At 41.4% G+C, this 67,126-nt stretch overlaps 1 long non-coding RNA gene across 1 annotated transcript; it reads right to left on the bottom strand.

Annotated features, from left to right (window-relative positions):
* Window positions 1-27,252: 27,252 nt before the first annotated feature.
* On the bottom strand, window positions 27,253-32,839 carry LOC122465490. Its single transcript, XR_006290391.1, has 2 exons — window positions 32,617-32,839; window positions 27,253-28,082 (listed from the first exon to the last, which is right to left on the bottom strand). It is a non-coding gene; the product is annotated as an uncharacterized LOC122465490 (long non-coding RNA).
* Between the last annotated feature and the right edge of the window lie 34,287 nt (window positions 32,840-67,126).

The following is a 67,126-nucleotide window of genomic DNA, read 5'->3' as shown; positions in this document are numbered from 1 at the left end:
TACTTTGTAAGGGATCATGGGCATGCCTAAAGTTTCACTTGAGTTTCAGGATCCATAGAATCTGAAAATATAATGAAAGCTGCAGAATTTCAGCTTATTTCGCATTAAAACCATGCAAAACCACAGATTTTTATCTTATTGAAATTAATCAAACCAAGGTTACTTGAAACGTTCACAAATCTTAGCACACCTTTTGATGAACCTGGTCTGAATTTTGAGTTTGTAATGTGATCTAAAATAAGGGCACATGGTTTTGAGTTTCACCGTGAATATTTTGCACATTTCTAGTTGCTAACAGCTAGTCACAGAGCGTAATCTTTCATTTTATAGAAACAAACTCCTGTATAAATTCAAAGAGCCAAATGTTCAAAGAGTTCTTTTTTTTTTTTTAAAATGTAGGCAAACCAGCAGTTGCTTGCATAAACTTCTCAGCCAATATTTCCAAAGAAAAATTGAATCGGTGCACTTCTATGTGATTTATGTGCACAAATACAGCTTTTGATTGTGTAAATAAGGAGGCGTACATGCCAATTTTGCATATACACAAACAGGTAATGTTTTATTAATTTGGTGATAAGAGTCTAATGAAAACATAGGACAAAAAATTACAAAATTTAATTCCTTCCATGTACTAGAGAAAATTAGAATTTGCACCAAATGTTGAAAGAAAGAGTCCAAAGCCAGCACGCAAAGATATACACACAACTGCACGTTTACATTTGAGAATGCAAATGGGGTAGCGTATATGAGTTAGTTGCATGACCAGCCATCTCCTTTGCAAACATGGTTGTGGTAAATGCAAGGCCAAACGAAGGAAACAAAACCACACAGAAACACAGGGAAAACACAGATGAAAGTTTGGGGAAATTCTGCCCTCAATCCCCAACCCCATCTCACCCCTTTCTTAAAGAACTATAGAGATTTGAAATTTTTAAAAAATATGAAAATTGTTTTCCTTTTTACCATTATTTTTTCCATTAGCTCATCTGGCTTACCAAGTATTAGTGACACCTGAGATGGACGTTTCCCACTATCATTACCAAATTGATCAGGTTAAGTTTCCCACAAGCTCTGTGAATTCATAGTGCTTCTGTATTCGACATCTTCATTATACTTCCAGATTGCAGTGCACATACCTTGCAAATCCAGTGATTCACCTCCCTAAACAATTAGCAGATGGTAGATGGAGCAACTTTGAGAGATTAAACTGTTTTTACTTTGGTAAGTATTATATGGATTTGGGCACCAGTATCCAGTTTAAACTTAACTTACAGTTTGCTTCTAGTTGATAGAGAGCTGGTATAGTAATTCAATTCCATGACCAGGGGGCAGCTAGTGAGTGGTGGAAGTACAATGCTATCAGATTTCCTCATCTTGCAGCCCTAGCTTTGTCTTCTCTTGTCATTCTACCCAGCAGGTTACCCTCCCACAGGCTCTGGGCCTATGCTGAGGTGCTGATATCCAATGACTAACACTGGCTCTTGTAGAGAAGCAAAAAGGCTTGTCTTTAGAGCTGGCTGGAAAATAGGTCAACATTTCAGGAAAGTTTTCTAAAAATGTCCCTTTTTCATCAAAATTCCAAATTTTAATTTTTTTCCAAAAATTTAATTTTTTGGACCAGATTATAACTACTCAAAAATAGGATTAATTTGTCCTGAAATTTTTCATGAAAACTCTACTTGTTTTTCTCATCATAGAGAAAAAAAAATTGAAAAATGTCATTGAAATTATAAATTTCAAAGTATTGTTACCAGCTCTATTTGTCTTTACAAGTACACTCTCCCTTATCTGATTGTGTGTTACATTGGGGTTACTATTTGTGATGATCATAGAAAGATTTGTTTCACCTTACTAAACAACTTGTAAGGGATCAGATAGTATTAAGCTTGTTTAATTTTGAACTAATCACTTCTACAATGCCGATTTCAACTAACATTTTAAAATGACGACATTCTCACAGCTATGCTTTGCAGAAAATAAATATAATGTTTAGTACTCTTTCCAGTTAAAATGTCACTACTTTATACAAATCGCATAAGGCTTTTTTAATTTGAATTTGGACTAGGTATCTGTCAAAAAAAATTATCGCACTATTTAAATATCTGACAACTACAGAAAAAAATGGACGCATCACATTTAAGTAGCAACTTCTAGGAAATTAGTTACTGCTGCTGCATGTCCAAGTATGTAGCTGATTTACCAAGGTATATGCCAATGCAGATTATGTACAGGAGAATACTTCATGAAGAAAATGAAGAATTGTGCAACTTTAACTGGAACTTGTAACAACAAAACATGTTGAGTCAAACTCAGACCTGGTGTAACCTGATTTCAATGGAGTTGCAGCTGTTTACTCCAAGGCTGAATTTGTCTAATGTCTTGTCTTGCTAGCATTTTTAATTTCTATGTGTCACATCCCTCTTACTGTAACAAGGCTGAGGACGCTCCAGGTTTTACTATCCAATACTTTGTGTGTGAACTAATTTTGAGGATATCATGGCTGCCACATGTTGCCTACCAATTCATTGCTCTATATTGAACACATTTCTGCATAAAAGCAATTAGGGAATGCCTCAAGTATGGAAGTTTCCATATAAAATTAAATTCTAACTTAGGTCTTCCTGGAAATAAATCTCATCATCCTATTCTTAGAGGCCTAATTTCCCCCTTTGCTTAATCTTCCAGTAAGAGAACAAAATATATTTTAATGGATCAGGACAGAGTCCTGTGGTTCCACCCCTTGCACTGAGGACATGATTGTGCCGTTTGCTTGGACATGTGAAGTCTCTACCTGCAGTTCACACTGCTGTGCTGCCAGTCAAAAGCCTTAGCAAAATGAAATTATGGTTTGGCATCACAGTAAGTGGTTAAAAAAAAATATTGCAGTCTATAGAAGCACTAGCTTTCAACTAGCAACAGTGAAAAGGAAACCAACACTGAAAATATGCTGGACACCAACAATTATGTTTGTCCAATAAAATATTTGTTCTCATGCTCAAAATAGTTTCTAAAATAGCTGAAGAATAAGAGATTGCCTGAAGATACAAAAGCCCCATTTATGGCTGCCTATGGAAACTAAATTGTGTACCACCCTATGGGCCTATGAACTTCAGTAGGCTTTGGGATTAGTCCCACTCACCATATTCAGGTGCTGACAGTACAGTAATGTTTTACTCTCATTTTTATTTGTTCTACTTATCATTCACAGACCTTTTCCTGTCCTGATCCAGCATCCTCTCACTCATTTACTTAAGTATTCCCTGATCTCATCCACCCGCATTCAGTTCTCTTCCAGTTGGCACAGAAGTACTTTACAGACTTAAGGGCTACCCCAGAGCCAGCAATTCCTTGCTTGCATACAATTTGTTTTTAATTAATTTTCCCAGGATCAATACAGTTATGTGGACCAAAACTACAACATGAAAAACAAAACATCACTGAATTATACTATACTAGAGGGTCAGATCCTGAACTGAGGTAATTTGGCAGAGCTCCATTGAAACCAGCTGGCCTACTGAAACTGACAAGATGTGACTTCCTACACTGAGGGAATAATAAGACTTCAAGTCAAGCACAAAACCCTGATAAGTAAAACAAAGCTATGATTCCTTCAAGGTTATTGAAGGATACAGAATAAAGAGAAAATCAGGTGGCAGTAGAGGGTTGAAAGAGAAGGAAAGAACAGTACCCTAATTTAACTCACCCACATCCCCCAAAGGCCTTGAAAGGTAAAGCAGTCAGGGCCCAATCTAAAACCCATTGAATTTAATAGGAATTATTCCACTGATTTCAATAGATAGTGGATCAGACCATCATGGAAGGATGCGGTCTTCTTAGCATTAAAATGATTGCACATCTCATCAGCATCTTCTATTATTCAGAGCTATTTTCTTGCCAGTAAGAATCTTTCTAATCAGTTATAACATGGTAGCATATTGTTTTCAAGATATTATGGGAGAGATTATACCTTTTCCTTTTTGCCATTAATACCCAAACTATTTGTAGAATACATTTAGTCTAGGAACAAATTTTCTTCGTATAATATTAATATTGGGGAAATATTTCCCCAATATCTCCCAGTGCCCAGAAAACTCTAAAACCTACACACTGAACTTCCAGAACTGGGACTGCATCTTCAACCATTTGTCTGAGTTAATGATTTTTGCTTTCAGCATCTTGTAAGGGGAAAGTAACTTCTGTTCATGATTTTGAACTGGAGAGGTCTCTGTCTCGCATTAAGAATGGCTGTTATTACATTCCTATTAACTTCTTTCCATAAGCCATCGCCAGTATTAATTTTTCATTCCTTTTCCCAGCCTTCTCTTCCCCTGTATTTAACATTCATGTGGGTTCTCAGTTGGACACAAAACTTGGTTAAAATATGGACATGCAAAATGGTTTTCTGGATGTTTTTTCAAATGTAATGTCCCCAAGCCTTAAGTGAGCTGTAGCTCACGAAAGCTTATGCTCAAATAAATTGGTTAGTCTCTAAGGTGCCACAAGTACTCCTTTTCTTTATGTCAGTTATTGAAAGCTTCAGGCTGGTTTGTGGAAGTCCAGTCAGTCCCCTGCAAAGGGGGAGGGTCCCAGACCGTGGGCTCCAGCCCAATTGTCTACACCACAGTTAAACAGCCCCTTAGCCCAAGATCCATGAGCCAGAGTCAGCTGACATGGACCCGTGTTTTATTTTTTTTAAACTGCAGTGTAGACATCCTTACTGCTCTCCCCTGGGCATCGTATGAAGCTGTACTGCCTCACTAGAAACACTGGGAGGCAATGTGCTTCAGGGCGGAAATTGCCTCTTGAAGCTCCTGGGGGTGCAGAGGGAGAATGCCTGCTGTGTCATCACTAAGGCAGGCACAGTGGGTGATCCCCCATGCAGACAAACTTTTTGCTGGCCAGTGCAGGAAGGAGAGGAGTGCATAGCCCACCTGTTCCCTGCCCCTTTCCACTGCTTTTGGATGGCTCTGTCAAGTTTTAAAAACTTAAAATTAAGAACATATATAACAGGGTGGTTTTCCCCTTAAGGGCTGGAGGCCTGGAGCCAGCCAACACCGATTTCTGAGGGAATTACTCCAGCCCACCTGTGCCACCTTAACAGGCTAGTTGGAGGACAGCAAGAAGCTGCAGAGATGGGGAAGCTCACAAAGCTGTGGCAGAGACTGTGAAAAGGCTCCTGTAGGGAAGACCCTGAGACCAGGTGAGTTGAGAAGTCACACCTAAGAGGCTGAACTCCAGCTAGGTATAGCCTGGGATTGTCTGTCGCATTAGGAAAGGCGGTCTGGAAACTCCCCACCTAAAAGGAAGAGAGACATTGCCCATGCAAGCTCTGGATGAAAAGAAAGTGAGACCTTGAATTGGGACCAGCTTGGAGAAGAAGAGCTGAGGACTCCTTGCCAAGGGGAGAGAGAGAGACACTGAGCCAAGAATGAGGCCTGAAGGGTCGTTGTTTGTGAAGACTAAATAAATTGGGTTCCAGAAGGGGAGTGTTTTAAATTACCTTTTGGACTGTGATGTGGAGTTATAGAGCAACCAAGAGGGGAAACAGGCAGGATGCTGCAGTGTCCTCTGGCCACGAGGGGGTGCTGCAGAATTTGGATGTGGATCCAGATTTTGGAAACCTCCCAGAGGGCTTTGGGAGTGCAGGGACATGGGGTTCTGGTTCAGGCTCATCACTAATTTAAAGTATAACATCAATGAATCTTTACAAATTACATTCCCACCACCACCACATGCACTAATTATTCAACATATAATGAACACTGGATTTACAGTTCAAAGATCATGTTAGTAAACCCAAATGGATACATTCTATCTAGAAGCATAAAATTATCTGGAATCTGTTTGTTCTGGGTACAGACTGTGCAAGAACTAGTTAAATTCACTGTCCTTATAAATTTAACACCTGGTCTTTGGTTTGAAAAATATGGGGGAGGAAGAGGATGACTAAATTGCCACTGACTGTTCATAAAATATATCAAGTATTTACTGTAGCTGTCCCAGATTCAGGAAAGTGTGTGAAACATTGAGATGTAAGCACATGCTTAAAGTGAAGCATGTTCTTAAGTACTTCCTGAATACTGATGACTTCAGACCATGCTTTTGCTGCTCTACTGAATCATGCCCTCCGTGTGTTGAGAAAATATTTAGTAACAGTAGTTGGTTCAACCCTACCTATTGTAGTTACTGTATTTGGCACGAATTTGATGTCCCAGATTATGTCCTGTGAGAAACAGGGCATTAAGATTAACCAAGAGGGAAACATACTCCTTTGAGTATAGATTTGGAACCCTGCTTCCTCAATCAGATTGACAACACTCAGAAGGAGGCAGAACAGCCTCTGTTGCCCAGCATGTGGGGGATCCATCTACAGATCTCCTAGACAGCTGGATTTCATCCATATAATTGAATATGAATAGCAGAAGTGACTTGTCCCTTTGATTCAGTTCATCACTTCTATGGAAAAAGGCTAAGCGGGAATGACATGCAAACCTGCCTTCCATATATGGCTCCACAAAAGACTCCTTTTTCATTTCTATTCCTCAACATCTCTTCTGCAGTCACATCACAGCATTTGTAATACCACTCAAGATTTCAGGTTAGGACAGGGACCGGTTTTCCAGCTATAAAGATATACAGAGCCAAAGAGACGACCTACAAAGAGAAGGCTTAGAAACCAGTGGAGAAGAGGCATGACTTGTGCATCAGATTCTGTTTATAAGCATCAGAAACCATATTTTCTTGGGCCAGTTGTTTGCATTTCCACATCACGGGCAATGAGGCAAAGATTTATTTATTTGTTTTTAAAGGCTGAATGATAAGGGATTAAAACAGTGGTGCCTAGCAGCTCAGTCAAATATTCTGATCTCAGTTCCACCTGGCCAAGCCCACTGATTTAAACACAACTGCCAGTGTTAACTCGGAACAGAATTTAGGTCCCTGACTGAAGTTCTCTTAGCTATGCAAACAAAATACACTTTGAGTCATGAGGAGATCCCCTTTCCCCACCCCCTGCGGATGTTTTAGACGTACTCGACTGTAGTAAAGAGAAGAACAGTCTCTTTACCATAAGTCACTGAGCCTACTGGCCTATGCAGGTTAGGTTTTTGTATCAGGCATTTTATTCATTCTCAGGCATATGCCATCTGAGCAGTTCACCACAGACTAGACAGAAACATGAACTCCCCACCATTGTACTGTTGATGTTGGCTGTCAGGCTACCGTGAAACCAGCTCCACAGGAAAGTCTAATATTTGAACTTTTCACTCTTATTTCATTTTATTAGACAGCAGTGAACATTAGCTTTGTAATAAAGGCTGAGCTTCAAATGGTGGTAGTCAGACCCAGCATTCCTATCCCATTTCTCCTTAAGAAATGTTTCCTCCAAGTGGACCTTGCTTTTTAATACATTTATGGGATAATTAAAAACTTGCTGGATGAACAGGTGCAAAGCCTGGGGAAAGTTAGGAGTACAAAAAGGGACCACCCATATCCTTCTGGACTTTCCCCCACTCCTTTAACTACGTATTCACCCTGCAACTAGTATGACTGAAAGCCAGAGCTCGGATTTTTAAAAGGTGAGTAGGAGAGATTGAGCCCAAATCCTGTTGAATTTCAATGGGAGTTGGGCATCTAATTCCCTTCAACTCCTTTGAAAATCCCAGCCCAAGTCCAGAGAGGACAGGATACCATACTAGCCTTTGGAGACATCTCCACCCAAAAGAGAATGGCCAAGATTTTCAAAACTATTGAGCACTCACAGTCACAACCTGAGACTCCAACAAGTGGAGTGATTTCTCGGAGGACAGGTGGCTCCATGCTTTCTTACAATCAGGCCCTCTATGGTGTCCCGTGTCAGACACCCAAAAATGGAGGGAGCCAAAAATCATGTCAACTTTTGAAAATCTGGAGGAAGAGGCTTAGCCCCTTTGTGCTCTAGTTCATTTAGGTGAAACACACGTTCCTATTTATCTTTGTAGGGAATAAGATAAAAAGACCATCACCAACTGAAAATCAATACTGAATGGAAAACGACAAAGCACAAAGGTCCAACCTTGATTACACAGAGTGTTATAGAACATATTAAATAAATGGCTAGTCAAAGGGTAATTAACAGATATTAGGGACATGACCCATGTTTTGGATAAATGGGATTGTATCGTAATATTTGTCATGGGTATTTCTTGCTGATCTATTACCTAAGAGATTAAGCCCTAGGGCAGAAAAGAATTTTAGTACATGCAGAACTTGAAGTACACAGGGTTTGATGGGACTGTTCATGTCCTTAAAGTGCTTAAGTGGTTTGCTGAATTGGGGCTTCAATGACTATGTGCACACATTTTTTAAATTCCATTCCAACTTGGAGTTTACGTGGAAAAATAAGGGGACAGAAAAATGAGTTGTCATTTTTAAACTGTCTAAACTGCATCCATAAAAGGGATTTTTAAAAATTTCTTTTAGAAATATAAGAATTTCCTTTTGGAGACCAACTATAATAGAATCTGAGGTCTATACTTAGTTATGCCACATGTACTCCCAGCCTCTGCAATGGCAGAGAGAACCAGAAACTGGAGCAGCCCAGCAGGGAATTTGTATGTGCAGACAACACTGCTGAAGACAGGAGACGAGAGTTATAAGGTATGCACATTTAATGTGCCATGACATATCCTCTTATTTATTTTCATTCAAATTGATCCGGAATTTCTTGCACACCCAAAACTCCTCAGGAGTTCAGAGCAGGATTTGGTTGACTATTTATACTTTGTAAATTAGAGTTATTTTCATTTTTATCAGGTCTCTGGAACCTGAAGCCTTTCCTTCAAAAATAAATAAAATAAAAATCAATGCATGTCCAAGTTCCAAATACCTTTGTGTTCCTCTCACTCCAGGAACATGCATTGCAAGACACACAGCATTTTGTTTTTGTTTTAAATCCATCCACTGGGATGTGTCAAAATGTTCTCAATGGCCACTATCACAGTTTAATTCTTCTATTCTTAGTTTTTTCTAAAAGCACCCTCCTTCTGTCACATGTACACACTTATACATTTATAAGAAGTGGGTATGCAAAGAGGATAAATGGATGAAAAAGATATGCTAACTGGCATTTCTAAGTTACTACTAGCTCTCAGGAGAGCCAGTCTTCAAAATAAAAGGACTAATTCACTATCAAGCAAAATTCTACTTTGTTATATATATGAGACCACATTGAATTCTAATGACTTCACTGGGCCTGTACTGTTCTAGTTAGCCCCCCTCTTTTCTAGGAGAAATTGTATCACGGATTAAAACGCCAGATTAATCACCTACGTTTCTCTAGAGATGGACAGTATTTTGGCCCCTTCTTTCCAATCACAGAAAGGTTAATGAAGTTTGGTTGGGAACCAATTTCCAACCAGTCTAGTGAGGTCTCTGTAATGTAGAATTAATGGAAGTACCTGATGGTCAAGAACGCCTTAATATATCCCTTAGATCTATATTTTTCTCAGATAACAGGGTTTAAACATTTCCCCTCTATTTCTATATACTGTGGTTAAGCTGTTCAGTGTTCATTCAGGATCCAGCACCTGATTAGCTTATGTGATTGTTTAAACATCAAAGTATGCTATTCCTTTGCATAATGTCATTACCAGTACACAGAACAGGGCTGGGCTCTCTCTCTTCCTGCAGTGAGACTCCTGGGTAGTTTGTACCAACATACTGATCATTCCTCTGTGATTTTATTTGTTTGATTGCTGGCAGACACAGTATCTGACTTTCTCATTGCTATCAACAGACTGTATGCAATGTGTCTTTCAGCTCAAACTCGTCCTGCTTGGATGGGGGACTATGTAACATGTTGCCATTTTTTGGTAAGGACTTTCAGTTCCCATTCTGGAGGTGTTTAAGGGTCTCTTGGGGAGGATGCTGAATAATTCAAGATAGTTAAAGACAGAGCAGACCGCGAAGAGTTACAAAGGGCTCTCACAAAACTTGGAGACTGGGCAACAAAATGGCAGATGAAATTCAGTGTTCATAAATGCAAAAAAATGCACATTGGAAAACAATCCCAACTATACATACAAAATGATGGGGGTCTAAATTAGTTGTTACCACTCCAGAAAGATCTTGGAGTCATTGTGGATAGTCCACTCAACGTTTAGGGGAAATCAAAACAAGCTAACAATGTTGGGAATCATTAGGAAAGGGATAGATAGTAAGACAAAATACCATATTGCCTCTATATAAATCCATGGTACGCCCACATCTTGAATACCGCATGCAGAGCCGGTTGCCCCATCTCAAAAAAGATGTATTGGAATTGGAAAAGGTACAGAAAAGGGCAACGAAAATGATTAGGGGAATGGAATGGCTGCCATATGAAGAGAGATTAAGAAGACTGGGATTTTTCAATTTAAAAAAAAAAAAAGAGATAACTAAGGGGGATATGATAGGAGTCTATACAGTCATGGGTGGTGTGGAGAATGAGTAATCACTACCACCTTATTTACTCCTTCTCATAATACAAGAGCTAGGGGTCACCCAATTACATTAATAGGCAGCAGGTTTAAAACAAACAAAAGGAAGTATTTCTTCACACAACACACCGTCAACCTGTAGAACTCCTTGCCACAGGATGTTGTGAAGGCCAAGACTATAACAGGTTCAAAAAAAAGAACTAGATAAGTTCAAGGAGGATAGATCCATCAATGGCTATTAGTCAGGATGGGCAGTGATGGTGTCCCTAGACTATTTGCCAGAAGCTGGGAATGGGAAGCATAGGATAGATCACTTGATGATTACGTGTTCTGTTCACTCCCTCTGAAGCACCTGGCATTGGCCATTGTCAGAAGACAGGATACTGGGCTAGACGGACCATTGGTCTGACCCAGTATTGCCAATGGAGACATCTACATTCCTGGCTGGAAATTAGGTTGCATAATGGTGGGCATCCACGATAGAATGGGCAAGAGTATTAAGGGACCGAGAGTTGGAGATGCAGTTTTGAGCTGCTCTCTCTCTCCTGAGTGGTGCAGTCAACAAAAGATGCCATGCTAGGAAGACACCATGAAGGGACTAGATCAAGGGATATCTTCTTGTATAGAATACTTCAGCACTTAACTGACTGAGCGGAGATGAAGAAGGCATTACCCTTCAGCTGTGTGTGTAAATGCAAGAAGCTATGAGGATCATAGGCGCTTACTCTGTGGGTGCTCTGGGGCTGGAGCACCCATGGGGAAAAATTAGTGGGTGCTCTGCACCCACTGGCAGCCAAGACCCCTCCCCCACCACCCCACCTCCTCCTCTGAGTGCGCCATGTCCCCATTCCTCTGCCCATGTCCCAGTGCTTCCTGCCCGGCTGCCACCAAACAGCTGTTTGGCCACTCTGCGGGGGGCGAGGGGAGGAGGAGTGAGAATGTGGCACGCTCAGGGGAGGAGGCGGGGCCGTGGCGGGGACTTTGGGGAAGGGGTTGGAATGGGGGTGGGTCAGGGCCTCATGGAAGGGGTGGAGTTGGGGCGGGGGAGGGTCGAGCACCCACCAGCGGGAGCAGAAGTCTACACCTATGATGATGATTACTACTAACAATATGATTATTTAGGTATTTTTAGAATTAGCTTCTGTGTACAATTTTCAGAAGCATCTAGGTGACTTAGGAGCCTAAATCCCATTCCCTTGTATGATACTTAGGGTACGTCTACACTATCTGCCAAATCAGTAGGTAGTGATCGATCTATCGGGGATCGATTTATCATGTCTAGCGTAGACACGATAAATCGATCCCCAATTGCTCTGCCATCAACTCCTGTACTCCACCGTGGCGAGAGGCAGAAGTGGAGTCAACGGGGGAGCAGCCGTGAGGACACTAGGTAAGTCGACCTAAGATACGTCGACTTCAGAGGCACTCTTCTTGTAGCTGAAGTTGCGTAACTTAAGTCGATCTCCCCCCCAGTGTAGACCAGGCCTTAGGCTCTGAAGTGCTCAAGTCACTTTTAAATCTTAATCCATGGACTTAAGCCTCTTTGGCACTTTTGGAAATTCTATGCTAGGTCTCCAATTTTGTCTAGAGCTACATGGACCTAAACTTTGAAGTGTCATAACTCAACTAGATAGAGCTGAAGAAAAAAAAAAAAAAGTGTAATTACAAGTCAACCTCAAAAAGGAATCGTTTTTAAATTTATTCTAAACCCTAAAGTTCTGGGCAGATTTATTACCAACTTTACAGAAAACTAACTGAACTCTAAAAGTGGAGGTGGACTCTTAACATGCATTGCAAGACACTCTACTTTAAAAAAAAAAAAAAGTATTCTAAATGGCCACTGTCCCAATGCATTGCTTGAGTTTTCTTCCCCACCACACACTATTTCTAAAATATCTGTCAACTGCTAGTGGCGCTCAGAAAGAACTAGTCTTCAAAACAAGGGAACAGACCATAATTCTACCCTCTGTTACATGTGGAGTCATGGATGTATTGTTATATGCTTGGTGCGGATACACATGACTTATTTATAAACAAGATTTGAGAATCTTGAGTTCAAAGTGACAAGTGATCGGGTGTGCCCAACTTGAGACAGCTTTATGGGGTCTGATTTTCAGAGGCTCAACAGCTTCTGAAAAACTTAACCTTAACCATTTTAACGGCAAGTCTCAATACAGATTTAACAATGGTCACTACCAACATCTTCAGAACAGACACACCAAGAGGACCGCAAACATGGTTTGACTCGACTCTACACATGTACAATTAAAACAAAATAGCATAAGTTTTAGCAACACCCACACAGGTCTTTCAAATTCTCATTTTATCTCACTTCAGTAAGAGCCATGGATCAAGATTTTTAAAAAGGGGAGATTAATGTGGGGCCTCTAAGTAACCAACCCAATATTTCTATAGTGTTAAGCACCCTGCAGTTCCCACTGAAGTCAATGGGAGCTCTTAGGTCAACTCTTTTGCTCAAAACTTCAGAAAAATCAGAGCCTAAAATTTCAAAAGTAATGATTTTGAAGTTCCAGGGGGCAGGTGGTCAGCACTTTCTGAAAATAAGACCCTTTATAAAACATGTCAAGTTAGTCACCCAAAATCTGTGGCACCCAAAAACAACTCGTCACTTTTGAAAAATCTTGGTTCTTAGTTTACTAATTTAGCCATCCAGATAAGGAATTAGGCTCTGATTTTTTTACTGTCTTGGCCCTGATGCAGCCCATCTGTGTCTCATTTTCTTCAGGTACAGCTATATAGCCTGCCAAAGCATGACAAGGTAGCTTGCACCACAGCCTGTCCATTTCAGACTGAAAACAGAAGGGACCTGATTACCACCATTTACTTATCCTTTCCCTTCCTGCTCTGAAATCTTCATGGGACAGGGATGGCTTGCAGTTTCATCTCTACAAATTCCTGCCAATGTTCCAAAGAAAGACTAGCTTCTCTCAAAGTGCTCATCGAGACAGAGTCCTGACCTACAGCTGAGGGGGACACTGCTGACACCATTTCTGTGGGTATATCTACACTACAGTGCAAACAAAAAACCACACCAAGCCCAAGGCTGGCGTGTGTCAGCTGACTCAGGCTTGCGTGGCTCAGGCTGTGGTGCTATAAAACTGCATCTGGGTTTGTGGGGTCCCTGACCCTGGGCACCAGCCTGAGACCAAACATCTACACGGCAATTTTATAGCCCTGCAGCCCAAGCCCAGTGAGCCCAAGTCAGCTGATATGGGTCAGCTGCAGGTATTTTATTGCAGCCAGGGATGACTGGTGCCTGCTGATGGGGGGGGGCATAATTTCAAGGGTTGCCCCCTCCCAACAGCTTGAGTCACACACATCCTTATGCTCCGTGGCCTCTTCTTGCAGTTCCTAGCTGTTTGCTGCTGCTTCTTTTCCCCACAGAGCTAAAGCAGCAGCCCCTCCCCGCAGTCCCCAATGTGCCCCTCCCCACGGGTCACTTCTGATGGCAGTGTTGACATACCCCCAGTGCCCTGACATGCTACTCTCATGACAATTTTACATCCTTTCCTTCAGGCCAGAATGAGAGTTAAGTTGTTCAGCGGGGCGGGGAGGCGGGGGCGGGATTGTATAAAGTGTCTCACAGGTAGGCTGCAAATCCTACATTCCAGGCATAAAGCAGCAGGTATCAAATAGAAAATCAGGCTATGATTTAGTCCCGGAATCGGTGACTTCCAGCGACCTCCGTGACTTCAGCCTGTGGTGGTCAGGAGCTGCAGGGTCCCCTGCTACCCATGGGGCAGGGAGCTGCAGGGTACCCCTGCTGCCTCTGGTGGCCACCGCAGCTCCCAGACACTGCAGGTGGCAGCAGTGGGGGGAAAGAGGGAGAACCCCCTGAGCTCCCAGCTGCTGCAGGCCCTGGAGCTGCAGGGGCACCCTATAGCTCCTGGCCCCCATGGGCAGCAGGGAACCCTGAGCTGCAGGCAGCAGGGGAATCCCATAGCCTCCAGCTGCTAGAGGCGGCTCCTAGCCTCTGCGCAGTTGCCCCACTTCAGGCAGCATGGGGAAAAGCAAATCCCCATTTTGTCATGGGTTTATTTAGTAAAAGTCACGGACAGGTCACGGTTTCCATTAATTTTTCTTTTTTGCCTGTGACCTGCCTGTGACTTTTACTAAAAATATCAGGGACAAAATCTTAGCCTTAAATATAAGGTCCTGAATCATTGCTGTATAACTCCAGTGTGTGATTTGATTGAAATAAGTTGAGTGGCACCAACATAAAACTGGAACAACATAGTTGTGAATGAGATCCTAAGATTCAAAATTTTAAAATGATGCCAGCCTTCCAACTGGTTTTTTTTGCTATGTAACAAACATTTTCTAAATTGCTACATGGCTCATGTAGCCATGTGATGCAGCCATGAAAAAAGGCAAATGCAATCCTAGGATTGCATCACGCAAGGTGTTTCCAGTAGAGATAGGAAAGTTTTAATGCCTTTGTACAAGGAACTAGTAAGCCTCTCTGGAAAACTGTACAATTCTGGTCACCCATATTCAAGAAAGATGAATTCAGTCAGGAACAGGTGCAGAGAAGGGCTATTAGGATGATCAAGGGAACGGAGAGCTTGTCTTATGAGAGGAGACAAAGAACTTGGTGTGTTTAGCCTAGCCAAATGGAGGCTGAGAGGGGATCTGATTGCTCTCTATAAATACATCAAGGGAGTAAGACATCAGGAATGTAGAAGAGCTATTTAAACTAAAGGACAATTTGGCACAAGAATAAATGGGTATAAACTGGCCAGGAAGTTAGAACAAGGTTTCTAACTGTCAGAGGAGTGAGGTTCTGGAACAGCCTTCCAATTAGAGTAATGGGGGTTTTTAAGATTGAGCTTGATTAGTTTTGTGAATGGAATTATAGGAAGGGGTTGCCAGAGATAGCAAAGGAACAGATGCGATGACCCAGGAGGTTCCTTCTAGTCCTAGAAGTTTCAAAATACATGGATGGAGAAGGGGGATTTATACCACGTAATACGTTTTGGAGTCATGTCCCATCCCATGTTTTGATGTGATTGTTTGTATTACAGTAGTCCTAGTGGCCACACCAGATATTAGAGCTCCATTGTGCTAGGCACTGTGCATAAACAGTCAGATTGTGTCTTGTCTATTTAGGTATTTGCTGCCTCAAGGAATTTAGACAAAGGACAAAATGGAGCACTATCCATAAGGAACGGCAATATAGAAGGATTAGATGACTTGGCCAAGGTCACTTATGTAATCTGTAACAGAGCTGGGAACTGAAATTACACCTCCTGAGTCCCAGTGCTTTTACCACAAAGAGCTTTCATCCTCTCTAATCTGAAATACACACTCAGTTTAGTTTGTGACCTCACTTTGAATGGCAGTGTGTGTTCATGTTCTCATTGCAGGCGACAGCGGTACACATTCTTCGCACTGCGAGCAGTGCCTCACACTTCGGACGTCTGTCCGCCATGCAACCCTCCGCTGTTGTGCTGCTAATTGTTCTGCTTACCTGCCTGTCACGATGCTGCATGCTTCTGTGTCAAATTAATACAGGGCTGTAAAGGAGAAATGCCTTGGCAGAAAGTATTTTCATCACAGAAATGGCCTGTAGAGACCAGCAGTGGGAAAGTGAGGTTGCAGACTGTTCTATCATTAGTGTTTAAATGTGGAGGTGGAGTCCGAGCAGGGGAATCATGGCCCGGCACATCCTTTTTTGTATATAAAGCAGTATGTGCACCCTGGTGAGTTCTCAGAACTTGTAAAGTTTGATCCCGTGCCAACGCACTTCAGGGGAACAGACTTGCTGTTTAAAAATAATTAATTCTTCTCTGACCCGTCCACACCAGTAGCAAGTGTTTTACTAACACTAAGTTTTAGCCCACAAAAGCTTATGCTCAAAAAATTTATTAGTCTCTAAGGTGTCACAAGTAGTCCTCGTTCTTTTTGTTCTACTACAGGTTGTCATATTGTTAGCATTTTGTGAGGACAGTCCAGTGACCAAAGAGTTCACATTGACACCCATGCTCCTCTTATTCTTAGGTCATTCAGCTTCATCCCCTTTATCTGGTCTATTTACAGGGTCTGACTCAACCTCCATTGATATCTACTGAGCATCACTAAAAAATGCTCGCTATCTGGGCTATTATGTGCAGAGTAACACTGTATTAACTGCCACAATCCTCTGGCAGAGGACCAGTCAGAATGAGAGTGTAATGCTCTCACAAGGTCTTTGGTAGTTGAGCCAGTGTAACATCAGTGAGCTATTTTTTTATGGTCACATTACACTCCAAACTTAGTTTTTGCTTCTATGTCTATTTTTTAAATGTGATAGAATCACACTACATTTGTCTGTAAAGGCAAAGCATCAGAGACACCGTGTTAACATTAACTCCTATGTCCCTCAACTTTTGTGGCTTTCAAATCTCAAAGTTAGCAATGCATTCATGTAGGACTGTGTTTAAAGTTGAGCCACTGTGTTAATTTATATATAAATTAAGTATGGTCTCCTTGTTCAGAACAGAGGAGAGGGCTACACCCACCCACCCAAAACCACACACCTCAAAAAAGTTGGAATAAAGCAATATAAAATATATACCTAATTAAACTCCCCATTTGTCAAACTAGATTTGTTTAGCTGCTGTTTTATTAATTTTGTTTTACTTAGGAGATTCAAAATTAAATAGAATCAAAAGAATACAGGATGTGACCTGACCATGGACTCTGGACAAGCTCCTGAGCTGGGTGATGCACTAGAGTTAGGCCAATTTACATCAGTTGAGGATCTGGTCCTATGGTGTTACGTTATTTTGGTGATAACTGCTAAACTTATCCTCTCCTAATGATGGCTTCAGGCCACAGGGTGTGCAGTTGGAGGGAAGCAAAAAGCAGCCCTGGAACAGTCTGCTTCAGAAGAGAATGGGGTTAGTTGTCGGGGGGGGGGGGGGGGGGGGGGGGGGGGGGGGGGGGGGGGGGGGGGGGGGGGGGGGGGGGATCCTGACACAGCACATCCAAAGCTAGACAATCATTGGGTGGTTTCAGTCCAGTTCTCAGCAGACCCATGTTTACATCAGGGAAACCATCACCACAAATGGAGCTAACTAGCACCCTCATTGGCAGTCTTAGAAGAGAAGCCAAGGATTGACCAGGCAGGGAGACTGTGCTAACCTCTCAGCCCTGCAGAGAGAGTGAGGAGCATTTTTAAAATGCAAGCAAAACTAACAGACACAATTGTTTTCCTTACTGGACCAAATTCATCACTGGTGGATGCAGGCGCCACTCCAGCTGGCCTAATTTGGTATATAGTTGAAATACAGTAAAAATCACTAATACATTCACTAAACACAGGCTAACTCGTAGCTTTGCCACCAGCCATGGAAGCAGCAGCACATAGTTGCACTACCCCAGGACCGCACCAGGAACCCTACTGGAAACAGAAGTTGCCACCTTGTTCCTGGGTGAAGTAATCTGCATCAGCCTACATCTGGCACAGATCTTCCCCTCCACACCAGCACTCTTGTGCTGGGCCACACACTGGGAAGCAGAGCCAGGGCTCCACCCATTCCCCACAAATAGGCCTGAGAGGGGGAAGCAGCAACCCAACAGAGGTCGCTCTCCCCTATGTAAAAATGATAAATTTTATGGAAGTTCTTTTGAAATGTTCAGGTTTTCCCCAACAAAATCTGAAAAGCAAATACTGAAGAAATGTTGGGTTTTGGTTGTTTTCAGTCTTTCACTGAAAAAGCCAGAAAAATGAAAATTTTTGGAGAAAAAAAGAGGCAAATTTTCATAGAATTGTTTTCATTGAAATACCAGTTTCCTACCTGGTCTAGATTTAGACGAGTGGGAATGGTTTACGTTATAACAGTCCTTAATGAACAGGGACGAGATATAGATATAGGACAGCTGGGAGACAAAATTCTCCCTTATGGTATTTCTACAGTATCTCACCAGTTTTAAAAGTAAGGCTTATTTCTGCAGACCTTACTCATATTTGACTACCCACATGAGCGAGTGCTGCAGAACTGGACACCATGCTTAAATGAAAGGGCAGAAAATGATAGTTTATATAATCTTAAAACTAGTCTGCTGAACTGGATTTAGATGGGGGGGGGTGTTTTCTTGTCTAGTCAAAATTAAAGTTAGATCTAGCATTTGACTTGGTGTGCCCACAAACTCAACAACAGGGCAATGCATCAGTCCTGATTAGGGCGATATGTACATTATGGTTGATAGCGGCTTTTGCAGTCACAACAGCTAGGAAACTTGGATTGTGGAGAAAGAAGAAGAATTAACAGGAAGAATGGAAGATCCTCTGGGTCCTTTCTGAGCCCATAGTGGATTTCAACTCTTATTCCACTACCCTTTTATCAGTGATTCTCAACCTGCGGCCCGCAGGCTGCTTGCAGCCCAATCAGCACAGAGCTGCAGCCCACGTGACATCCTCAAGGCCATACAGGTAGTATTGGATGTGGCCCACAATGATAAATAGGTTGAGAACTACTGCCTTATATGTATGGATTGCCCACTAATGTTAGTAGATGAACCAAGGAGAATTATACAAGGAGAATTGTTTTAAATCTGACATTTCCATGTATTTTGATTGCTCACACGAACAAGTCAAGATGTTTCTTCCCAACCCCCAGATTTTATCCTTGCTGTATATGCCATCCCTCTGTTACCATTTTAACCCTGATTTATCATTTTGCATCGTGAAGCAGTTCAGTCTGAAAAATGCATTCTTAAATGGAAACTCTGCATTTTATTTCCGTGCATATTTCTGTTTGGAAAGCCAGGCTTCAGCAAATTAGGCACGTTACTTAATGGAGTCACTTATCAAATGGCTACATTGATTAGATTGCAGCAAGAATGAGCTGCAGAGCTGAAAATAGCCAAAATGCAGAGGAAATAGGAAACCTCTGAACTGTTTGACATTGTGGTCTAGTTATGGACCCAGCTAATAAACCTAAAGGCTAGAAATGCATTATCCAAACTCTAACCCCCACTAAACAATTATTTGCAGGACCTGAGTTTGAAAAGACTGAATCTAAAATAGTTGTTAGAATTTATAATCTATTTATTTTATAATGAATGGATGTTGCTTCCTCATGGCACTGTCATTATGATCCGTTACAGGCCTCTTCGTTGAAGGATACTGATTTAATCTATTTTGCTGTTGGTTACATTAGCCTGAGGACATCATCCTATTTAAATACAATTCTTGTTGCTTCACTTGTTTCTGTGCTAGGTTGCCAGATGCCCAGTTTTTGACCGGAATGTCCAGTCAAAAAGGGGACCTGGCAATGTCAGGTCAGATGTACTGACTGGACACCAAAAGTCTGGTTACTGTGGGACGGGGGAAGCCCCAGGTCATTAACCCACACCAGCTCCTGCTCATCTGGGGCTGCCTCCTACCTGCAGGAGGCTACTTGTCAGGCTGCAGCAGCTCCCATTCCAGCCCCCGAGCAGAGGGAGCCCAGGTGGAGGACTGGGGGCAGTGGTGGGGGCGGGGGTTAAGAAAATGGAGATGGGGGAGGGGGTAAAAAAAATGGAGACAGAGGTGAAGGTGACAAGTGACAGGGAGAGGAGTCAGAGACAGGGATAGGGCCTTGGAGGGGAACAGGCAGAGCAGGAGCCTTTTGGGAGAAAAAGATGGAAAAAGGTTGGGAGCTGGGAGAAGAAGTGGAGAAGGGGGCAGGGCCACAGGGATCTAGTTACCAGCAATTAGAAAGGTTGCAACCCTAGTCTATTCATCACTTGACTCTAGTCTTCTACTGGTTACCATTTACAGGAGTGATACTGCCAATGTGGTAGGTAAAGCTGGGGTGAATAACCTGCGTTTTCCAGTTCCTCGGCAGTAAATTAAAAACTATTTGACCTGAAACAAAACACATTTTTTGGTGACCTGGGGAAAAAAAAGGAAAAAAAAAAAAGTCAACAAAAATTTCATTTTGATCCAAAAAATATTAACTAGAGCAGGGACTTCAGCATGTCTCCCCCACATCCTAGTGTCCTAACTACCAGGCTAGAGAGTCACTCTCTCTCTCCCACCCAACAACTATTCAAGCATTTTATGCAAAGTGGAACAGCTGCAACATGAGAGATGGAAAGAGACCCACCCAGAAAGACTAATATCCTGGTGGTTACAGCTTTACCCTTGGGAGACGTGGGTTCAAGTAGGGGGTTATTCAGGAAAAGGTTATTCAGCTCCTCCTCCAAAGATGCCCAAGGCCCCTTGTGAATCTAGCTTTTCCCACAACATGTTTTGACTAAAGCTATTCAGCAAATTTGGGTTAAATTTGTAAATAGTTTCGGTCGACCTGAAATTGCAAGTTTTAATTGAATAAATTTGTCTGAAGAGTTTTGCCCAGCTCAAATGATAGCTAATTGAAGGAGTCTACCCAATGCACTGCTATTATTAAACAAAGGTATGGCCTATGTCTCAAACAAAATTAATAGGGGCACTGTTGTCATAATTGGACCTACAAATTTATCCTAATTCTAAGATCAACAGTAAAAAGTGAGTGGAGGGTTTATAAAGTGTCACAATAGCTTATAACAATAAATGTTGATGGGAAAAGGTGCAGAAAGGGAGACAGAAATGCAGAGAGAGTCCAAACAAAAAGGTCTCCTGATATAACTGTAGGACTGTGTTAAGATTATGCCTGATAAAACAAGAGAAGTGTGGGACTGGAAATTAATGGACCAACACTGGTGTGTCAGAAGTTAAGCCTAATCAGTGAACAAAAATAATGAGGTGATGGATTATTCCACCCATCGCTCCCTTTGGGGTCCTCAAAAAGAGACCTTGGAAGAGGTGATCACGACGCTGGTTTACTGAAAGATGAGAGAAGGGGAAAGAGCAAGTTTCATCATCATTTCTGCTGATGCAGATGCCCCACCATCTCCTGGACCTCAGGACCTTTTCATCCTAATCCTGAGAAGTGTCCTGACCAGACTAGGCCAAAGAGAGAAAGCCAGACGACACTGCCACCTATAACAGCTAAATCCCAAATATCACCTGGGATGCAAGGTTTTGTCTTCTCCTCTTCCACCTCCACAGGTGTCTGTCTTCCCCTACCTTATTTATTCTCTTTCCTTCTGTCTAATAAGAGTCTGGCTTAGCTAGCCAAATCTGTCTTTTTTTTGTAAGAGTGCTGTGAACCTGTGACCAGAAAGGCAGCTTAAAGCAATACCTTAAATAGCCTGATGCTGGTAAAGGTTTCCTAGGTCTTGGAGTGGCTGATAAGACCACATGCTGTGCTTTTCCAGCAGCTAAGCTGCAAGTGAAAGTCAACACCAGGAAATATCTACACTGCAATGTAAGCCCAGTGTTTGCACAACTTAAGTTAACAGATCCTGGGTTTGTTAATTTAGGGCTACAGTATCTACACTCATTTGTAACCCCAGGTTAGGAAATATTGAACCCTGAGTTCCAACCTGGGATTCCAGCATCTACACTGCATTATGTGGGCCCGAGTTCAACCACCCATATCCCAGACTGTGTAGCGTCCTCCCAAAAGGCAGCCATTTTAGCCCTTTGTTTGTGGTGCAGTGTGGAAAAACTTGACAGTCCACCAAACTTGACTGTCCTGAGGACAAAGAAAGTCAGCTGTGGGATTATGGGATACTTTTGGCAGACTCCCAGAGCACGAGTCCAATGGAGTTGTGTTGACACTGCAAAGCAATAAGCCTTGAACCCTGGGTCCCAGCTCAGCTCAGGCTTGGACACTCCACCTACATGGGGTCAGGAACCTGGGGTCCAAGCCCTGGGTTAGCATGATTTATATGCAGACAAAAGGAGGAAATAGTCTTGAGCCTCAGTTCAAATCCCAGGTTTACAATGCAGTGTAGACATATCTCTAGAGACAAAAGCTGTATTTTTCTTCTTTTGTATGTGTTTGTCTTGTTTTGCCTTCCAAGAAATGGGATCAGACATCAACAATGACAGCTCCAGCCCATTTCAACTAACTTCTTCTTCCCCCGCCCCCCAAAATGCCAGACAAGGGGATTTTCCTTCTAACGACTCTTTCCAGCTAAAAAGGAAAGGGAACAAGGGTGTTGTTAAAATGAAAGCCTTACTTAATTTAAAGCATTTGAAATGTAATCTCTTTTCTGTATCTTTAATAAAGGATTAAAAAGATTTTTCATGGTGTTTTCTCCATGGTACTAAGGAGGCTGAGGTCTCTATCTACCAAACGCCAAACTTTGTTTAACAATATTTAATGCTGGACAGCAATAGGGTTAAGTTAACACTTTTGATCTTCGGGGCCGATTTTTTCCACCTTTATTAATAAAACAGCACACCAGCCTGGAATTTGTCTAATTAGCTGTAGTAGGTCTCCATTGCTCCACACAACAACTGCAGAGGACCACCACATTTACTTAAATATTTAAAATAAGGACATTTGAAAGTGGCTGTTTTAAATACCTATGGGCTGGTTCTTATCTCACTAACAATGATTTTACACCAGTGTAACTCCATTAACTTCAGAGAAGTCACTCCTGATTTACAGTGGTGTACAAGAACAGACATGTAAAAACTAGGGGCTTGTTTAATTCTTAGTGTCAGTCTCTGATTATCACTGTTTAATTTCTGGACACAAGGAGATCATAGAAAGAGGGAGACCTCAGTGGAAGTAAAAAGGAAGCAAAAAAGCTTGGCACGCAATTATGCACAGGTAGTTTCATGTCTCTTTTGCACATATTATTGTGTTTAAACATACAAATCAGGTGTTTGTTCATTTTCAGGGCCAGATGTGGTCATTTTTACATAGACCCTAGATTTGTACATGCAATCACAGTAGTTACACATGGAAAATTAGGTGTGCAACTGCACACCTAAACTCTTTGAAAGTCTGTCCATATATGATAAAACATAGACAAGCGAACTTATCGAAATGTTAGCCACAAAGACAAAAAGAGCATTGACCATTACATGGCTACTATACAAAAATAATATTGTGTAATAGTGAAAGTCATGGAACTCAAGAAATGCAACTCATGGAGTACCTCACACAGGGAAATGCTACTTGAGCCTAGGTTCAAATAAAATAAAATCTCACTTTTGGATGGAAACTTTTGGATAGTTACCATTAACTAAATTACCACCACCACATGAAATCAACTAAATTCAAACGAAAGTCATAGTTACAAGGTAAAAACAATGGGATACACAGTATGTCACAACAAACCAAAACCATAAGAAGCTACACTGATTCAGATTCAAACCTCCAAAAATCAAAGGAATCATTCACAGTCCATGCAAACAATAAATAGTCAGAAAGGAGCTCCTGTAGGGCAATCATACAACATAAGCCACATAGCTGCAACCTCCTTCCTGCATTTGCAACATTTATCACTTGATGCCGGATTAAAGTGGTTAGTTGTTTGAGTGTGCATATGTAAACATCAATAACAAACAGAGGCCATTTCAAGTCAGGATCACATTAAGGCCTCGTGCCCATACTCAAATACATCTGTCTGATCAGCACAAGAGAGTTTTGTGCCTTCAGTCTTTTCCCATTAGCCCTTAAATGTCCCCAGTGGCGCTGATTGTACAGCTAGAAGCATTTAGTAAATAGTCAATATATGCTTTTTAAGTAGCAGGTTTCCTCCAATCAGGTTTTACAGGATGGCACAGATTCTTCTGTGGACTGAATACTCAATATGGTGTCTCTGCTTTTAAGAAACTGATAATTTAGGTACTGAGAAATGTGTCTCTTCCTTTTGGTCAAAAGAACAGCAACATCTCAATCTGAAACACATGTTCAATGCAACTGGTCCTTTGTTATTTTTTTTAAATCCTCTCCAAATTCTGAAACCTAAAACTAAAAAGTAGACTTGATCTGCCATAGCAGAGTCAAAGCTAAAACTTTCAACATCTTCTCTGTATCTTTCAGTGCCACTTCTTAACAAATCTCTATTATTTCTAGTGAGGGCTTCATATTCAGACCTGAATTAATATGAATTAAGGCCTGAATTGAATAATTACAGCTTTACAAGTTTCCTGGTCAAATTTTGTTTTCTCTAACAAGAGGCTGAAGGCCAGATAGAGTGACATCTATTTACACCATCTGAGGCTGACTTCAATGGAGCTATGCAGATTTGCACACACTGAATATGTGGGGTTTGCACAAACAGCTCAGACCTGAAAACAAGGTAATGTTTGAGTGCCTTTGTGGTTTAAAGTTGCTGATTATGCATGGTGCTATTCATCTCTCAGTGGAGAACAGTCATTAATTTCCATGTGGATAAACCAAATCAACCTCATCAAGAAATAAAAAGGAGATGCTTTTTAAAATAGACAGCTTGCATATTAAATTTGGAATAAAAATAATTCTGTGCAGCACCCTCCAACCCTAAGTAAAAAGTCTGTTAGCTCGATTTTGCATGAATTAGGTACCTTTCCAGTTTTTATATTCAGCCTCACACTGGTCTCAAAGCCATTGTAAATCTAGATAGATGTCATCATCATATTCAGGACACAAAACATAAAGCAGAAATGCAAAACCAACAATACATCTCAAATATGTGGTGCTTATAATGTCTGAAAAAATGTAAAGGGACCTGGAGCATTAAAAAAAACAAAAACAAAACACACCACTTTCCCACCATTTCCCAAGAATACCTTAAAACTACTGAGGAGGCAGCAGCACAGGGTCTTCAAGAATCATGGCCTTTCAGCTTCATGAAGAAAGAGTCTGGTTTGATTTATTGCTATATGATTTACTGCCACATCTGGCAACACAGGGCTAAGGGAGGTTTATGAGGAAGGAAATGCTGCTTGATGCTTTTATAATTAAAACAGACAATATGCGGACAGCGTGCACAACATAATTCTGTTCTTTGTGAACATTCAGTTCAAACCTGTGCCAGAACTAGAGAGGAGACTAAATCCAAAACTAAACTACAGATTGTTTTGGAACCTCATTTTTATGCTTTTCATCATCCTGAATGGTTCATGGCACAAACTGAGGAACATTTCCTTCTTTAAATTCCGACTGTTTGTCTGAAAGAAAATTACCTGAGGAGGAGAGGTCCTTTCCAGGAAGAGTAATGAGCAAGTCCTTCCAGAAGTGTGTGTATGTATGTATATGGAAGCTGAAAGGATAAATGAAAGTAAAATGTCACACACACACCCCCAGTAATCACACTTCATGGCCAGAATTTTCAGAAGAGCCCAGCCATCACAACAAGGGCCATATTTTCAGTAGAGATGTCATAGTGGAAGCTGCTGAGCACGTTTGTAAATCTGGCCCCAATTCTGGGTGCTGAGCACTTGAAAATCTGGCCCTATGCGTCATAAAAGCGCCACACTGTTGTTTTTTTCTGAAATTGACACATTAAAGGTGGGCAACGCTAGCAGCTGAGCGCAGACCGAAAAATGCTCATCTTCCCCTTCACTACATTCTAGGAAAAGGAAAAGTTCTCCAATGATTGAGTGTCTTGCTGGCAATTTGTCATTTGCACATATGCTCACCAACTGCTCATCTGCCCCCAGGACACCATAATGCCTGCAGCTATAGACAATTGGCCTGATCTAGTAGGACTTAACTGCAAGCTCTGAGCCAGCGTGTTTACTAACACAGCAAGACTAGATAGGTTGGATTAACATGCTTCTAAATATTTACATCTGTGAATCTATCAAAGAATAAAAGTGCTACAGTTGGCAGGAGAAATAACCCTAAGAAAATTAGAAGTTGCATACCATAGATTATGTATCATTTAGTATCTAATTCTATGGAGAATTCCTCATAGAGTACAGCCTTTTCATTGACTTCACTGGGATTTAGATTAGGCTTCTGATCCAGTCTCCCGCTTATGTCCTAGGAACACAGGATATGTGTCTGGAAGGGACTAGATGATTGAGTCAGGTCTCCTGTTCTCACAGACAACCCTGTTATATAATCCCATTCAAAACTTCATCAAGCTCCATTTTAAAACTAGTTAAGTTGTTTGTCCACAGTACTTCTATTGGAAGGCTGTTCCAGAACCCCACTGCTTTGATGGTTAGAAACCGGTTATGTTTCATGGCATGCAAACAGAAATTAGATAAAAACATAAAATACTCCTGCTGGAAGGCTGCAACACAACACAACCCACAAGATCTCCAAACAGAAAGAAACAAGACAGACTGCTCCCTAAAACAGAGAACACAACTCATCCCACCTTACTCCAGGCTGGTTGTTTGCAAACTGGCTGCTGCTAGGCACAGATCACACACACACCTTTACAGAGGCCCCTAGCCTGCAAAGAGGACTAGGTAAAAAAAAAAAAAACAACCCTGGAAATTAGAATGACCTGCTACAATTTTAACAGAGTTTTCAAATACACCACAAAAGCTGTGTCTAATTTTCAACCTAAATTTGTTCATGGCCAGTTTATATTTTCTTGTACTTTGTTCAGCTTAACAATGGTAATTCTACAATTTCTCTTGGGAGACTACTCAAGAGTCTTATTGTCAGAAATTTCACTGTTAGAAAATCTGCCTGACATTCTATTAGATCTTCTTGGTGAAGGGCTTTCCTCATATTAGTCTACATTTAGGATTGTTGTGTGTTGCAGGAAGTCCTCAAATTGGGGCTGGAGTTCAGAGTCCCCTTTAGTTAAAGATGTAAACAAGAGTTCAGTATGAAACATGGCAAGGAGGTGCCCTTTGAGCTTCTGTTCCAAAGGCTCTAGAGGTGATCCTGGGTTGCTTCCATCTCACACATTAACTTTTTTTTAAAGCCAATTACAAATAGAGTAATAAAACTCCTAGATATGACAGGAGTTAGTCAAATGGAGACATGCGTTATTCTTAAGATTCTCTGGATAAAGGAGAAGTGGCATACATACATTTTTATTTGGACTTTAAAACATTCTTTGACAAAGTGCCTCATAAGAAGTAGCTAAGGAAGCTAACTAGCCACCCGATGAGTGGTAAATACTATCATAAATCAGAAGCTGCTGGCAAAGAGAGAACATAAAGTGTACAAATAAATGGTCATTTTCAATAAGACAGGAGGTTGATTGTGTGGTGTCCAAATGATCTGCGTTAATGATCTGTTGAAAAACGATCTGGAAGATGGAAAGTGACAAACAGAGGGACCTCTTTTAGTCTGGATGTGTAACTGAAACATCATTTCCATGTCTCAGCTGTGTTTTAACAGGCCAGGAGGTGTCCAGAACTGGCAGACAACTCTGACTCAGAGCAGAAAGCAGGGTAACTCTGGAAGGCAGAAGACAAAAGGTCTAGAATGCTGGTTGCCTGATGACCACAGACAGCTGAAAGTTGATTTTGCTGTCCCAGAGGATGTAAGTTCCTAAGTCGTACACCTTTTCTTATACTTTAAGAGGACACAGCCTTATCTAGCTTTCCTTTCAAAAAAGTCTAAAGCTTAGCTATCACAAGATATGTGTTTAGGTTTAAACATTTTTCTCAATACTTTTGAACATTTAAATAAATGTACTTGTTTTAAAGAACTGCTGAGTTGCCTTGGAAAATTCCCATCTGTCCCAAAAGAGATGTCACTCCAGAGGCACCCTCACACAAAGGGGCCTGCGAAATAAGGGAGGCTGCGGACCCAAGTGCCTACTCTTGTTTCAGTCTTGCAGGTCCAGGATCACAGGAAACACACAAGGAAGGACGAGTTGCACAGTCATCTGTGGGAAACAAGTCATAGAATCATAGAATATCAGGGTTGGAAGGGACCTCAGGAGATCATCTAGTCCAACCCCCTGCTCAAAGCAGGACCATTCCCCAATTTTTGCCCCAGATCCCTAAATGGCCCCCTCAAGGATTGAACTCACAACCCTGGGTTTAGCAGGCCAATGCTCAAACCACTGAGCTATCCCTCCCGCCCTTAATCAGGAGCGCTCAAGCAAGCAGTGCAGTAGGCTTAAAGATAACAGGGAAATGGAAACACTTTCTGACACTGAACTAGTTTCTGTGGTTAAGTCTGGAGATGATTCAGAAGCAGCTATTGCAGGGCCAGATTGTACCCTTCCACTGGGAAGGTCTACCGGGGGGGGGGGGGTCAGGGAGGGGAAGAAAACCACCTCAGTGAGGTTCTCCCACTGGATTTCCCTCCAATCTGTTCTAGCAGGTGAAGGACAGCATCACCAGCAGGAGGCCCAGCAGAATCTAAAGTTCTCTCACAAGCAGGCATAGTGCAAATTCAAGCCACCAAGTTAGCCATGCAGGAATTAAGGATCAGAGGCCCAACGTCAAAGTTTCTATCAGGTCATCATCTAAGGATTCTGGTTTAAATGTCTATCTGTACAGTCACTTTCAGGGCAATGTAAGGATAGGGGTCAGGCTGGGAGACAGTGGGGTCTTGGGACTGGAAGTCAAGAGTTTCATATTCTATTCCCAGCTCTGTCACTGACCTGCTGTGCAACCCTGGATGTGTCACTTCAATTCTCTGAGACTGTTTCCCCTCCCACACTATTCCTCTTGTCTATTTAAATTGTAATCTCCTTCGGGCAAAGCCTGACTGTCCCGGGGCGTTTCTACAGTACCTAGCATCATGGAGCCTCAATCTGGTTTAGACCCTCTAAGTGCTGCCACAACAACAGGTTGCTAGTATGGTAATAGCAACGTGAAGTCTCTGAATATGCCCACTTTGTTTCCAGAAGCCTGAACTGCAGCAGGCCAAGCTGAGTGCTTGTGCGGATAATAGAAGTCCTGTACCGTCTCCCCTTAAGAGCCTGACACCACAGTGTTTATTCACTGTTGCAGTAGGTGGAAGCTTAGCCAAAATAGCATGTTTTATTTGGCCAGAAATGAAGCCTTATATACTGAAATATACAGGAATAAATCTAGATCAACTGAAGCATTTTGGACTGCTAAACTGTATTGAAGGCTTCTAATTTCTCCACTGAATGATAACAGACCTACGCATACTTCCCATATTTAGCTAAGAGTTCCATTAATGAAGTTCATATGGGATTTGTATGTGTTTCACATTATTTTAAAATATCTTAAATAAACACATTACATAGAAAGCTGATTAATCTTCAGAAATACTGGACATGTTTTAAAAAAAAAAAAAAAAAAAATCTAGGAAACCTGTAATATAACAAAAAGGGAACAACTGGAAACAAAGAGGCCTAAGCATTGTCCTTGTGCAGATCTCTTTCACACCTTGTCAGAGTGTTACACATTTCACTTGGATGTGTCTATTAGAAAGGTCTCGGAGGCTGCTTATACATTACAATTGTGGATTCTTTTCTGGATTTGTGAAGAATTTGTATTGACCCAAAAGCATTCTCAGAAATACTTTGACTAGCTCTGTGTTTGCTGATGAATGTTTAAAGACCTATAGGTAGGAGCTGTATGTTTGACAGAAAGTGTTTGTACCAGATGTTGACTGTTGCTAAAGTCCAAGGCATTGAAGTATTTTTCCTATCAGAAGGGGAGGTAATGAAATGCTTAGCTCAATAGCTTGGCAGCCCTTCCACAGATAAATAAGTAATGAACAAAATTATGGTCTCATGTTGAGTAATGACTTACACTGTAAGGAACCCCACTGAAATTACCGTGACTACTCTCAGAGTAAGGTATTAATCAACATAAATAAAGGTGGCAGAATCAGGCTACGTTTGAGACTTGGCTATCATAATGATGGATGGTATCAGAAGTCATTTCCAAGGGTGGGAAGAGAGAAAAACCCAAGGGGGAGCACTGGAAACAAAAGAAAGGAAAAATAGGCAAGGAAGGTTAATAAGTGATGAATACAGGACAGGATGAAAAAGAGGGAGAGAACTAAGAAAAAAAAATGAAGATAAGCAAGAAGAGGGGCTTCTAGCATTCCTGACAATTGAAGAATTGAAACATTAAAAAAAAAAAAATGAATATCTTAGAGCTACCTGATTGCCATCTATAACTGGTAGACAGGATTTTCAGTTGGACTCTCTCTGCTCCCACTGAAGTCAATGAACACTGGGCGCGTTTGAAAATCCTATCCTGTATCTAGATACACTTCATAGCAACTGGTTCAAAAAAATCCAAAGTGAATTAAAAGGAGAAAGAAAGATCTCAGGCTTTCCTGTCATTTTAGCTGGTGGCCCTCAAAATGCAAGATTCCTGCTGGAGTCTTTCTAATTAGGATATGATGACAGAGGACATCAGGAATGCTACGCTACATCTGACAGACTCATCAGCTCTTGAATATGAGCAACACAGTTTTATTTGCACTTTATTGGGAGTGTGTTTTAGTTTAAAACTTCTTGGCAATGACTAGATGACTCAGAAGACTGCTAATGGTGAATGGAGCCTTTCACCTCGATCTCAGTGGTCATTCTAGCCCAGCAATAGGAGTGACTGAAAGCCTTAATCTAGTGACTATTCAATAGTCTGAATACATTGAGGTGGCAGGCTCAGTCCAATTCCTTCTTGGACAGATATCCACCCTGCACATCTCAGAACTAGTCAGAACATGTCAAAATCTGAAATGGACAATTTTTTAATCCAAATTTTCAATGTAAATTCAAAGGATAGATCAATATTTTTGTGACAATTTCATCCCATTTCTTTCCCAGCTTCACACACACACACAAAAAATCACTAGCTCAGTTACCACTAAGGAGCACTGGGTATTTGCCAACCAGACTGAACCCCCTGAGGTGGCCCAGGCAGGTGAAGGTTGAGGTTCACTGGTACAGCAGCACAGAGGGGCTTGTATTGCTTTTGCCTGTTCCATAGAGGGTTACAGTGTCCACGCGGTTGATTCTTACCCTCATAAGCCGAAAGTAATTTTCAACAGTTTTACCAATAGCTATGTAAGTACAGTCAAACCTTCTAAGGATGTATCTACAAAGAGAGATACCTGCAACGGAGCATAGATTTAGAGATTCAGGATCATGCTAGGACACTAAAAATAGCCAGAGAGACATTTGGGTTCGGATTGGAGCTCAAGCTCTGAAGCCCATCCGTGAGTTTCAGAACCTGAGCCCAAGGACTACACAGCTATTTTTAGCACCATAGCACCAGCCCTGTGGGTGAGAGTCTGTAGACCAGGTCTTTGAGACCCACTGCCGTGGTGTTTTGAGGGAGGGGGAGGTTGGCTCTTTTTTGCACCAGGTAAACATGCCTTAAGTGCATTAAGGAGCTTAGATAAACAGTCCTCTCCCTTAACTTTGATTTTACAAGGGTGGTGCACAGATTCCAGCTGTTCCTCTTTGCTATGGTTTGTTACACAGCACTCGTTACCCCACAAATCCTGGTGACAGCAGCTCTGCTGGATGGAAAATTCAAATTAAGCCAACATTTCCAATTAAAGTTAGAATGAAAAACACAAATGACATTTTCAGTGATTCTCACCATTTCTGACCAGCTCTAACAGTTGACTGTTAAGTCCTTTGCTGGGTCATGGACCTAGGTACTTAGGTCTGTGCATGTCTTTAAGCAGAAAGTAGGCCCATTGATTTCAGTGCAACTACTTGTGTGCTTAAACACATGCTGAAGTGCTTTGCTGTACACAAGTGAGGGCAGCCCCCAGCCAATCAGTAGAATACAGCTCTACTGAATAAGAAGGTGATGCTGTCTACCTTCCTTGCATCCCCCAGCTCACTATCGCCAATTTCAAAATCCACTACCCTTATTAATTCATAAAACAAGGTTTTTCCACATTTCTTATCTCCTATATTCTCTCCTAAAGCCCAGAAACAATTCCTTCTACTAAAGCACCCATCTCCCACACCATTTTAAGTTGGGAAGTCCTAGCTCCCTTACCAATTTACAAAAATACAGTGAAATCAGTACAAGAGAACTTGTATGTCTTTAGGGATCACCCCAAAATATCCCCAAACATAGGGGCTTGGCTGTGACTACTAGTCTCACAGAAGTGCAGAAGCAACTTCTCCCCAAGCACTGCCTAGGCTAGGGAGAATCACAATAGTAGTTTCCTTGAGGAGGAGTGGTTTGGCCACTGAACCCTCCAGGCAATACATCACCTGGAAAAGGGCAGAGAGGTGAAGGGGTCAGTGCCCTTCATTATCCCACATAGCAGGACCAGCACAAATTCTTAAAAGTAGACAAGGGCCCAGGAATACCTCCCCCCCCAATCAATTCAAGTGCCAAGGGGTGCAATTTAAACACTGTTTTATCAAAGCTACTCTTTGCAGATTACAAGAGACTCCCCCCATCTCTATCACTTGGTAGTCCCCAAAGGCCCTTCCAGTCTGAGTCACTCACCATAACAACTCCAGGTCTTCTTAAGCACCACCACACTTTATTCTATGTTATATTTACAGTCAGTAGCCAGCATCCCTACTTCCTGCTAGCAACACTATCTTCCTTCAGGCTCCCTGCTCTCCCCCAGCACAGCCTTCCTGTATGCTGATATAATCCCAGCTGCTGGGAGGTTGCTGCCCCCTCCATTAGCCCCTCAGCTGTAGCTCTACTCAGTTAATTGGCAGCCTTGGTCAACTGCCTGTCATCTAGTTAAATCCCAATCAATATAACTGGTGTGAAGCTGAGTGACAGGGTTCTGAGCTGGCAACCCAGTTACACTCCCCTAGACAGTGCAGTGTGCAAATTGTACAGTCTAGACCCTAATGAATATGTCTACAGTGCACCTGGGAGCAAGCCTCCCAGCCCAGGGAGACAGGCTCCTGGCTAGCAGAGCTCAAGCCAGCATGCCAAAAATAGCAGTGTGGCCACTGTGGCTTCGGCTTTCAAGCACAGAGGGCCAGATGGGTCTGAGAGCTCTACTTGCAGCCTGACCCACAATGCCCAGACTGCCATTTCTAGCACACTGGCTCCAGCTTGCAAGCCCGAGCCTGTCTACCCCATCTGAGAGGCTTACTCCCAGCTGCATTGCAGGCATACCCAGTCTGTTCCTCCCATATTAGAAAACCACCTACATTAAGCATCATTTTTCCACCAGTCCCTTGGCTGATCCTTTAAGATAGGATTTGCCAAGCTGATTCAGATCTCTGGTCTTTCTAGTCCATCTGTTGTCTTGATTCACAGCTAGGATTGCCAGGTGTCTAATTTTCTACCAGAATGCCCAGTCTAAAAGGGACCCTGGCAGCTCTGGTTGGCACCACCGACTGGGCCGTTAAAAGTCCAGTTGGCAGCGCAGCGGGGGCCCAGGGCTAAGGCAGGCTCCCTGCCAGCCCTAGGTCTGCACGGCTCCCAGAAGTGGCCACCAGGTCCTTTTGGCCCCTAGGAACATGGGCGGCCAGGGAGGCTCTGCAGCTCCCATTGGCCAGGAACTGCAACCTGCACCCCAAACCCCTTATCCCCGGCCCCACCCCAGAATCCACACCCCGACCCAGTGAAAGTGAGTGAGGGTGGGGGAGAGCGAGCGACAGAGGGGACTGTGGAGCGAGCAGGGACGGGGCCTCGGAGAAGGGTGAGGGCGGGGCCTCGCGGTAGGGGGTGGGGCAGGGGTGTTCGGTTTTGTGCTATTAGAAAGTTGGCAACCCTACTCATAGCAGTAGTCAATATTGGATGCTCTTGAGAAAGAAGAAAGCCTCTCATCATACACCTAGCTACATCTATAGTAAGGGATTTGATTACCTTCATCATTGGCTTAGCTTGCATCAATGTTATCGGTAGTCATAAAATTAGCCAGCCCTTTTAAAAATCTAGCCACACCATTTCCTCAGTGACCTCTTGTTTCAGTGAGTTCCCCAAACTAGATTATATGATATATGAAAATGTATTTCCTTTTGTTGATCTAAAGTAGGGTTGCCAGTTCTGGTTGGATATATTCCTGGAGGTTTCATCACATGACATAATCTTTAATACCTGGAGACTCCAGGAACTGAATATTAATCTTTAATCCCTGAAGACTCCAGGACAATCCTGGAGGACTGGCAACCCTAATGTAAAGCCTACTGCTCTTTCACTTAATCAAGTGTGTCTTTGTTATAATCTTTTAGGACATAAAATAAATCTTAAGAGGACTCAATCACTTTCCAGAACTTCAGATGCATCATCCACATCCCATCTAATATTTATCCTTTCCAGGATTAGTAACCATAGTTTTGTATTCTCCTTTGCCTCCACCTGCTCAGTATTTCCTAATCCTGTCTTCCCGGCAGTGTCCCAAAAATACAAAATAAAACAATTTGGCTTTATTGTTTTTTTTCTCATAAATTATTCCATCACTTCTGATCCTCTTGGCTACCCTGAGGTGTTGAATTTAGCCCTCAGCTGCAGCACTCATCTCAGCCAGCTTGGGTGGTCTGAGCTGCAGGATGAAGCTGAGCTGGGAGAAGAGAGAGGAATATATTATTTCTCTATGAATACATTAATGGCTCCATTGTTATTATCATCACAAAAGTATTTCACCCAGAGGCTAATAAGCATAACAGAAGTGACACCTCCATTTTCCTCCATGATAATCCAGTAATTCAGCCCCAAACTTCATCAGCTTGTCAAATCAATTATTGCCTTGTAAAATGTCCTTTAATGGACCCCTCCCATTGTTTGTTAATAAATCACTCATCTTCTGACAAAAACGTAAAGTCCTAAAGGAGTTCTGTTGTCCACTTAGCAAATGTAAATAAGAGGGCTTTGGAGTTTCTCCTTCATAGTCAAACAGTTTAATAAAGTTACAGACATGAGATGGAAAAAGCCCTTCAGGACACTTAACCCATCCTCCTCAGCCAGTGCAGGGATCTTTCCCTATAATCCTGAATACTTTATCCAGTGCAGGTCTAAGTGAGGCTTTCACAATGTCCCGTAGGAGACCTTTCTACCGTCTAAAAATTCAAATCTTAGAGCTGGAAAGTTTTTCATGATATTGAGGCTAAGTTTTACCTTACTTAATTTCAGCCTATAACTCCTATTTATACACTACCTTGTATGTCCAATTAATTGGCCATATCCCACTCCCACTGAAGTCAAAGACAAAACTCTCAATGACTTCAAGGAGAATAGGATCTTACCCAATGATTCCATTAGTGAACATGAATGAAACAAGTAACATCTCTAAACAAGCAACGCGGTAGCTATTCTTTAACCAAAGGAAACTGTTCTTTGTACAAACGAGGATTTAATAATTATGAAGTAATAATCCTTATTAGCAGGCAAGAGCACAAGCCATTTCATTTTTTTGTCCCCAAGGCTGATCTAACTAAAAAAACCCATTATGCTAACTAAGGAGAAGCCTGTACTATATTCAGAGAAAAGAATAACCCCCCTTCCCCCATGGGAGCTCTGTATAAAACTCCCATTGACTTTAATGGGGACAGAATTTCAGTTATTGAGTTTATTTTTTTCCATTCATTTGTGTTTCTCTCCTTCCTTGCCCTCACCGCCCCCTGTGTTTATTTCTTACTCTTCCTAATCTCTGCTCCATTTTCCAACCCTATTGTCTCCCATTAGATTCTTTTCTGCCTGTGATCATATGCCCCTGGAATATGAAACCAATAATATTTGAGTTGGAATTGAAGTTTCCAACCAAGAACATTTGAGTGCGTTGAAATTAGGGAAATTCACCTTCACACGTCACCAGAGCAGATGTGTATGATTTTACTAAAGAGATGAAACACCTTGTCTCTTTAAGACTATTAATCTAAATTAAACTTTGCAGTTGGGAAATGTGAGTGACCCAGAACGGTGGAGGGGAGAAGGAAGAGACGGACAGGTTCCAGGGGTTCATGATACAGAAAGGAAGGAAACACCATCTCCTAGGTATATGAAAAATTAGATTTAGCAAAGACAGTGGCCTGCACTAAATTCTGCTGAGTCTCCTCTGCAGCTGCTGCTGAGCAGCCCCAGGGAACTCAGCCAATAGGTGCATGAACCAGAGGATGACCATATTTCCCAAAGGGAAAATAGGACACCCCCAGCCACTTGCCTCAGGGCCACCTGCCCAGATTGTTGCTGAAACCCTGCCTGCCTCCCCCCCCACACAAAGCTATTGCTCGTTGCTGGAACACTGCCTCCCCCTTCCCCAGCCTTGCTGCCTCCTTCCCCCTCCCCCTGCATGGCAGCTCCGCTGGCCCCCCCACCCCTGCATGTTCCTCCACACCCCACCCCACCCCACTTTTTTGACAAAAGTGGCCATTTGTCCCATTTGCTCTTGCCAACTGATCAAGTCAGCAAGAGCAAATGGGACAAAAGCCCACTTTTGGGGCGGGGGGAGAATAATAAGTTGGGATGTCTGGATCAGGTCTTAAAAAAGGGACTGTCCTGCCAAAAGGGGATGCATGGTCACCCTAATGAACCAGAGAGCGAGGGGTGGGGTAGCAGAGGAGCTACACTGAATGGCAATGATCCAGGCACGACAGCTCTTGTCTTCACATACCGGTCTTTTACTTCAGATTCCCTGGGCCTGTGGAGTTTGGACACATTACCCCTTTCCTATTCTACATCCCCACAAGCCCTTCTCCATCAGAGAAAATTCAGTGTGGGGGATTTTGCAGTTTCCATTCCCTCTAGCTCTCTCCTGTGTGTTTTTCCACAAGAGGGGACAATGGGGTCCAGGGATTAAAAGTCAGACAATTATAACCATCCGTGTTTCACTGAAAGTTCAATTTGCTGATCAGAGCTGTGCACTTAAAGCCCAGTGTGACGTCTAAATCTGGCCTTTTGGAATGTTTGTTTAACTCACGGAGCTACTTGGCAGCTATTTTGTTGAAGAAGGGGGAAAAAGTTTGTAGTTCCTCCATCTCATTCCTGCACCTGCCAATTTTCTCTTCAGCTTCATTCCTCCTATCCTCCCACTCCTTCCCCCCCTTCACAGCTCGAGTAATGCTCATAAAGTGTCTGTTACACATTTAAAGTGTCTGCCCATTATAAGGAAGGAAAATGTATTGAATGTAATATTTGATTTGGGAGATCTGGTTTTGTCTGTTGTAACCAATTATAAAATTCTAACAAAAATATCTGCTTGTGTGTTTTCCATTAAAATTAGCGGTAGATGCTTCCAATGCAAAATTTAATGAGCCAGTCACAAGTAAGTGGCTGTGAACCATCTCCAATGTGCTGGACTTTTTCTTATATGGAATTAGTTAAAATAATTATACTTATTGATCCCTCAAAACTTTTTTTTAAATGAACAGGCCAACCTTCCTGCTACAGATTTACATTTTGAACAAGAATGTGAAATGCTTTCATTTTTCCATAATGCTTGAATGAGAGGTTGGCAAAGGATTTATACAGAGCTTTTTTTTTTGTTTTGTTTTTTTGAAGTCAGTGTTCCAGGATAAATTAGATTAATACATTAAGCTCTTTTCTTGCCAACTGCAAGACAATTTCTAGCATCATTAACTGAATTCATAATTTTAATGGTACACTATCTGTAAATGCTGCCTTTAAAAAAAGGGAGAAGGCCATTGTTAACAAAAATTCTATGATCTCTAGTGACCTGCTGCTCTACAGATCAAATACACAATGGTTGTTGGCTCAGCAACAGGTAAATTCAAACCGTTTGCTTTACCATTTTGGGCATTTCATTGCATTATTTTCTCCCCTGAGTTTGTATCTGCAAGTCTCCGTTACCAACAACTGTAATGTAAGATGATCATTATGTCAATAACACAGGCAGTCTGCAAAAAAAAACTACGTTGAAAGTGTTTAGTGCTCTAAGCTCAATCTGATGCTCGTTCTCCAGGCTAATTTGATGTACAAAAATTAACAATAGCAGTCATGCATTTGGCTCAAGATGAGAATAGAACCTTGACAGTGCGTATTGTTGATGACTCTCTCTCTCTCCATAATAGGTAGCCCAATAGTAACTGATATCCATAAGTAAATTTATGGAAGTGGTGTTTTTCCACCATGTACCTGTCAAGTCATTGGGTCTGATTCTCCGCTGATGTAAATCAGCACAGCTCCATTGACTTTAATGGACCAACATTGATTTATACTAGCTGAAGATCTGGCTCATTGTTTCTACAATCTGAAATTTGGGAAGGAACGTTCTACTGTTTGTTGCCTTAATTTTTTAATATCCTGATTTAAAAAATATGAAGAGCCTGAAGATGTTAAATGCCGGGAAATTTTTTACTATTGTTTTTTTCTATTCCCCCCGCCCCCCAAGATTGAAATATTACTAATAAATTTGCCTAGTTTAGGGGCATAAGTGAACTACCGTTGTAGTGGAGAGTGAGAAGGTTTTCAGTGAAAAATAAAAAGTTGAGTTACATTTAGGATGAGATTTTTGGAGGTCAATCTTGCCAATCTTGTTATGGTTGGTGTTTCTCCTAAAGACGCAGTCTCTGAAGGCAAGTGATTAGGTGAGACTCAATTGCTACAAAATTCCTAAGCACAGACTAGTGTGTATGCTGTAAAGGCCTTTCAAGAAATTGGTTCCTCCAGAGCAATTTAGGGCAGAGTAGCCCCACACCTTGAATTTCACCTCAAAGGCAGCTGACAAGTGAAGAGACTGGATGCAATATGCTCTCAACAGTGTGGAAGGCAAGTCTGCCTCTGAGAGGAAAGCGTGCAATCTTTTGCCCAACCAAAGGTCAATAAAAGCCTGTCCGTAAGAGAACAGGCTCCAGGACATTGCATAGGAATGTAGGGCTGATCTGGGACGTTACCCCTTTTTGACACTTGACTAAAGATGCTGGGTAAGGAATGCTGAGTCATGCTGGCAGTTGATCTAGTCAGTTCTAACCAGGATATAAGAGGGACTAGAGCAATCGCACTCTGACTGAGGCTCTCGAGCTGCAAGTGACTTTAATGTGTCTCCTGTGGCTCTTCGCAGCACATGATATTAAAACACTGGGTGACTGACTATACAGTACTATAGTAAATGAAACAATGAATTCACACGACTGTAGCTCTTTGGGGTACTGTTGATCACTAATTTGGCTCCTGAACCATCGAGGTCTGAGTATCACTGGATTAGAGACTATGACAGAGGCAGGGAAGTCACTACATTTGACAGCAGCTTAGACCAAGGTTTATTTTTATTATTATATAAAAGTTACAAATACAGCCAAACCCCAGGGCTACATATAGTATATGTGTAGACTCTGTTCACAGCAGGATGGGAGTTTCAGCTGCTTACAAGGCCCTTTATGGCTATCTTGGAATCCAGGAAGAGAGGTGAATCTAAAAAGATGGTAGGATTGTGACCTGCTCTCCTAGTTGGTGGACGTGGCATCCTAAACTGAGGCACTGAACTGAGCCATTGTTACAAGAAGCGTTCCCCTTGCTAATCAACATCTTCTCCAGTTTACACCCCGCCAACACTCTCTCTCACTGGGACCATAAACAATAAAGTCCTCTGTCTGCGTCCAATGAAAAGGAGACAAAAAGCAAGGTATTATCAGTACTATAAGATGCTTTAACAAAGATGTTGAACAAGAGGGGTGACAAAATTGAGCCCTGTGGGCGGAAGAGCAATTGCACATCTCCACCGTCTGGAAACTCTCTGACAGAAATAAACTCAACCACTTCAAAGTGATTCCTTCCAGCCCACCCAAGTACCACAGACATTTCAACAACACTTCGTGGTCAACATTGTTGAAGGGTACTGAAAGATCTACTACTGTTAGCAAAGAAGTCTGTGCTCTGTCTACTGCCCAGAAATTGCCCACCACCCACACTAGCGTCATTTCCATGAAACCTGACTGGTTGGCATCCAAAGAATTAGAGGATGCCAGATTCTGTTGGAGTTGGCCTGCCACCATTTTCTCACTGATCTGTCCCAGACATGGGAGGTTAGACACCAGCCAATAGTTGGCTGGGATATTTAGTGTCAGGAGAAGATTACTGAGCAGAGGCCAGACCACGGCATATTTAAAGGTTGCCAGAAGTGTCCTGTGAATGATCACTGTCACTAAAACGACCAACCATTCCCTGCCCATTTCCACTACTCATGCCAGGGAGCTTCTCTCAATGTCTCCAGAAGCTCCAAGTGGGACACCAAATGAATTCCAATCAGGGAAATGGGAGTTTGTTCCCTTGTGCTTTTATCCCTTACTACCATGGCTCCTGAATGACTGTCCAAAATTCACATTAAGCAGACTGAAAGTTCCTCACAGCAAGACAGCCTATTCTGAAACTGGCTGGAGGCAGTGCAGGGCAGTTCTGCTGATCAGGACCTTGCAGAGCCTCTGTCAGAGCAGGAGGATCTCTTAGCCTCTATCATAATGCTGACATTTAAACATAAATATTCCTTATATTGCAGCTGATCAGATTGAGTGCCAAAATTCTGCCAGTGCGGCTACAGTCTCCAGCTTCATCTCATCAATGGCAAAACATGGTGATGTAGAAGGACAATATACATGGAGGAGTATCTGGGGCTGGGGCGTCAAGGGCTGTGGACAAGAAATTGCTGTAATACCCCACCAGGGTGTGCACACTTTTGTCTGGAGGAACAAAAGCAAAAGTTGAAGGTTGTCAGATGCTTGCAATGCCAAACCCTAATCCAGGACTGACTGGTGAATGATACAGTAGATGTAGGCATATGAAAATAAGAAACCAGGACCTACAATCTTCTCATACTATATATTTTGGTAAATGTCTATTCAGCCATTAATATTTTGGAGCGAAATCTTACAGTTTTGAGGCCTGGCTACTCCAGTTCTTTTCCTTGGAATCAAAACATACTTGAAATAAAAATATTGTTGTTACAAAATTTGGAAACGTGGGTAAGAAATTAGAATTTTACATGAAGTCTGTATTTCCTGCGATGAAGCCACACAGTTTAGATTAAAACTATATTTATCTTTTCTTTTGGAAACAGCACTGAAATAAATTCCAAACTGCAAGAAGAGTAGAAAAAGTGTCTTTGTGATCCTTTGTTGTAGTAACACACGCAAGAGTATCTATTGTTATTTGTTGTCCACACTCAGGCTAACCTTCTGTTGACTTCAGTGGTTGTTTTGTCAGTCAATATAGTAGGACAGAACCCTAGGTTCAAAAATTTGACTAAGCATCTCAAAGTTCAGATAATCATCCAGACTTATAATAGGAATAGCCAGATCTGCTGAGACCCAAAGTCTGGTATCCTGTCTCTGCCAGTGGATAGTGCCAGCTGTTTCAGAGGCAGTAGGTTATTCCATTACTGGCCCTTTGTTATACAATAATCTGCCCATAGGGTAAATTTCTTAACCATCATCAAGTGAGGTTGATTTATGCCTTGAAACACAAGGGTTTATAGGTCACTCGTGAGTATAGAAAATGGGCTACAAATCTTTACTGGCTAAACAAGCTTCCTTTTCAAGATTTCTGGTATAGTATTTCCAGTTCAGGTTAGCAATTGCCACAAAGTTCTGTAGAGCCCTCATGATGACTTTTGGATCTATGTTTGATAACCAAAGAGTCATGAAAGTAACATGGAATCATAATGGTGATATTAAATATTGTGATTAAAGTACTAATTCTTCCTGATCTTGCATTATCTACTCACATACAGAAGGATTTTTTTTGTTTACTTTACTTTCAGAACTGTTTCCTTTGGGTATTACCTGCCAAACTTTCTGTGCTTATTGATCATTAAAACATAGCTTCATAACAATAAACCAGGTGTAAGTCTTTTTTAGCAACCAAATTGCAAAAAGAACAATGTCTCAAATAGGGATAATGTAGGTACCTCTGACTGAAGACTCATATGATCCTATAATTCCTAAACATCAATAATATTCATACAGCTTATCTTCATTACACTTGCACTTTGCAATGTTTTACATGAAATGTTGAAAAGTCAATGTGAAGCAGAAGTGTTCAAGGTAAATCCAAGCAAAGTGTATGATAAGAAGTGACCGAACACAAGTTTTGTTAACTGCTTGAACAGGGATGAGATTTCAGAAGCAAAGCACTGGCTTAACATGACTCCTCAACTAACATCCATGGAAGATTTAACATTTTAAGGGGAGCACAGGCCAATGCTGAGGACTTTTGAAAATGCCATCCATATTATATTAACATGCTCACATCTTTAACATGACGTGCAAATTTTGGGGGGAAGCCATATAATTCCATATCAGAACAAAAACTACAGAGTGTGCCCCTGCCCTGCCACCCCAGTGGGAATGGATGGGGGTGGGAGGCCAAAACTAAAGTCTGAGGGCTTCATCCCCGAATCGGGGGACTGTAACCTGAGCCCTGCCACTCAGGGCTGAAGCCTTCAGGCTTTGGCTTCAGTCCAGCCAGTGGGGCTCGGGCTTCGGCTTCAGCCCTGGGCCTGAGCAAGTCTAACGCCAGCCCTAGTGACCCCACTAAAACTGGGTCCCGACCCACAGCTTGAGAACCACTGGTCTAGACTTACCAATGTTGGAATTCCCTTAGACTAGATCTCAGCCTTCTCATTGCTGGGTAGCCATATTAACTGGCTGCAGACAACAGAGGCTGGGTCATATTCCACATGATCCTCCCCCACAAAGGCAACATGCTAAGAAGCTGGAGACAGTTCATAGGCTCATAGACTTTAAGGCCAAAAGGGACCATCATGATCATCTAGTCCAGTGGTGCCCAAACATTTCCTCTCGTGTCCCCCTTTACCAGTAATGGAATGTGTCCGTGCCCCCCTGGGTCATGAGCAGAGCTGCTGCCAGGCTGGGGGCTGGTTGTGGAGCCATGACAGGGAGGGTGGGGGCCAGGGGCCGGAGGCCGAGAGTGGAGGCCAGGGGCCAAGCCACAGCCTGGAGCAGTGCTTGGGGGCAGATCCAGGGGTGGGACCGGAGTAGAGCTGGAGGCAGAGTGGGGCTGGATGGTGCTCCCTTTCCGTCCAGATTGGCTACATGCCATTATAGGCAGTCTCATTATTCCCTACCCTCCATAAATTTATCAAGCTCAGTCTTGAAGCCAGTTAGGTTTTTTTTAACCCCACAGCTCCCCTTGGGAGGCTGTTCCAGAACTCCCTCCTCTGATGGTTAGACTCCATCTAATTTCAAGCCTAAACTTGCTGCTGACCAGTTTATATCCATTTGTTTTTGTGTCCATGTTGACGCTTAACTTAAATAACTCCTCTCCCTCCCTAGTATTTATAAAGAGCAATCATATCTCCCCTTAGCCTTCATTTGGCTAGGCTAAACAAGCCAAGCTCTGAGTCTTCTCTCATAAGGTAGATTTTCCATTCCCCTAAACATCTTAATAGCCCTTCTCTGCATGTTCCGGTTTGAATTCATCTTTCTTAAACATAGGAGACCAGAACTGCACACAGTATTCCAGATGAAGTCTCACCAATGCCTTATAAAATGGCAACAACACTTCTCTGTCTCTAGTGGAAATACTTCACCTGATGCATTCTAAGATTGCACTAGCCTTTTTCATGGTCACATCACTTTGGCGGCTCATAGTCATCCTGTGATCAACCAATACACCCAGGTCTTTCTCCAACTCTGTTACTTGCAACTGATACATCCTCAGCTTACAGCAAAAATTCTTGTTGTCAGTCCTTTAAATGCATGACTTTGCATTATTAAATTTTATCCCATTTCTATTACTCCAGGTCAAGGGCATCCAGATCTTCTTGTATGATATTCCAGTCCTCCTTCGTTTTGGCAATACCTCCCAACTTTGGGTCACTTGCAAACGTTATTAGTAGTCTCCCACTTTTTGTGCCAAGATTATTTAAAAAATAAATAACATTTAAAAAATGTTAAATAAGGTTGGTCCCAAGACCGATCCCAGAGGAACTCTGCTAATAACCTCCCTAGAGCCTGAGGGTTCACCTTTCAGCATGAATCATTGTAGTCTCCCCTTTAACCAGTTTCCTATCTACTTTTCAATTCTCCTAATAATCCCCATCTTCTCCAGTTTAACTAATAATTTCCCCTGTGGAACTGTAACAAATGCCTTACTGAAATGCCTTACATAAAATCATGACTGTATGAAGTAAATAAGGAAGTGTCATTTAGTCCTTCTCATAACACAAGAACTAGGGGTCACCAAATGAAATAAACAGGCAGCAGATTTAAAACAAACAAAAGAAAATATTTCTTTACACAATACATAGTCAACTCTTTGCCAGAGGATGTTGTGAAGGCCAAGACTATAACAGGGTTCAAAAAAGAACTAGATAAGTTCATGGAGGATAGATCCATCAATGGCTATTAGCCACGATGGGCAGGGATGGTGTCCCTAGCCTTTGTTTGCCAGAAGTTGGGAAAGGGCGACAGGGGATGGATCGCTTGATGATTACCTGTTCTCTTCATTCCCTCTGAAGTATGTGGCATTGGCCACTGTCGGAAGACAGGATACTGAGCTAGATGGACCTTTGGTCTGACCCAGTATGGCTGTTCTTATGTTCTTATGATTAAAAAAAATCTGTTATCTTCTCAAAGAGAAGAGAAGAGATCCGATTGATCTGGCATGATCTACCTTTTGTAAAACCACATTATATTTTATCCCAATTATGGTTTACTTCGATGTCTTTAACTACTTACAACAAATTTTGAAAGAGAAAGACCTTGCATACTGTTGAGGTCAAACTAACAAGCCTGTAGTTTCCCAGGTCACATTTTTCCCCTTTCTTAAATATAGGTAATATATTAGCAATTCTCCAGTCACAGGATATGATCCTTGAGTTTACAGATTCATTAAAAATCCTTGCTATTGGGTTTACAATTTCATGTGCCAGTTCCTTTAATATTCTTGGATGGAGACTATCTGGGCCCACTGATTTCGCCCCATTAAGCTGTTGGAAACTTCTATTTCCAGATCCTCATTTCCATTAGCCACCCTGGCTCTACCCCTAAGTTCCTTGTTACCCTTATTAAAAACTGAAGCAAAGTTTTCATTTAGGTATTGGGCCATACCTCAATTATCTTTAATCTCTACCCCATCCTCAGTGCTTAGCAGGCCCACTTCTTCTTTTCTTGTTTTCTCTTTATTCATATGGCTATAGAATCTTTTTCTATGGGTTTTGATTTCCTTTGCAAGGTCCAACTCTTTGGCTTTTGGCAATTATTCCTACACTTTGTGACCTCCAAGAGGTAGCATTCCTTGCTGACCCATCCCATCTTCTATTCCTCTTAGGCTCTCTGCTGTCTCAGTTACCAGTTACAGGTGTTCTGAGCCTAGCTAGTGAGCATGTAGATACCTCTTTCCTCTAATCATCTGTAGAATAAGCATGGGCCAACCCCAAAATAACAAAAACATGTTCATGTGCTAAGATGCTAGACTACAGCCATAAAAATAATACCAAAAATATTGCTAAAAATGCAAAGTCTGGAGCTGCTTTGTGTAAAATGTTGCCAGAATTATTAATTCTGAAATATAGTCTGAAAAAGGCTCATGCACATGGGTGCTGTTGTTGTATATTTGTAGTGTCTTATTGCGAGTCTGACTGTAAACTCAATACTTGTCTACGGACTTAGTTGTCTTTCTTTATACAGTGGGACTCTGTGATAGGAAAGATTTTTCTTTTTACAGACAAAATACCGCACAAGTGAAGAATGTCTATGAAAGAAGAGGGCCTCCCTGGTTAAAGGGCACCTTCCTTATCATCCCAGGAATGATGCATTTGCAGAGAGCACGATGGAAGCTGTGCAGAATTCACTGGATGGCCATAGCGTCACTCCCTGCTGGGAACAGCTGCAGCAACACAGTGAACCAGCTTAGTCCTCCTTACCCCTATCCCTGCGGTACAGCGAGAGGTCTCCTCCCTCACCTTGCACATCAGTGCAAGATTTTGCCCCTCAGCCAGATCTTCAGATGGTGTAAATGAGCACAGCTCCACTGACCTTTATGGTGATCATTGGTGTAAATCAGTGTAGCTCCACTGACTTCAGCAAAGATATACCCATTTATGCTAGCTGAGGGTCTGACTCATATGCCAGAGGTAAGACAAGTACATGTTTTCCTCCTCTAATATCCAACTGGCACATACTGTAGTTTTAATTTACAGCTGGGCCTTCACTGGAAACCTTTGCCCAAATCACACTTGCCTTGAAAGTTCAGACCCAGAACAAACTTTACAGCTCAGTCTCATCTCTGATAACCCAAAACCATACGTCCAACCATCACCAAACTTTGGGGCAGTTCAGATGCTGATTCAATTCCACACCTGAAATCTATGGCACAGGCCCATTGCCAGTAAGATGTAATAAATAGAAATTATTCTGTGTGCTTCTTTGTTTTGTTCCTTTTTTTTTTTTCATTCTTACAATCACTGGCATTTCAAATAAAATTAAGGAAGGAAAGGAGCAAAGACATGCGGCATTAAATCATTTTGACCATTTATATTACCAATGATCAGCCTGGCCCATTCTTCAAAAGCACTCTAAATAATCCGGAAAGAGAGAAGATGGCAGAGAAAAGACATCTGGAAGACAAAAAGGAGGAGAAACCTCAAAATATAGCTTCCTAAAGGTTTTGTTCAAAATGCATCCAAGTTGCCAAGAGAGCTTTTCTTTGCCATATTTCTCCAGTCATTGAGAAAAGACTTTTCAGCTAGAATTTTAGAAGTGCTCAGATCCCATTTAAGGACATGGATGAAGTCCAGTGAGTACTAGAGGGTGCTGAGCTCTTTTGAAAACTTGAGCCATTTCAATTTAGGTGCCTAAATGCTCTTTTGAAAATCTGGCCCTTTGTGAACATGAAACAAACACACAACATTGGGTGTAAGGACTTATTTTTTGTTTCCCCGGGCACTAAGATATTTATTTTGTTTTCTTAGATCTCAGAACAGAAGAGAGAGAGATTTCAATTGACTCTGGATCAAGATTTACTGATTTAAGATTTGCACATAATGAAAAAGGAAATAATTAGAGAGAAAACTGGCTTTGGCGATAGTTGATATTCCTAAGTGCTGCAGAGTTTGTAATATCATGGGAGTCTAAATTTGAAGCATTGAGTACCACCCTGTTGTTCTCTTTTTTAAGGGGAGGGTAATCTCCAAGAATAGATATCCTCACGAACAGAACCATTTAGCGTCCTTGACCATTCCACACAGGAGGCACATACCCACACACCCACGTGTCATGCACTCATATTGCAAATCAGACAAGTGTTCCACTGCAGAAAGTGTAGGTGCACCATTGTATCTGCATTCTGGTGGCAAGTGCATGCAGCTGGGAACATGATGAATTTGCCACATGGCTGCTCAGCAAGTGGACTTGGTCCCATGGTTTCTTCTTGGCATTCCAAAGAGCACTGCCACAATGTCTGTGAAGCAGCAGCACCCATAGACCAATCCCTCTTCTGTCCTTCTCACATTCACTCCCATTCTACACCTGCTGCTGCCTCCCCCTTTCTTCCCCATATAATTTATTCCATCACTGAGCTGAAATAAATTGAGCCTCTACATGATAGACCCTGTGAGCCGTCATGAGGAGATCTCAATATACAGGGCTTAGACATGGGCATGGCTGTAATGTATTATTGGCAAACTGACCAACATTTGCTTCTCTCTCTCTCTCACACACACACACACTTTTGCATGGGCAGAACAGAGGTGAGAATTTGACCCAATAAGTAAAACTTTCAGCCTCCGCATGACGGATATAACCAGCGTAGTTTGCCATGCAAGCATGCCACCTTGAAGCAAACTAGGGATGGGTCTCTTGCCAAAACCAAGAGCAATCCTGTCCACTCCTATTAATTCAGTCAACAATGAGCCTACCACTATGCCAAGAGTTAAGAGGAAACAAGAATGCAGGGAGTTAATAATACCTAACTTTTATACAGTGCTTTTCATCAGTAGATCTCAACATGCTTTACAAAGTATCATTATTCTCATTTTAGAGGTAGGGAGACCCTGGCACAGGGAAGGCACTTGTCACAGTTTAGCAAACAGGTCATTGGCAAAGCTAGTAATAGAACCCTAGTTTCATAAGCGCAATCCAATTCTCTATCCACTAGGCCTCACTGCATACAGCAAAGCCCTTAGACCACCAGACTTGTACTTGGTGGTATGTCAGTTTAAGACCTATAAATCAAGGTTTTTATTATAGCATCAAACTGAAATAATTCCAGATGCAACCATCCAGAATACCTCTAGAATATAGTTCAGACAGTAAAGACAGACCGAAAAGTCAGAAGGAGAAAACTCTTGATATAGAAGAAAATATAATGTTTGACTTTCCCACTGAAGGTGGGAGAAAATATAACCTGCAACCTTGAAACAAGGAGGAAGGTGCTGTTTGTCTGTATGAAACGCCATTTTTACCTTGTGGCAAAAGCTCCCAAAGTTTAGTATATGAAGCATGGATAAAGAAAAGAGTGAGCCATACCAAGACAGAAACGCATGTTGGAACATTTTCAGTTCAAGCACCACTTAAGCCCATACATTCACTACAGCAATATCTCCTAAAGACTGGTACGCACTGTTTTTGTACCAATTAAATATCAGTTAAGAAACAGATAGTAAATTTACAAAAATAAGCTCTACTGACATAAGCACCATTATGGCAGTATATCTGCGTCCACACTAGGGGGAGGTACTGCCTTAACCATATCCATTTCCAAGACAATATAAAACAGAACAAAAACGGTCTAAAACCAACCCTACGGCTTGAGAAATCTTGGAAGCTAAGCAGCGATGGGATAGATCAGTATTCAAGTGAGAGACTTGAATTAGTGATTCAATAGATGACACTGCCTTTTGACTTAATAATGAGCCAGTGGCCAAACACAGTGATGGTATCAACCTGCTGCAGGACACGGGTCTGTTTCTCTTCTCACTTGCATTAGTTTTGCTCCAGAATAACACCACTGATGTAATTAATTACACTGAATTGAATTATTCTTGTTTTATGCCGACATGATCTTCATGGCACAACAGATTCAGGAGAAGTGCAGAGAGCAACACCAGGAACTGCTCATGGCATTCATTGACCTAACCAAGGCCTTTGACTCTATCAATCATGATGCCCTATGGAAGGTGCTGGGTAAGTTTGACTGTCCACAGAAATTCATTTCCATCATCAGAATACTCCATGATGGGATGACTGCCAACATTCTGTATCACAGCTCAGAGACCGAACCATTCATCATTTGCACTGGTGTCAAGTAGGCCTGTGTCATTGCTTCAACACTTTTCTCCATTTACCTTGCCATGATCCTGATCCTCATCCGCGACCACCTTCTTTATGGAATTGGGATTGAGTATCACAGTATGCAGATAACTGTGTCATCCTCGCACACACAGAGGCCGACCTGCAAAGCACCCTAAATCTTTTTGTAGATGCCTATCACAGCCTGGGTCTCTCTCTCAACATCGGAAAAACCAAGGTACTCTACCAGCCCTCACCAGCACAAACTACTTTTCATACACCACAAATCAACATCGGCGGAGAGACCTTGGAAAATATGGATCATTTTCCATACTTTGGAAGTCACTTCTCCCAAACAGCCAGCATTGACACGGAAATCAAATACAGGATCCGCTGTGCCAGCACATCTTTTGGAAGACTACTCAAAAATGAGTCTTCAATGATAGGGATCTGCTAACAGGTACCAAGATCTTGGTTTAAAAGGCAGTTGTCAGCCTCACCCTTCTCTATTGGTGTGAGACCTGAGTAACCTATAGACAACCACTCAAGTGACTGGAGTGGTTCCAGCAACGCTGCCTCAGGAGGATTCTCAGGATCAGCTGGGAAGACCGACGCACTAATGTCAGTGTTCTCTCGGCAGCCAACATCAGCAGTGTAGAAGCGCAGGTCACGAAACACCAATTCTGCTGGGCTAGCCACTGTGTACATATGCCTGACACTCGCCTCCTGAAGAAGTACTCTTCTCTCAGTTAAGTCAGGGAAGAAGAGATCGCGGAGGGCAGTGGACGTGCTTCAAATACATATGAAAGTACACCTTAAAAAGGGAGGCATCAGCCCAACAAACTGAGAGGACTTGGTGCAGAACAGAACACAGTGGCGCCACACTATACATAAAGCCACATCCCACTTTGAGAAGAACAGATGTGCTCAGGAGACAGAAGCGACAAAGGAGGAAAGAAAGGGCACAACACTCCAGCCAACAACTATGTCTCCTCCAAGATCACACCCGGCACTTCTGTGGGAAAACCTGGAGGGCACGAATTGGGCTCCTCAGCCAGCTATAAACGCACCACAGAACCCCCTTGGCAGACATCATTCTCTCATTGAGGGATAGCCAAAGTAGTAAGATTAAAACTCAGGCCCACAATATTTAGGGTAAGATGATATGCCATTATTGACGTGATTACTTCAAATTAAAGCATAGTAATTGTAAAGATGACTAATGGCACCTTCTGGCTCAAGAAGTCTTCTCCCCTTGAATCATATCAATCTAATTTTCTGATAGAAACAAGTTTATTCATTTTATTCTTCAAGGTCTTCAGTGAATTAGGCACTGCAGAGTTAATACAGCTATGGAAAACTGAGCTGGGTTAATCCACAGAATTGTGAACAAAGTGTCAACTACAGAAACTTTATTGCCAGTGAGGATACACAAGCCAGAAAGAACCCACACTGTAACAGTTTTTTATAAGCACTTTTCAAAATATAAGCATATTTTAAATAAAACTTTGAGCTACTGAGAACAGGAAATATAAGAACACAGAAGTAACCGCAGTGGGTCAGACCACTGATCCATCTAGCCCAGTATTCTGTCTTCCAACAATGGGCAATGCCAGATGATACAGAAGGAATGAACAGAACAGGGCAATAATCAATTGATCCATCCACTGTTGTCCAGCCTCAGCTTCTGGCAGTCAGAGGTCTATGGACTTGCAGAGCATGGAGTTGTGTCCCTGACCATCTTTGCTAATAGTCATTGATGGATCATGTGATGGACTTTGGGAAATCCTTTGGTTCATATATCCAATGCAAATAATAGAAGTAAATTAGTGTGAGCCAAACTCTGTTCTCCATTATATCTGTGTAAAATTGGAGTAATTATTAACTTCACAGAGCTACTGTGGATTTACAGCACCAGGGCAAGCTAGACTAGAACATGGCCATGCATGCTTTCATTAAGTTCCTGAACATCTTAGCATCTTGAAGATGGAGGGAAAGAGATGGATATCTTTGTTATAATATGCTTTGCATCAAAGTAGGCATTGGCAACCTGCATATGAACACTCTGAAAGGCTGACAAATTGCGAACTTCCTCTTGCACATTAAAATCAACACATTTGTTGAAACCATGTTTCAAAACAGTTTCGGTTCTGATGAATCAACATTTTTTGACAAAAAACATTTTGTTGGAGAATTCCCAACCAGCTCTATTAAGCATATTTTCATACATGTATAGCAGCATTCTGTGTATGTTAGTTGAAATGTTTAATGATTGCCGTTAAAATGACATACACCTATTTGAAAGTAATGAGCGTTAGTTAGGTATTCGTTTAAGGAATATGTACACCACCACACTTTTAGAGATAATGCAAGCTTCAGAGATATTCCCTATATGTAATAGCCCAATTCAACAAAATACTTAGTCTTGTGGATGTATGGGCTGGGAGTCAGAAGAACTGGGGTTTATCCTGAGCTTCACCAATGACTTGCTGCACGACTGTAGGTTTAACTCAAAAGGAGCATTGTGAAGTGAAATCAATGCTTTGGGAAACACTTGGATAGAAACTGCTACATAAATGCTAAATCTAGTATTACTACTATAATACAAAGAATAAAAAACAAAAATGAATGTAAAATTTAGTGTTAACTATGAGGACATACAAAAAGTTTCAATAAAATAAGAACCAGCCTTTTCATTGGCCCAAGAAGTCAAACCAAAGCAGCAACAAGTTTTGTTTTGGTTTTGGTTTTTTGAAAGTTGAAAGAATTCAGGAAACCAGAATGCCTATTCTTGTTGTATTTCCAGCTCAGCCAAAACCCGGCTTGGAAATCTTTCTCGGAAGAAATTTCCAGCATGATTTCTCTACCAGAGAGGTTTAAATTAATGTATATGAACTCAATCCCGAGTGAATCTCTGAATTACAGCTATGTCAACGCATGCAGCGAAACTGAAAAAACATGGAGTGTTATATTTATTTCTACTGTCTGGATGCTTGGGGAAGTTTTTAAATTTCAAATATGGTTGGGTGGGACTACTCACATGGTACTGAGTCAGGTTTCCTGACTGGCTGAGCCTACACTATACAGGCCCAACAGTTACAAGGTTGAGTTCTGACTGGCTAATGCCTTGATGAGTCTCCTCTTGAACGTATTGACTTGTGTTTCATAGTTTAATTCTCAGCCATTTCACGAAAAAGACGGCAGCTTTCCCCTCTACTAGTTTTCTTTAGGACTTAAAGAAATTTGGTATAATTAAGGCCTTGCATACACTCTAGTATTCTGCTTCTTACGCCACACCCGTCACCGGTTGTATTTAAGAACTTTCTGGAAGTGCAGTAAGCAAAATGGCTAGCATTTTGGGCTTATGGTTCCTTACTCCTCCCTTCCTCTGCCCAGGAGTAAATTACTGTAATTTTTATTTGAGGTTATTAAATCCATTGTATATGTGTTTCTATTGGCAAAGACAAGGTTGAAGAAGTGAAGCTGAATGGTAAGTACCAAGGCCTAAGGGATATCTCAGAACATGAGGCAGTGTTCTGCACAGCACAGGAGCAGCCCTTCAGTCCACACATTGCTGACAGCAGGATCAGGGCTGCTTCCCCAGTCCTGCATACATTGAACATGAATAGTCACATTGACCTTAATGCTCATGTCCATAAAGTTGAGCATGTGGGTAAGCGTTTGCGGGATTAGGGTCTAAATTTGTATCCTCTTTTGTAAATAAAAAGCCAAAGAGTGTATGTTTCCCTTAGAATCATATAAGATCAGGGTTGGAAGGGATTTCAGAAGGTCATCTAGTCCAACCCCCTGCTCAAAGCAGGGCCAATCCCCAACTAAATCATCCCAGCCAGGTCTTTGTCAAGCCTGACCTTAAAAACTTCAAAGTAGATTCCACCACCTCCCTAGGTAACGCATTCCAGTGCTTCACCACCCTCCAAGTGAAAAAGTTTTTCCCTAATATCCAACCTAAACCTCCCCCACTGAAATTGAGACCATTACTCCTCATTCTGTCATCTGCTACCACTGAGAACAGTCTAGATCCATCCTCTTTGGAACCCCCTTTCAGGTAGTTGAAAGCAGCTATCAAATCCCACCTCATTCTTCTCTTCCACAGAAATATTTTCCTCCTTTCAGTCCCACTTCTGTCTAATATTTTGTGTCTATGAGGTTTGTTTAACTTTTTCCTTTTAAAAATGATAATTGTCCTCTTCACCTCCAGGAAATCGCGTCACTCTTTTTACTTTTATGTCTATCCATTAGATTTGCATTTGTGTTTTTTGTTTGAATACTTGTATTTTTGTTATAACATTATTTCATTCCAGATTATTTCAATTAGTTGTGTCTCTGCCTCTATTTCCATAGTCTTCTGGACTTTTCTTTCATATAACTTATTTTCAGTTTGCCAGATGCACAGGACAAACAAATGTGCAGGAGTACTTCTGATTTGTTTCCTCCATCCCTCACACTTATCTTTGAAATCTGTTTTGGTCTTTGCTCAGTCACCTTGTCATTGTTTGATTTCACTTTGTTCTCCTGTTATTTCATGTCACTCCTTTCAGGTCACACTAGTATTGTCTTTTTGCAGGTTTCTTTGTCTTTCATCTACTTCAGCTGAGGTTCGGGGGTGGGGGAAGAGTCCTGTGCTTTGGCTGGAACCAGTACAAATTAGTGTGAGGATATCCAGCCCTAAAACATCGCTACCAATTAGATAAGCACTGAGTTTTAAAGATGTTTTCCTGTCATCACCAGCAGAGGCTCCTTAGGGGAAGGAAGGTGAGCATTGCTGATCTTTACCTGCTCCTCTAAATTGGATGTACATTCGCCTACCCATGTTCACATGTCTCCAGGCATCCACTAGTGGAATACTACTATAGTCCAGTAATCCTCCCAGGAGAAGAAGTGTTGAAAGAGGCTGATTTCTGGGTACCTTCCTCATATACCGTAACTGAAGTCGCCCCAGCATGCACATTAGGGGTCAGATTTTCAGAAAGAAATAGCATGGTGTTGAGCCTGATCTTGCAAAATCTTGGCATAGGAGTCACAATGGGAGCTGCTGGATGCTGACCCTTTTGAAAATCTGGCCCTTATTTCAGTGCTTCAATGGGAGCTGTGTTCTCATAAATATCTGTCCCCAACTGTGGGTGCAGAGCTCTTGAAAATTCATCCTTTGGCTCCAGTTAGCTCAGATCTGGATCCAGATCCAAATGTAAATTTCCTCAAAAATCAGCAATGGGCAGATCAGATGTATCTCCTCATGGTAACCAGAAAATGACAGCTTGAAAGAACCAGGAAGTAGTGGTCACTTACTCTTTGTCTTACCTAAACCTCCTTTCCATACAGGTTATGCCCATTCTTAAACATGAGACTAATCCATAGCATGGTTTTATAACACACTTGAGAAAACTAATTTTTCCACATTGATTGGGGAAACAATGCTAAAACCCTGTTAGCAATAACTTTATTCAAACAAAGCTGTTTGCCTTTATAACCATGTTAACCTACATTAGGCTTAATTAAATCTCAGAAAAACATTCTGTATTATTCCAGTGATGCAAATGGGTTTTTTTCTGAGCACAAAACAGTAAGATAGATTATGTGACGGTACAAAAGATGAACATGGTTAAGATAAAGAATTTTTGTCCATTTTGATGATAAACTATAAATAATTCAGAATTAAAGACTGATAGTATATGTTCTTTATGAAGTCTGATGTTCTCTGTTTCACTAATGCAAAGCTTAGTGCATATACAATAACAACTGTTTATTTTCCCCTCATTATTTCAAGATGGTCTATTTACTTAGTTATTGTTGCAAGTTTTACAAAAAATATTGTTGTACCAACAAGGAAAAACAATATGCTTCCCAATATTTGTTTTGATATTCCTTAAATTGTTTTTATTTTCTTAAATAACAAAACAAAAACAAATAGTCAAGTTGTTGCTGTCTTTGCCCTTAGTACGGAGAGGTCATAAAGGCCTACATTTTCATAAGAGTGTTTCAGATTTTGGGTCCCCATCTGGACATTTTAAAGGGGCCTAATTTTCAGAGTGTGGGTGTTCAGCACTTTCTCAAAGTTGAGCCCCTTTATGATGTTTCAAGTTGGGTACCCAATAACTGAGGCACCTAAAATCACTGGTCATTTTTGAAAATATATGTCTAACTGCATAACAATGAGGAAACTATCATTTTCCAGAAAAACATCACATGAGGTACTCCAATTTTTAGCTGCCAACAGTCATCATTATCAACTTGTGTGGCGTCTCTGCCCAATGGAAGTTGTAGTGTGATTGCCCAGTACAAGTTGGCCATCATTACTAAATCCCGCTAAACTGCTACTTCACTGATCACATTAGCAGCAAGTCAAAGCAACCCTGCTCAACAGAATGAAGTTAAGGAAAAGCAATTTAATTTCCTGCTAACTAGCTGGACATTCCTAACTGACAGATCTCCTAAGGTATCTGTGCTGTTGAAGTGTTATATGAGGTCTGAGCCTGAAACAAACAGGGTGAAGAGTGACACCCAATGGTCAGATGTATAAAGGATCTACCCTTCTGGCGCATATTATTTTTGCCTTCAATGTGTTTTTTTAATTAGCTTTACTTTTGTTTTAAAAAAAAAGACCCTAATCAAATGGTGTGTGTAACACAGCATATATATATTTCTGAACTTATTAATGGTTAGACTTGCCTTATCCTACACAACAAAAGATAGACATTTCCGCCATGTATCACTTTAAAGGTAGTTTTCCTCTAGTATTGCAATAAGATCTACTGCAGGATACCAATGTCATGAGATTAGTGATCCCCATATATGTACTACACAAGCAACAATGACATTTCTGTAGATCTTCTAGGTTTTATTAACGTACAAAGATAAATTAAATGGAGGTCAGCCACTCTAGTGCAAGCCTCCTTCTCATATCACTGCTATACATCTACATGCAGTGTGCAGGAGTGTAGCTACACTGATGCAAAAATCTCTAATACAGACATGCCCTAATCTAGGGACAAAAAAATTAATCCATTAAAATACTTGGTATCAGCATGAAGCCTACTTAAATAAGCATATCCTACTGACACACAGACAGCATGCATACCCTAAACCAAAAGACAGTTGGGTTAAGGTCATTGGCAGCTGTAGGTGCTCACCAACTCTAAAAGGCAAGAAATTTAATTGCTTAAAAATGGATTTAAAAGGCCTAACTTTAGGTCCCCTCGCTAGAAAACACTTTTTAAATATTGAATTTAGTGCTTATGAAATGTGACAGATGGATAGCCCTGGAAACTGCCATCTTCTAGATCAGAAACAGCACTGGCAGTGACAATGAAAACTTCTCCCCCGTCACTGTTCCTGCTTACCTACCCTGACGCTAATCTAGCGATATGGAGTGAGAGAGCAATTCATTTTGCGAACCCACTCACTGTCCTGTGGCCTTTTTACAGTGACTGCCAACAAAAGTGCCAAGGAGGATGGGGGTTTTCGTGGTGTGGACACCTGTCTGCTATGAAATGAATTGAAACTGCCAGCTAATTTCACAAAGACCACCATGCAGCTGTCAGAGCACTGCAACAATAAATTGCTGCTGATCTAGGCCCTTGGCCAAAGCCCACTGGAGGTAAAAGGAGACTTTCCATTTACTTCAGCAAGCTTTGAATAAGGCCCTTACCCTTGATTCAAACCATGAAGGGCCCATATACAATAATATTCCAACAGTCCTGCCATCAATTTTCTTAAAATAGGTTAATCATATTTTTAAAAGATGTTTACAGAGGGTGAAGTTTATTTTATACTTTAGAGCAGGCTGCAGGCTGGTGGCCAATCGTGGGAAGAAGATGAGAGTAGCGTGTATATGTATCACATATATATATATAGCTTCACGCAAACATACATGCATGTTTGTATAATCATTCAATATACAGTCCCATCTCTAAGGTATAATCAGTCTCTATAGTTTTCCATTTAAATGCACATTCATGAGTAATTAGACCCTGATCTTGCAACTTCTTATAGATTCATGGATTCCAAAGTCAGAAGGGACCATTATGATGAGCTAGTGCAACCTTCTGAATAACACAGGCCATAGAATTTCACCCAGTAACTCATCACACCCATAACATCTGTTTCCTCTCTTACATAACTTTTCGTAAAATATCCAATCTTGATTTAAAAGAGTCTAAATGAGGGAGAATCCTTCACATCCCTTGGTAGTTTGTTCCAATAGTTAATGACCCACATAGTTAAACATTTGCACCTTATTTCAAGTGTAAATGTGTCTAGCTTCAGCTTCCTGCCATTGGATTTTATGCTTTTGTCTGCTAGATTAAAGAGGCCTCTATTACCAGAAGCTGAACCATGTAGGTACATATATACCATAAATAAGTCATCTCTTAACCTTTTCTGGATAAGTTAAATACACTGAACATCTTAAGTCTCTCATTGTAAGGCAGATTTTCCAGACCTCAGATCACTCTTGTGGCTCTTTTCTGAACCCTTTCCAATTTTTAACATCCTTTTTAGTGTGGGGGACCAGAAGAGTACAGAGTAGTGCAGTCAGTGGGTGGACTGCTGCGCCTTCACGAAGCCCCACTGACTTCAGTGGCACTGTCCAGGTGCAGCAATCCACCTGTGCACAACAAATCGGAGGACTGGAGCCTCATTCATTACCTTTTCAGTAGTGGATTATGTTGGCATTACATATGGGTCCAGCAGAAATGGGATTTAGTCTGTACTAAATCCCTGTGGTTTTGCTTCTTTTCATGCACTGGAAATATCAGGAGTATATGCAGCCCACCACCAAGTGTACCATTAGATTTATGGAAACACAAAGATAACTTTCGTATGAGAGTCATCTGCTGTGCACCTGGAAATCTTACATATGGTGCACCCAAAAGTTAGCAGTGCTATCAAGATTCCATGTAGTAAACATTACCAGATGCAAAAGGCTCTGACAACAGTCCAAGAAATATGAACCACCCACAGGGTGAAAGTTTTTGATGCAGCCCCATAAACAAACATAGTAAAGCAAGACACGTATAAAAGTATCAGAAAAACCAATACAGACTAATGCACTGAGGCAATTTAAAAAACAGCTTAATTACTGAGCATACTACATGTTTCTCAACTCATGGCTAATCATTCACATGTCTGTTGTCAATGGAAAATCCCTAAAAGATGAAGATGATTTATCTTAGCTTACTTGCACATCAAAAGGAGAACATGCTAACTTGATATTTTATACTCTAATTTTTAAAAGAAGCAGTTTCTGACAAAGCGCCATTTAAATAGCATGCCCTGGAATACTCTTTTTAAAATAAATGTACAGATTTTTCTGCTCCCCTGTAGATGTTTATAAGGGTCTTTTCAGCAAGGGAGAAACCAAAGTAAATGTGGCTTCAGTCACATTCAGGGGTTCACTCACCCTGAGCAGTTTACAGTGATTACCTAGAGGAAGAGTAAAACTGATTATTCACAAAGGACTGTTGTGATACTCATTCTCCCACTGACTTGTACTTCACTCCATAAATGGCGCCATTGACTTCTATGGGTCTATCTGAGCAGCAAGGTACTACTAGCCATGAATAAGGCTATCAGAATCTGGCCCAACTTGAGATCCGATTTACCAAGTAAAATGAAAAATTGAGGGAAAAGTATTATCAAATTTTTCAGATAATCTTAAGTGGCAATTCTTACTATTGTGGGTACAGCATTTCCAGACAGAAATGTGATTTTCAAGTGAATGGTGTCTCTTTGAAATAAAGAGCACCATGATTTAAATACCTTGACTGCTGATAATCTTGTTACCGTGAATTTCACGGTTTCACCAGCAGAACTGTTTACCAAAAAAAGCTGAAATTTTATAGTTTTCACTAGATGGCAACCACACACCCCGTGTGCATGGTGACTACCAGCTACCCAGTGACTGGGTCCACTTATGTGCCTTTGGTCTCAGCCATGAGGACATCATTTGATTACTGGGGCTGGGGGTGAGAAGAGCTAACCACCATGTTTTTCCCTAAGGGCAGTAATGCATAATGGCTCTATCCACATTTCACACAGGTGACCTTATAAAATGGATCCTTTGGAGAGGAAGAATTTAATATACAGAAAGCCTGTAGAGATGTCATCAGTTGTGGTTTGGAAGAGGAGAAAGTAGCAGCATGTGGAATGCTCCTGCAAATTAGGAATGCTCCCACAGGTAAGTCTCTCTGTACAGCATTCAAATCTTGTATGTTAGTAAAACAAGCTTTCTGTTGTATAGCTCAAACTAGGATTCCTAAAGGTATATCTCCTATATACTCTGACAGGGTCCTAGCCCTGTTGTGAGAGCTCACAGAGAAACCTCTGCTCTCTACCAGCAGTCCATCCCCAGCAAGGCACTTAAGCACAGAATTTAATTTAGGCATGTGCTTAAGTGTTTTCCTGAATAGGGATCTACCACTCAGATATTCGTTTCTGTAGACCATTCCAAGAGTACAACTGAGCTTTTCTCCTTCAATTTCCCCCTCGCTATCTGTAAATATTAATCACTTTAAAAATTCCTACATCGATCTTCACAACCTCTTTCAAAACCTGATGCTTGTGAACAACGAAGGTTGCTCTGTTACGTAGCTAAGACAGAAAAAACTAAGTGACACAAAATGTCATAGCACCAGTGACCTCCTTAAAGTCTCGTGCTACTTTGAAAAGCCGCTCCATGAAGATGGCATCATTGGGTTCCATGTTTATTGTGTCTGTTTCATATCAAATAAATCAGCTTACAAACAAAAGTGGGTTTGTTTTTAATTCACAGTTCTGCAAACTCCACCATTTTAGGGAAAATTAGGTCCTAAATTTACACCTCTGCAATCCTGTTTGTTTCAGAATATGCACTCACTGATACCAACGCAATCCCAATATCTTCCGTAGGTTTGGAAGAAAGGAGAAGTTGATAGTAATGAATATAAATCAGAAGCTAGAAAAGGTAGAAAGTTGGTAGAGGAACTCAAGGAAAAAGCTGTGGCCAGGAGAGTTAAGCACAATAAGGATTTTAAAAAAAATATTAGGAACAAAAAGAATCCTGACAATGGTACTGGTCGATTAATAGATGGCTATAGTAGAATTTATCAATAATAATGAGGAAAAATCAGAAGTGTTAAAGAAATATTTCTGTTCTGTATGTGGGAAAAAACCCATGATGTAATCATAGGAGTATGATAACACATTTTTATTCCACTAATATCTCAGGAGAATGTTAAATAGCAGCTACTAAAGTTAGATCTTTTTAAATTGGCAGGTCTAGATGACTTACATGAAAAAGTTTTAAAAGAGCTGGTTGAGGAGCTCACTCAACCATTAATGTTGATTTTCAATAAGTCTTGGAACACTGGGGAAGTTCCAGAAGAATAGAAGAAAGTGAATATTGTGCCAATATTTAAAAAGGGTAAACAAGATGATCCGAGTAATTACAGGCCTGCCAATCTGACAACAATCCTAGGCAAGATAATTGAGCAGATGATATGGGACTCAATTAAAAAAGAATTAAAGGATGTTAATAAAATTAATGCCTATCAACATGGGTTTATGGAAAATAGAGCCTGTCAAATTAACTTGATTTTTTTTTGACAAGATTACAAGTTTGGTTTATAAAGGTAATAGTGTTGATACTTAGACTTCTGTAAGACATCTGACTTGGTACCACACAACATTTTGAATATAAAACTAGAACAATATAAAATTATCATGGTACATGTTAAATGGATTAAAAGATGGCTAACTGATAGGTCTCCATTTAATTGTAAATGGGGACTCACCATCAAGAGGGTGTGTTTCTAATGGGGTCCTGGCAAGGACTGGTTCTTGGCTCTACGCTAATTAACATTTTTATCAATGATCTGGAAGAAAATATAAAATCATAACTGGCGCAATGGTAAATAATGAAGACAAGTTGCTAATAGAAAGCAATCAGGATCTCTTGATAAACTGGGTGCAAACAAACAATACGTGTTTCAACACAGCTATATGTGAATGTATACCTCTAAGAACAAAGAATGTAAGCCATATAATAGGATGCTGGGGCCCTATCCTGTGAAGCAGTGACTGAAAAAGATCTGGTGTCACGGTGCATAATATGCTGAACATGAGCTTCCAGTGTGATGCTGTGGCCAAAAGGGCTAATACGATCACTGGATGCATAAAGAGGGCATAGAGAGGTTATTTTACCTTTGTATTTGGCACTGGTGTGGCAACTACTGGAAAACTGTCAAATTCAGATGTCCATCATTCAAGAAGGATGTTGAAAAGTTAGAGAGGGTTCAGAGAAGAGCCATGAGAATGATTAAAGGATTAGGAAACATGCCTTATAGCAATAGACTCAAGGAGCTCAATCTACTTAGCTTAACAAAGAGAAGGTTAAGGAGTGATTAGATTACTGTCTATAAGTACAGTAGAACCTCAGAGTTATGAACACCAGAGTTAGGAACTGACTGGTCAACCACACACCTCATTTGGAACCAGAAGTACGCAATCAGGCAGCAGCAGAGACGAAAAAAAAAGAAGCAAATACAGTACAGTGCTGTGTTAAACGTAAACTACTAAAAAAATAAAGGGAAAGTTTAAAAAAAGATTTGACAAGATAAAGAAACTATTTCTGTGCTTGTTTCATTTAAATTAAGATGGTTAAAAGCAGCATTTTTTCTGCATAGTAAAGTTTCAAAGCTGTATTAAGTCAATGTACAGTTGTAAACGTTTGAAAAAACAAAAGATTTGTCCAAAGTTGTAAACAACCTCCATTGCTGAGGTGTTCGTAACTCTGAGGTTCTACTGTACTTGGGGAACAAATAATTAGTAATGGGCTTTTCAATCTAGCAGAGAAAGGCATAACATGATCCAATGGCTGGACATTAAAGCTAGACAAATTAAGACTGGAAATAAGGCATAATTTTTAACAATGAGTAATTAAACATTCAACAGTTTACTAAAGGTCATGGTAGATTCTCCATCACTGGCAATTTTTAAATCAAGATTGAGTGTTTTTCTGAAAGATCTGCTCTAGGAATTACTTTGGGGAAGTTCTATGGCCTGTGTTATACAGGAGGTCAGATTAAATTATCACAATGCATTCCTTCTGGCATTGGAATCCTTGAATATATGGACAGCAGAAATTAACTGGAACTCAGCAACCAATTCAGTGATCAATCCACAAGAAGAAAGCTGATCTCTCAGCCACACAAAGAGCCCTGCACTCACTGGGAGGTGGGGGTGAGTGTCAGAGTGCATTCTCAGTTTACACATGTGTAACTCCGTTAATGTTAGTGCATTATACTGGCTTTACACTGATGTAACAGAGCAGAATGTGGCCCCGAATCCCTAATCATGAAGCACAGGGAACAGATGTGAGCTAGCCAGATAAGGTCCCTTAGTGAGGGGCTATATTTCTGGGTTTGGATTTGCAGGAGTTTGTGGTGACCCTAAGCACACCCTAAGGTGTTAAAAGGCTTAATTCTGATCTTACCTCCATTGATTTCAGTGGAGTTACTCCTGATTTACACCAGTGTAAATGGCAGCAGAATCAGGTTCAATTGATTGCTACTATAAAATTCCCAGTGGATAGGCAGGCAGCTACAAATACTTGTACACGCCATGGGGTACTAACAGTCCTAAAATCTGGAGCTTTCCAATCCAGTTCAGTCCATTCTCTTGTTGGCTGTCTCATAATTTTAAAGTGTTGAAGTACCAGTACTGAAACACCAAGGAAGATCAGAGAACATTTACATATGAAAAAGATTCTGCTGAAGCTTTCCTGCCTTGCATCCACATTGCTACATCACTTGAGAAACTTGGACATGATCCTAAATTTAATGGAGAAAAAAAAACCTTCACCCAGTTCAGAAAAATAATAAAGTGAAAGCTGCAGTTAATCTGAGAATTAAATAAAAGGAATCTCTGGCATTCATCATGTTTGGGGAAAAAACATTATTTGCCAAGTATAACTATTATCTTTTTTCTTTGGGGGTTCTTATGGAATTACCAAGATTAACAGACATGGTTCAATTTGCTCTATTTTTGAGGATGCACCTGGGAAGATTTTAGGTAGTTTGTGATATTAAGGTCTAATGCTGATGAGCCAAGGGCCTGCAAATCCCTTTGAAGTCAGTAGTTCTGCGGGTGCCCAGTGTACCTTAGGATCAGGCGCTAACCGCCAAAGGCAAAAAAATCTGCCAAAGTTTAGCTCCTATGGACTCATTTGTACAACTGGGAAAATCATTTTTGTTGCTACGGCTTGATTGTTTTCAGTGCATTGATTCCAACTGATTGCATACAGCTGTGCTTCACACCCTATAATAAAGGAGAAGATCAAGAGCTTATTTCTCTCAAAATGTCCCAAAACACTTAACATTTCTAACCACAATCTTCACAAAAAAATCTGAGTTTAAGGAAAATAAATGCTTTACATTTTTCCCTTAAAAAATTGGAATCAATAGACCTATTTGCATTTTACAAGAATTTCTGAAAGAAAAAAAAACACCCTTATGCTCATAGTCGCCATTTTCACATGTAAGAACTCATAGGTGACTAACGTCCCAATCCTGCAAGCTGCTTTGTGTGGGCAGCCTTATAGACTTCAATGGATCTCTGCAGATGCAGGGGGCTCTGCCCATAGGGACCAACTTGCAGGATAGGGGCTTTACTGACTGGGTAGAAAACTGAGGTCCAGATCTCTGAGACACAGTTTTACCAAACAAAACCCTTCATTCTATTTTTTCAATATCTGGCCCCAACTCAGAAAAGCACTTAGTTATGTACTTAGCTTTAATTACTGTGACAAAGTTCCTCCTCTACCCTGGTGGGTCTTGCACTTATTGGCAGATTTACTCGCCTTGGAGCTTCACGGCAGCCCTCAGTTTGGCCGTTTTCGTGAACCCACAGTCCAGGTCAACTCCTCCTGTGTCTGACCAGGAGTTGGGAGGATTTGGAGGGAACTCGGGCCCGCCCTCTACTCCGGGTTCCAGCCCAGGGCCCTATGGAATACAGCTGTCTAGAGTGCCTCCTGGAACAGCTGTGCGACTGCTACAACTCCCTGGGCTACTTTCCCATGGCCTCCTACCAACATCTTCTTTATCCTCACCATAGGACCTTCCTCCTGGTGTCTGATAATGCTTGTACTCCTCAGTCCTCCAGCAGTCCGCGTTCTCACTCTCAGCTCCTAGTGCCTCTTGCTCCCAGCTCCTCACACGCACACCACAAACTGAAGTGTGCTCCTTTTTAAACCCAGGTGCCCTGATTAGCCTGCCTTAATTGATTCTAGCAGCTTCTTGATTGGCTGCAGGTGTTCTAATCAGCCTGTCTGTCTTAATTGTCTCCAGAAGGTTCCTGATTGTTCTGGAAACTTCCCTGTTACCTTACCCAGGGAAAAGGGACCTACTTAACCTGGGGCTAATATATCTGCCTTCTATTACTCTCCTGTAGCCTCTCCGGCCCGACCCTGTCACACTACATACATAATTGCAATGACTTCAATGGGAATTAAGCATGCACTCAAAGTTCAGCATGCATGCAAGTGCTGTACTGACTAGAGATGCTTTCCTGATGCTTTCCTGAATTAGGGCCTCGGTCACTGTTCTGTAACATGAAGAATAAAAAAAACCAAACAAACAAACTTGTTGGTGCCCAGCACACTTGTATCTTGGAGTATAGGAGCTCTGAAGAATGGGAAAAAGATGCTAATTCAACTCTTTGCTGCTGACTGCTTTTTCAGTTATTTGTAGGATATGGAAAAACCCTGACTCTCCCTCCATGCTGGGTTCAACAGACATGGAACCTTGCAACTTTGTGCAAATCAGCACAGCAATACTCTGATAAGGCTGACAAGTCTGAGCAGAGATTATTTTAAACCAAAAATAGTACCTGTATGAACTGGAATGTTCACTAATGAGTTGGAGAACTTACAAGAAATAGGAAGGAAGAAATATAGATGCATTTCCTTATTTTCCCCACTCTCTCTCTCTCCTTTCTTTCTCTACCAGATTAGATGTTTGTTATATTAACTAAACTGATTTTAAATACTGACCACTGCATCTGAGTACTTGAAAAGGACAAACAGTTCTCATTGTATTTTGGGTCAGTTTTACTCATGAGCACAAGTGCTGTGGAGCCAGTTCTCCAGGGCCCTGCAGTAAGTGAAGTCATCTACCCCAATGCAAAGTGGATGTAAAATGCGACCTTTCTAATTGAGTAGCATTTTCCCCCACTCTCTTCGCAGTGGTGGAAATAACTGCACAAGACAGGAAAGAATCATGTATTATATTCTTGATTAACCTGCCTTTAGACTTGGTTCAAGGCCCACTGAGTCAATGGCACACTTTTCACTGATTTTCATGGACTTTGGACCAGGCCCCCCATCATTCTGTACCATTTTACAACAACCACCAACATTTTAAAAAGTGAACCTTAATGTACGTTTCATTTAAAACTGGAGCATCTAGAGGTTTCACTCAGTACATTTATTCATGGCAAACTTTATTCACTGCCTCCCCATGGTCGGTCAGCCTAATAGCAGTACTGGAGAAAATGCCCTCCCGTATTGCTACTAGGCTGACATACCATAGAGAGTCAGTTTACTGTAGCAGCAATATCCATTTTCCTTCCATATGCTCCTCCTAAACTCTCTCTCTCTCTGCTTCCTATAAACTAAATGCGCAATGGATTTCATAGGTTCATATGGATCATTTGGAAAACACTGTGCTCACACATATAAGGAATTTTAGGCAGTTCTGGTAGTGCTGTCTGTGATTAAGGTTGCCTAAGGATTCCAATTGTAAGACCTCTGTTGAAGTATAAACCTGATGCATGCCAATGTCTTTGAGTATTAGCAGTCTTTTAATTCAGGCAACCTTCATATCTCTTGGCAATGGTTCCACAGTCTCACAACTGTCCATAGTAGCTAACAACATAACCTAGGAACAGCCACAGATTTCCTTGTTTACTATATGCCTACTCTCCCTAGTGTCCGGTTTATTGTACACATTATATTTCCCCCCTTTTAAGTATTTACTGCACAACTTACAAAACCAACACTAATAATTAGTAATGCATTTCAAATGCCAAATAATAAAAATTAAATAGATATGTACTCAGTGACTGTTAAACTTTATAATCTTTTAAATAGGAAGGTGGACATTTCTTTCCCATATAGGATGCCTCAATTCAACCTCTGCAAAAGGCAATTCTGCCATCAGCGTTCTATCTTCAGGAAGAACCAGTCATTCTGCAATGCGGTAACTGACAGTCTGTCCATGAGGTCTACCTTTAACGGTTGATGTTGTGGCTAGCAGCTGTCCCTCTAGAGTTCCAGAAACTGGGGGTGAACCTAATTGGGGTATTCTCAGTGGCAATTCTATTGCTGCTGTACTAATATCTCCAGCATTAACCACAATCCTTTTTCCTTGGGTGACCAAAAGGCAGTGCAATACCACCCTGCCACCCCCCAGAATTACCATGTAGGACACTGGTCCTGTATTATCTTGAATGGTAACTGACATCCAATTGGGACCAGGGCCAAAAGCTTTTAGTATAACAACTTCTCAAACAGTAAAACTGCATTCTTAAGCAAAAGCAGCAACATGAAAAACATACTACTGTTGTTTTTGCTGTATTTTTCCCCTTAAGTACGGATGTATAAGCTCTAACCTTGAGCTTAGTTTCCTTCCCATTAACATCTCTGCTGGGAACAGGCCTGTGGTTTACTGCAGAGTTAGCTGACAAACAGATAATGAGACAGTTTCATAGCTATTGTACCGCCAGGTATTCTTCTAATACCCTTTTATAATGACTGAATTGCTTGTTCAGCTAACCCATTTGATGGATGGATAGTA

This window comes from Chelonia mydas, chromosome 4 (genome assembly GCF_015237465.2).
Source record: "Chelonia mydas isolate rCheMyd1 chromosome 4, rCheMyd1.pri.v2, whole genome shotgun sequence".
NCBI classification, from domain to species: domain Eukaryota; kingdom Metazoa; phylum Chordata; order Testudines; family Cheloniidae; genus Chelonia; species Chelonia mydas.
Note: the sequence above shows the minus strand (reverse complement) of the source record. Positions and strands in the feature narration are given on the sequence as shown.